The sequence below is a fragment of the Wyeomyia smithii genome, chromosome 2, assembly GCF_029784165.1.
Source record: "Wyeomyia smithii strain HCP4-BCI-WySm-NY-G18 chromosome 2, ASM2978416v1, whole genome shotgun sequence".
Classification (NCBI taxonomy): Eukaryota; Metazoa; Arthropoda; class Insecta; order Diptera; family Culicidae; genus Wyeomyia; species Wyeomyia smithii.
The window spans coordinates 102,301,359-102,362,306 of NC_073695.1; the positions used below are offsets into that span (position 1 = coordinate 102,301,359).

General features: G+C 38.7%; 10 protein-coding genes across 13 annotated transcripts; 5 read left to right on the top strand and 5 right to left on the bottom strand.

Annotated features, from left to right (window-relative positions):
• Positions 1 to 3,147: 3,147 nt before the first annotated feature.
• Positions 3,148 to 6,292, bottom strand: LOC129724023 (vacuolar protein sorting-associated protein 53 homolog). Its single transcript, XM_055678611.1, has 4 exons — positions 5,375 to 6,292; positions 4,798 to 5,314; positions 4,462 to 4,740; positions 3,148 to 4,335 (listed from the first exon to the last, which is right to left on the bottom strand). Exons 1-4 carry the CDS (start codon positions 6,165 to 6,167, stop codon positions 3,258 to 3,260), a joined length of 2,667 nt encoding a protein of 888 aa, XP_055534586.1. The 5' UTR covers positions 6,168 to 6,292; the 3' UTR covers positions 3,148 to 3,257.
• Positions 6,293 to 10,438: 4,146 nt separating this feature from the next.
• On the top strand, positions 10,439 to 11,438 carry LOC129724028 (biogenesis of lysosome-related organelles complex 1 subunit 4). 2 transcript variants are annotated; one of them, XM_055678618.1, is made up of 3 exons: positions 10,439 to 10,555; positions 10,619 to 10,711; positions 10,764 to 11,438. In XM_055678618.1, exons 2-3 carry the CDS (start codon positions 10,649 to 10,651, stop codon positions 11,205 to 11,207), a joined length of 507 nt encoding a protein of 168 aa, XP_055534593.1. In that variant the 5' UTR covers positions 10,439 to 10,555; positions 10,619 to 10,648; the 3' UTR covers positions 11,208 to 11,438. The 2 variants fall into 2 exon arrangements, with proteins under 2 accessions (XP_055534593.1, XP_055534594.1); XM_055678619.1 differs by lacking the exon at positions 10,439 to 10,555 and having other exon boundaries at positions 10,562 to 10,711.
• Positions 11,332 to 12,943, bottom strand: LOC129724026 (gastrula zinc finger protein XlCGF53.1-like). The gene is made up of 2 exons (XM_055678616.1): positions 12,656 to 12,943; positions 11,332 to 12,598 (listed from the first exon to the last, which is right to left on the bottom strand). Exons 1-2 carry the CDS (start codon positions 12,865 to 12,867, stop codon positions 11,464 to 11,466), a joined length of 1,347 nt encoding a protein of 448 aa, XP_055534591.1. The 5' UTR covers positions 12,868 to 12,943; the 3' UTR covers positions 11,332 to 11,463.
• A 2,290-nt stretch (positions 12,944 to 15,233) lies between these two features.
• LOC129724027 (uncharacterized) lies at positions 15,234 to 17,181 on the top strand. Its single transcript, XM_055678617.1, has 3 exons — positions 15,234 to 15,385; positions 15,446 to 15,988; positions 16,054 to 17,181. Exons 2-3 carry the CDS (start codon positions 15,458 to 15,460, stop codon positions 16,309 to 16,311), a joined length of 789 nt encoding a protein of 262 aa, XP_055534592.1. The 5' UTR covers positions 15,234 to 15,385; positions 15,446 to 15,457; the 3' UTR covers positions 16,312 to 17,181.
• On the top strand, positions 16,933 to 20,680 carry LOC129724024 (solute carrier family 35 member C2). Its single transcript, XM_055678612.1, has 6 exons — positions 16,933 to 17,181; positions 18,185 to 18,872; positions 18,932 to 19,004; positions 19,057 to 19,309; positions 19,373 to 19,548; positions 19,612 to 20,680. Exons 2-6 carry the CDS (start codon positions 18,385 to 18,387, stop codon positions 20,032 to 20,034), a joined length of 1,413 nt encoding a protein of 470 aa, XP_055534587.1. The 5' UTR covers positions 16,933 to 17,181; positions 18,185 to 18,384; the 3' UTR covers positions 20,035 to 20,680.
• Positions 20,681 to 21,142: 462 nt separating this feature from the next.
• LOC129724021 (valine--tRNA ligase) lies at positions 21,143 to 24,468 on the bottom strand. Of its 2 annotated transcripts, none has more exons than XM_055678602.1 (4): positions 24,243 to 24,468; positions 21,976 to 24,113; positions 21,296 to 21,916; positions 21,143 to 21,240 (listed from the first exon to the last, which is right to left on the bottom strand). In XM_055678602.1, exons 1-4 carry the CDS (start codon positions 24,349 to 24,351, stop codon positions 21,196 to 21,198), a joined length of 2,913 nt encoding a protein of 970 aa, XP_055534577.1. In that variant the 5' UTR covers positions 24,352 to 24,468; the 3' UTR covers positions 21,143 to 21,195. The 2 variants fall into 2 exon arrangements, with proteins under 2 accessions (XP_055534577.1, XP_055534579.1); XM_055678604.1 differs by having other exon boundaries at positions 24,195 to 24,375.
• A 15,851-nt stretch (positions 24,469 to 40,319) lies between these two features.
• LOC129724558 (probable tRNA (uracil-O(2)-)-methyltransferase) lies at positions 40,320 to 42,506 on the top strand. Its single transcript, XM_055679546.1, has 2 exons — positions 40,320 to 40,806; positions 40,865 to 42,506. Exons 1-2 carry the CDS (start codon positions 40,386 to 40,388, stop codon positions 42,313 to 42,315), a joined length of 1,872 nt encoding a protein of 623 aa, XP_055535521.1. The 5' UTR covers positions 40,320 to 40,385; the 3' UTR covers positions 42,316 to 42,506.
• Positions 42,473 to 44,528, bottom strand: LOC129724559 (zinc finger protein 891-like). Its single transcript, XM_055679547.1, has 2 exons — positions 44,013 to 44,528; positions 42,473 to 43,949 (listed from the first exon to the last, which is right to left on the bottom strand). The coding sequence occupies exons 1-2, from the start codon at positions 44,148 to 44,150 to the stop codon at positions 43,065 to 43,067; spliced, it is 1,023 nt and encodes a 340-aa protein (XP_055535522.1). The 5' UTR covers positions 44,151 to 44,528; the 3' UTR covers positions 42,473 to 43,064.
• A 5,815-nt stretch (positions 44,529 to 50,343) lies between these two features.
• LOC129722267 (polycomb group protein Pc) lies at positions 50,344 to 53,808 on the top strand. The gene is made up of 2 exons (XM_055675589.1): positions 50,344 to 50,911; positions 51,421 to 53,808. The coding sequence occupies exons 1-2, from the start codon at positions 50,849 to 50,851 to the stop codon at positions 52,471 to 52,473; spliced, it is 1,116 nt and encodes a 371-aa protein (XP_055531564.1). The 5' UTR covers positions 50,344 to 50,848; the 3' UTR covers positions 52,474 to 53,808.
• A 786-nt stretch (positions 53,809 to 54,594) lies between these two features.
• Positions 54,595 to 60,542, bottom strand: LOC129722265 (TBC1 domain family member 9). Of its 2 annotated transcripts, XM_055675588.1 has the most exons (15): positions 60,477 to 60,532; positions 60,330 to 60,414; positions 60,059 to 60,234; positions 58,883 to 59,709; positions 58,671 to 58,819; positions 58,500 to 58,605; positions 57,639 to 58,307; positions 57,421 to 57,576; positions 56,564 to 56,727; positions 56,241 to 56,502; positions 55,969 to 56,183; positions 55,385 to 55,899; positions 55,228 to 55,325; positions 54,926 to 55,166; positions 54,595 to 54,863 (listed from the first exon to the last, which is right to left on the bottom strand). In XM_055675588.1, the coding sequence occupies exons 2-14, from the start codon at positions 60,371 to 60,373 to the stop codon at positions 54,939 to 54,941; spliced, it is 3,609 nt and encodes a 1,202-aa protein (XP_055531563.1). In that variant the 5' UTR covers positions 60,374 to 60,414; positions 60,477 to 60,532; the 3' UTR covers positions 54,595 to 54,863; positions 54,926 to 54,938. The 2 variants fall into 2 exon arrangements, with proteins under 2 accessions (XP_055531563.1, XP_055531562.1); XM_055675587.1 differs by having other exon boundaries at positions 60,330 to 60,542.
• Between the last annotated feature and the right edge of the window lie 406 nt (positions 60,543 to 60,948).

The following is a 60,948-nucleotide window of genomic DNA, read 5'->3' on the forward strand; positions in this document are numbered from 1 at the left end:
GTCCAAAATGGCGGATTCATGTGCTTTGGCACAAAAATTACATCGTTGTCTTCAAACCACTTCTGACTGGCTTTTGCATAGTGGCAGGATGCCAAAACACTTCTGAGCCTGTTTGTTGACGAATCATGGGCAGCAATCTCTTTCGCAAGCATTCTTTAATGTATGTTTCAGTGTTCATAGTATCAGTTGTAATGAAGGGCTGAGAAAATTTACCACACTCGCATATTGCTTACCATACCATAGCCTCTTTCCCAAATTTTTCGGTGTAAATAGACGTCTTCTCTTTCTCAAGGGTTTTTTCTTCCTATACCGTGCAGAACTGTGGTCATGGCAAAGTTTTATAGTCCAGTTTTAAGTAGATCTCATCATCCATTATAATACAGACATCATTTTTACAAAAGATGTCGGGGTACTACTTTCTGGTTTTCGGTTTGACCGATGCTGCTTGTTTCGGACGTCTTCTTGTATGTCTTCAGACCACGTCTCTTCTTAGCACGTACAACGTTCGATACAGATGTACACACCTTTCTCGCCACATCACGTACAAACGCTGAGCTTTCACGATCAAACATTTGCTTGTTTTTCTGTCAACTTCCGGACATATTACGTTTTCGGCCACTTTTCGGTAAATCCTGTAATGCGTTCTCCTCAGCCTGCTTGCGAATCGCAGTGCGAACGGCTTTGACGCTTACTACTTCATCTTTGCCAACTTTCTCAACGACAGTCCCGGTACAGTAGACCATTTGTGCACGATCATTTTAAACGTTCTGGCGAAAGTTCTCGCCTTTTGAAACTAGACCGAAAAAACACTGTGTTTGCACGGAGATGACTGAACTAATGTAAACAAACGCACACAGACGATTCGAAGCAGAGATCAGTTCACATTTGAAAGGCGCTTTTTTTCAGTGTGCTCATATTTTCTGGTGCGGTCTATATGTGATTGACGCATCTTTTATCGGACCTGGTTGAGTTCTGGTTAATGGACGGTTTCCATCAGCGGTGATGCTGGGTAGAGCTGTTTATGCACCTTCAGCAACAGGCTTTCGTAGCAGCAGACGACAGAGGTGCGACTCTTACGTTTAGGTGGCAGAATGCGGCTTTGAGGGTTGCGACTGGTCAGATGCTAACGCTTATTATTCATTAGATTTTTCGGTAAAACCTTCTTCGTTGTCGCTGGAGTGCATCGTGTAGGTTGTAGCGAAACACTCCCTGAGGGAGTCTCCGATCGTACCTTTTCTGCCTTTGCACCAGAGCCTTTGGCGTCTGCGATAGCGTACTTTCAACCAACCTGCCGCTTGCGTGCTTTGCCGTACTTGTAGTTCAGCAGGAAGTTTTGTGCCGCTATGAGGTTAGCAGACTGTTGGTCCAGCTCCACCATCAGTTCGACAGTTTTTCCAGTAACATTGCGATGACATACTTGCCATGCACGCGTGGAGAAACCAGCACTTGTCTTTTTAGTCCAGCATTCTCTTATAAGAAACCCCTGATGTTTGTCGCGGTGCGGATGGCCCCGCGTGTACCAGGTCCCGAGGCTTTTGTTTGTCGGCCCCATGGCGTTTATGTTTGGCGAAGCCGTCTCAGTCGCCCGTTGTCGCTTGTTTACGACATTGGTCGATTGGTTGACGCACTAAAGCCTGTAGTACACTCTTTGTCTAATGGTAAAATATTTGACCTTCTGACATAATGGTCAAATTTATTTGACATCATGGTTGTTGTTTGCCCGTGTTTGCCCCATGTTAAAATTGGAGAGTGACAAATAATTATCTTTGACCAAATTTCTATCTGTCAAAAAGTGACAAATATTTGACGCTCGATCAAAGAGTGTACTACAGGCTTAAGCCTGTGACCTCCTCACAGAGCCGTTTGACAGCAGCACGAGAGGAACTAAATTTATCCTTGTCATTTGACTGCTTCTCCGGGTCGGGACAACTGCCCGTCGCGCTGTCCTTTCCGCTAGGCGAACCAAGGATTAGCGATGAAACCGTAGGTCCTCCGTCCTACGATTCGCTGTCGAGGTTGAAGTCCTCCTCCAGTTCCATCTCCATGGTCCTACCGCGGCTCATTGCGTGCGGCCTTGTGGGGCTGCCCGCAATGGAGTGTGTTAGCTCCATTTCTTCTGGCAGAGTAAGCTACCGAACCCGGGCCAAATTCTTGAAAGCCACTGCAATTGAAATTTTCGCTCAAGTATCACATTTGAAAACTAATAGAAACAATCTGAAATGAACCCTAAATTAGAGGAAACTACGGATAGTAATAATAATGCGCAATACTGAAACGTAAAATTCAAAGAGTGGGAAACTATTACTCTTCGAACACTGTGAAAATAAGAGGTTCAGAAAAAATAGAAACAAATGGGATTTCAGAGAACCGATAGACTAGAAAAACCAGAATCCTCGTATCACATCGAGAACGACAAGTTTAGAAACTGAGAAAAGAACAGAAAATACATGTATTTGTGGTCAAGTAAATTATTAATTACGTTTCATTTCGATAGTATAATTTAATTAGATCATTTTCCTTCTCAAGAATTGATTCTATTCTACCTACTAACGCGCTTAATAAGATTTTTTTTTCAATTTCTTTGTCATACTTTTCAAGCCGTTCACTTTTTTTTTCTCGAGAAACGAGTTATTTCCATCATCAATCCTTTAAACTGATTCCCCCATAGCATCTAAATTTCTATTACGGATTAACAGCTATACTTTAGAATTTGAACCACGGAACTTTAAAATACGGTTGAAAAACAGTTCGATCTTTAATATGCAATATTTAGTTCATACCAATTGTAAGAGTTTGAAGATCAGAATTTAAATTTAGAGGAAAAAACTGATTTTTCTCAGCGGGAAGAGGGTTGATATTCATATTATTATAATTTTATAAAGCAAACCGGTTCTAGAAAAAATAAAACTAATTTCTTTGATAATTTTGGTAGAATCTTCACTTTAAATAAAACCTTATTCAATGCTTAGTTGAAGAAAGCTTAAAGCGGTAGCCGAAAAACGCATTCACGTTCACTATTATGAAATATGATAGAATTAAATATGACGTGCGAATTCAAAGTAAAGTAAATCTAGACAATACGTAGTCATAAAAAATATAGCGATATTTTTCTGTTTTCGAGCAATTGTGCCGAAGGAAATAAAATAGTTTAATTATAATTAGGTACTTCTAGTACGTCATAGTTTATTCACATTGAAGATATATATTAAATTATTCTATAACAAGTACAAACTTTCACTCTTTATTCGATTTCCAATTTAATTGGGTAGTCTATTTTTAATCAAATTTTCTATCTTCTTTATTCTACCCTTATCCATCAGAGAATCACCCAAAGCGATAATACTAGAACCAGCGCCACTAATTGCGGCTGCCGCTGTCGCTGCTGCCTGCTGTGACTGACTCAACAGAGCATCTCCTGCAGCGCTAGCGACCGTGGCGGTTCCTTCTGTTGTTGTTCCACTTCCCAGTGGCGTTTGTGGGCAAGAGCGCTTGTACAACTCTACCAGCTGTTGCTGTTCAGTTTTTCTTACACTCTTCATTTCCAAGATTTTGTGAAACTCAGTCATGTTGCTCTCGGGTAACATCTTAAGGTACTGTTCGATATACAGTGTTACAGGGTTAATCGGTTGCATTACGACTTTGATAATCATTTCAGCCTTGGCCATCCCCTTAATCACAACCTTGGTATAGCTAGCTGGTGGTTTCCGCTGAACTTGCGAACCAATTGATGGCAAATCCAGCAGTACAGTCTTCAGGCTGTGTGTGTCCAGCAAGAGTTGCTCGCAACCCATAATATTTCCACTGGCTGAGTTGCTAGTTGGTCCATTACCGACTCCTTCGGAGATGCTTGAACTCGATGCGCTTGTCACCATAGATGAAGAAGCACTGGACCCGGCGGTTGTCGGTCGCAGCTTAAACAAAGTGTTGATATATTTTGGAATGAAAGAGTTGACAAATTTGTGGCAAAATTGTGTGTAGTATTTTCGACTGGTAGCTAAGTTGTCCCGAACTACCGGAACAAACTGCTTCAAGTTGGTTACGATCTGATTGACGAATCCGCTTTGATCACCCACATTGCTGATGTTGTGCCAGGCGATTTTTGTCATCAGAGTTAGCGACTGTTCACATCCTGTGTCAAGATCTTGAACCAAAATTTGAATGCAGTTCGATATGATTCGGTGAAATACGTCTTTCTCGTCCGAAAGGTCCACTCGGTTAATGTAGCTTTTCTCGATCTTCTCTTTGAGTTTATCCTCTAGTTGTTGAACCGTTTCCAAACAATATTCTGCGGTGGCCAGCACATAGCATATCTTACGAATATCGTCCAGATTATATCTGCAATATTAGGTTTGGTCGATAAACATTACAAGTTAAATTACTTTAAATGCAGGTATTGGGCAATTCTTAAGAAATTTCAAAGAAACTAATAATGCATCTAAGAAACTAATAATAAGAAGTTACCGTGGTGCTTCTCCTTCCTTCAAAAAATTGTGTATAACCTGTCCGGCTGCTGTGGATAAGTTTTGTAAGTCTTTCGTTAACAATGACATACTGTTGCTGATCGATGATGTTGTCGAATTTGTTTGTTGCAATTTAGGAATCCGAGCTTCTAAAACTTTTGCGGCATACTCGCGTAAGTACTTTTTAAAAATGAGTGTCAAATCATACATCGGCTTTTCGTTACTAAGTTGAGTGCACTGGACCATGCATTTTTTGTAGAACACAAACAATTCCGCACAACTGAAAAAATAAATGTGTAAGTGTAAATTTGTTTTTTTTTCGGGAAAAAAAGTTTACTTTGGAATAATCATCACGTTTCCGTCTTTAGGCACAATCTGCTGCGTATTTTGCTGTGCAAATTGTATAATCAACTCGGCTAAACTTCGATCGACACTGTCTGTATAGATATCTAGATAGGACTTAAAGCATGTCCCTATTAGATCCATGAACGATGTTTTCTCATTAGCTCTTTTGATCAAAATCGTTTCTCCGCCAATTGTTACAGTTCCGTTAAAACGTTTATCCAGTAGTTGTTCAAAGTTTGTTGTTTTTTGTATAGCAAATAATAGCAGTTTAACGTCAATCTCAGTCCGTCTCCGGCTCATTATTTTTGTAAGCTCATCCCGAGTAATTGCACAAAACTGAATGGTTATTTGTTCCGAGACTTCCCAATCAATAGGAAAAATAGTGCCGTACTTTTCTTCAAAATCTAACAAGTGTCGTTTGAGCCAAGCATATCTCTTGTCAATTTTATCGAGCCAAGCAATATCCTGGTTTTCATGGAATAGTTGGATATATTCTTGCAGCTGTAGATCTGAAAATAATTAATTTTAGTAACTCGTGACTAATGTCAACCAAAACAAAATATACCCACTTATATACCACTTCAGAATGTTCTTTTTCACCGGTTTGTCGAGCACAGAAGCAACTTGGCATGCATCTTTCAGCTGTGTAATAGTCATCCGATTTCCGGTGTGGCTTGAATTCGGCGGTGAGAAGAAGTGTTTAAAATCATCCGTAATCTGCGTTGCCAGCTCTGCCTGTATTTGTTGCACCTGCGAAGACAGTACCTGAATCTGGGCTATTTCCGAATACTGCTGAAAATGCTGGTTGACTTCGATTATTGCCTGCAGCGGATTCAGAATTTCTCCATATTGACGGCGCTCCGCTAGATGCTTCAAATTCTCCACCCCTCCAACCAACATGTGCAGATGATTTAATGTTGTGATCGCATAGGTTAAATTATTTTTAGCCGAGTCAAGCTGCTTAATATCCCGTGTAATTTCTTTGACCATATCTTCAGTTTTTTCTGCTCTAGATTTTATATCCGTAATCAACGCAAATAACTGTGTAATAGATTGCTGGGCTTCCTTCAGAGCAGCTCGTCCATTTTCTCCAGTGTTCACCTGACCCCGGACTACACTCCGGATGTTATCATCTATTAAACTTATGTCATATTCCATTTTGGTGATGACATCGTCAATATTAGACAACGACTGCTCGTTTGGAAACAGCTGATTAACGTAATCAGTGGCATCGAAGTCCGGATGGTCCAATGGATCGGAACTTTGGAGTACCTGTTCAATTGCCGCTTGAACCTCATCCGAAAGAACAATCTTGTTAATGTGGTCCTTTTTCACCTCTGGTTCTTCTTCCAGGTTGCTCATGATTAAAACGCAAACGAAGAACTGTTTTCCAGAGCTGGCTTGTATTTAGGAAACACTTTTTTCGTGAATTCACAGTGAATTCTTGATACGACGTCAGCAAAACAAACAACTGTCAAGCTTTCCGAAAAAAAAAATCAACTTTACGTACGCACAAAGTTCAGCTTTAATACTTTCAAACGCTTGCAACGCCCCTCTCAGTCTGGTATATGCAGAGCTGCCAGATTTTATTTTGAAAAATCTGTATGCACCCGTGAAAATATCTGTATTTTTCTGTATTTTGTTCGTGTGCCTACAAGTGCTCTGGTTTGGGGTAACTGGGTTTGGCATCCATAGCATAGCATAGCAGCATAGCATAGCATATTTGATCGCCCGTGTGTTGCCCGCGATTGACCAGAATCAGCTGAAATTGCACAAAGAACCGTCAAAATGGTGCCTAGGAGTAGCAAGCCATTTTCAGTGTACAATTCCTGGTGATTTTTCTTTTCACTGGTCAATAACGTAGCTGGCCACGCCCAATGCAGATCAATAGAGGAAGGGATATCGGGAGTGTTAGTTTAATACTTGTTGCTACTAGAGACCGAGGAATCCTCTGCATCATCCACAAGTATCAAAGGAAGGAATTAGTGTTAGTGGAAAGGAATTGATCTGGATCCATCGAGGTTGATGGTGCGATCTTTTCTACACAAATTCGCGCCCGATATGGATATTTCTCGGTCTCTGCGTAACCGGCCATCAGAAGACGATATAAATAGAACCGCATCACGATCGCTGTATCGGCATATAGGAGAATCGAAGTTTCTAGGTATCATCGGCAACCAATCGTCAACAGTCTGTATCACACCAAACTTCGCGTTTCATCCCGTGAACTATTAAAATTTACCTCGAAACGAATGAATTTCGTAAAACGCACCGCACGCCGAACGCAAACTACTGGTACCAGCTCAAAGAACCGTTAGAGCGAGTAAAAAAACCCACAAGGCACACCAGAGCATTAAACGATGTAATGGTCATTGAGCTCCGAAACCGCTGTATTAAGATAGTTACACTGAGCGCTGTCAAAATAACGTGCGCGAAACTGAGCTGACTTCCCCGAAGTGAACAATAGCGTGCCCACTGCACTCCGGAAACCCCTAGATAAACAAAACTCACCCGGGCCGATGATGCGTTTCACCGGGGCATTATCGACGACCGCTCCATTTTCTCCTACCGACGCATACGCGACACGACGTTTCGCACAAAAGACACCTACTGAATATAAAAACTGACAAAGTTACATGCATTCATAGCCCAAAAACTTAAAAAAATGCAAATAAGCATATTAAACAAAACAGAGTTCCAAGTTTATTATTAAAATGCCACAATAATTGCAATCAAAGTTCAGTTGTCGTGAACTATTTTCACGCCCAAAACGATTTCAACATAATTAAATAAAAGTTACTTATGTATATCAACATTTGTCCAAAAGCTAGGAAAATCATAAAACAAGAACATAGAACTGAATAAAATGTCACCGCCCTGCCAGGACTCACAATTGTAGACGATGCATCAATCGCATGCCGCATTGTCATGCTCGAATGATAAATTTTGAAACTATATTGTAAAACTGCCAATTTTGACCTGTGAGAGTGCACCGTACAATCTGGTTTGTAAATATAAAAAAAAACTCCACCCGCAACCGAAAAGCTACCACACTTTGTGCACCCAACAGATGACATATTTACACTTCTGGCAAAGTCCTAAACCCGCTAAAAACCACTACACACAGAGCCTATGCATTCTTAAAATGTTTGATACAAAAACTTATACTCATCTGTTTTATTTTGGTTATGCCTGTGCCAGCGAAACAAACGCCGACAAACACAGCGCAACACTAATCTCTTCGCTCTCTCGCCAGATATTATTGTTCTCTTCGCTCACACCGCCATGCATTCCATTTTCGCATGTTAATAACGAACCGCTAGTTAGCGCGACGCACAAAGTAGGCACTCACACTCGCGCAACTTAGCTGGCCTTACAATTTTCAATTGCAATTCGAGGAAAAAATACTATTTTCACGCAAAGAACACTGTGTTTTTCACAAAACCTTCACTTTTCTCACTTAGACAAAGCATCACAGATCACAACTTGACACTTTTTAACAAGTTTGGCCACTTAATTCACTTATAAATTAATAACTTAAACAGATAGCTTTCGGGGCACGTATTATTAGTTAGCCGTGATGCCAGCCGCTGGGGGTAACTGGGTTTGGCATCCAACCTTAAACTTCGGCTGGAACCGTAAAAAGGTTGGGTAAAATTCCTGAAAGAAAAGTCAGCCGTGTTAACCGTGTTTTTTTGCTAGAGAAGCAATAGAATCCGGTATTTTTGTTTCAAAGCTTCCCCGCTTAGCCAAATGTCGAATGTCCAGAAAAAATCAAACAAAAGGAATTTCCCGCTTAGTAAATGCCAGACGCCCAGCAGAACTCGAACAACCACGCTCGACGCCTGGGTTAGAATCCCAACGCCGATATAGGTGTCGATGGTTGTGGGGTGGCGTGATTCACCCACAACCAAACCAACTGGTCTAGGTTTAGTCCTAGCCGACACCGGGAGATTTTCTGAGGCGAAAAATCTCTGGGATCACGCGTTCCATCGCATGAGGAAGTAAAGCCGTTGGCACCGGTCCGTTGAACAACGGGTCGTAAGTTAGGGTCCTGGGTGGAGTCGCCTCCACCAGTGGCGGAACCAGATCGACGGAAAATAAGCAAGAATAAAAAAAAATCGATTGCTAAAATTCTGTACAAATCTGTATTAAAAATCAAAATTCTGTATGAATTCTGTATTCTGTATCATTTCTGTATCTTGGTCAAAAAATCTGTATAATACAGAAAAATCTGTATAGTTGGCAGCCCTGGGTATATGAATTAAATGATCCATGTGGAAACGATGGAAACAATCTCTATTCGCCCTGACGGAATTAAATTATCTCCTTCACACACATTGAACTACCCGTATGCGAGTTTTGGGGAAAAATATTAAAATGTTTGCTATCACATTCACTCTTGAAGAAATTCCTATCTTCTGCACTCATAGAGTAAACAAATTGAAGGTGGCAGCACCGTAACTCCGTCAGAGCGAATTCGCTCTATTTTGCTTTCCATCCAATCGAACCGAATATTGGACAACGTCCCACAATAGACCATTTTACGAACTGACAGATGTCACGGATCCTGCTGATATTGATGTTGCTTTTACGTGCGTTATGTCAGCGGTTCCGAGCTTTATGTCAAATTTCATCCATGAATTGAGTTCAGAAACGTCTCGTGAAATGGTCTATTGCCAGTTAACTCATTCACGAATACATACTTTTAGATGAAAACACACGAGATCAAAGTTGGTTTGTACAATGTGCAGTAAGCATTTTAAATGAAATATTACGTCGTGATGAATTTTTGATTGGTAGGCAAAATTTGGGTTGGTAACGAAAGGTCGAAACATATATCATATACGGAAGGCTGAATGCACAAAAGGCTGAAATCCTAAAATGCTGAATGTACGAAAGGCTGAACCATGAAAGGCTCAAATGAATAGCAAATCAAATAGGTGACAAAGTTTCGTATTTTAACAGAGGTTGGTACCACATACATAAGACATACGTAACACTAAGGAAGAAATCTTCCAAAAAAGTTGGTACAAAATGAACTACTCGAAAGTACCAACCTCTGTAAAAAAAAACCTCTGTTTGAGTAGTTTATGGAGGTTGTGTACCTGCGCAGTCTGCATTTGTCTCGTTCCCACTCGAAAAATGCAGCATTGATTTTGTAAACAACTTTTTGACAGTTTCTTAAAGGATTTTGTTATGGGCTCGAGTAGAGCCGCGATGAAGAAAATTCATTCCGTTCATTTTCGTCGAGCAGTTCATACTTGTGTTGGTATCAGCGTTGCCACTAAGTTTTGAATAAAATCTGGCAAAACGAAAATAAAAAGTCTGACAAAAATCTGTCACTCATTTTTGGACAAAACTCCTGGCAGAATTGAAAGTGATGACCTTTTTTTGCTGCTCGTAAAATACTTTTGAGTAGTTCATTTTGTACCAACTTTTTTGGAAGATTTCTTCCTGAGTGTTACGCATGTCTTAAGCAGGTATTAGACGAAGCAAATATTTGCTATTTTTGGTACGATTTTTATTTGCACGAAATAAAATCTGTATTGAAAAATAGCAAATATTTGCTTCGTCTAATACCTGCTTTATGTATGTTGTGATAGCATGTTCATGTAATTGCCACGGGTAGCGCATGATTGGTTGCATTATATTTGCTGGTCATGTTTCGGGTAAAAAGAATTCTGTTTCATATCTGAGCCCTGTTCGCCACCCACACATCTCCCTATATGATAGTAAACAACTACAGTGTAAAGAACTTGCGAATAATTTTCATATTCATTTGTTATTCATTATCATTTTCATCATTTCAGTTATAGCCCGAACTTATTCAAAATCAAACCATGGCAGAAGAACCACTCAAAGATTATTCATGCTACTATCGTGCTTCAAATCTGCAAACAGAGGTAAGGTAATTAATTGCTAAGTTTCAATTATCAACAGAACCTATGCTCTTAGATGCTACCGATTGCAACACGTATAGATGAAATGTTACTGCGGATGGAAGAATTCGAAAACTTACTAGAGTTGATAAAACTGGAATCCACTGTCACTACCCAACAGAACATTCCCCGAATACTACGGCTCAAACCGGAACTGGACGGTCTTTGCGAGAGACTAGATCAACTGGAGAAATTCGTTTCGATGGTTTCGAAGAATTTGGATACCATCGAACGCCATGTGCAAATTGCGGAGGAAGAACTAGATATACCAGACAAAACTATAAACGTGTTGTTAAAATCGTTGAATATTTTCGGTAAATCTAAACAAGCAGAACGACAAACAAATCGAAATTTGACCAATGGAATGTATGAAGCGCCTGTTATTTTCAAAACAGAAGATTATTTTGGTAAACGAAGTACTGCCGAAGAAACGCCAGAAGGTGAAATGGTGGAAAAGTGATTCTCAGTTTCAATATTTTATTATTTATCTAAAGTAGACAATAAATATCCTTATAGAAACTTTTTTGGTCAACACATGTCACAGCTGATGGAACGAAGAAACATATACACTTTCTCAAAGCATGTCAGTAGTATACGACGCAGTTTATTTTATGTTTCTTCCAAATTTAAAAATGGCATTAACACATGTAAGAAGTGTAATTCTGACAATAAACATGTTCGTTTACTTATACTCTGCTTTGAAGTTTTTGTCAAAACTATGTTTTTATACCGTGTTCTTTGGCGATGTGATTTACCAAGGTGATAGTAGATTTGAAAGCCGAACCACAATGAGTACATTCATATGGTTTATCGCCAATATGCACAATTTGATGCTTGCGGAGTGACGATCGATGCCGAAAATGTTTGTTGCACAACTTACAAGTTGCTCCCGGTATGTTTTGATGATAAAATCGATCATGGTCAAGCAAATCATAGTTGGTGCGGAAGGTTTGGCCACATGATGAGCATTGAAATTTCTTTTCGGTAATTTTTTTCTTCTGTCTAATGTTATGACCAGCGTTGTGTTCCCGATTTTCATGCACCTGTAAACTGTACTTGACTTTAAATCCAACTGAACAATAACTGCACTCCAGTGGTCTGTTCGATTTGTCGTGCAAACTGAGGTGACGATTCATAGCGGTTACAAATTTGAAACTTTTATCACATTCAGGACATTTGTGGTTTTCACCAATTGCGTGCCGCTCAGTCAGATGAGCAACCAATTCTTCGCGATCTTCGAGAAGAGAATTGCAAATGTAGCACTTTCGACTAAGTATATCTTTAAACTTGATTTTCATTTTATTTTCAGCAGAAACGCGTTTATGCTTTGGACCCCGTTTGGTTGGTACATTTGGTGGGTGATTAAATTTGATAACGGGAGCAATTTTTTTTCGAAGGCATAATTCAGTTTCTTTTTTTAGGCTTGGCACGATATCACATGTGGGTTCTTCAATGTTTCTGTACTGGCTTTCAAGAGGGTCTTCGGGGCATTCAACTTTGATATCTCCTATTTCAATTTCAAGAGTTTCCGCAGTGAATCCTCCTTCGTTGTTTCGAAAATTATCTTTAATATTGAATATACTGCATTCAGCCGCCACCTCTAAACGACGGTATTCTGTTTCTGTGGTTTTACTGCTTTGAATCCATTTATCCAAAATATCGATATTTTTTTGGCAATCTACACAAACTTCAGAAAGGAAATCGTTTGTCGATAAATGAATATTCAAAACATCTTCTATTGCGCGGGATAGATAGGGCTTCGCTAGTATCTTATCTCTAGAAAGCATCCGAGCGCGATTGTCAAATTTTAAACAAAAACGACAGCACGCTACCTGTATTACCTTTCCGGTTCTACAACCAAACAATAATTATTCGAAATAAAATTCACATTATCATAAAACTAAATACTTATGCAAGAACTTGGACGGTTCCCAGTAGCCTGTTGTTAAACCCTGATTGCCGAAGTGCCAAGAACATATTGCTTCTCGGTGATGAGCAGAAGGATCCAGTCCAGTACCAACCTGAATTGCCTGCGTCCAATGTTTCTTCAGTATTAAGTTTTCCGGGAAAGGAATTAGGCGTTTTTCCAATCCTGCGCAACTTGGAACAGCGCAAACCATCCTGGCTCATTAGTTAGGCTAGGTATCTATTTATCTGATAGTATTCATGTTTATGAGAAATGAAGTAAAATGAACATTCTTATCTTATACACGCGTGACAGTTCTTACACTGCAGTCCAAAAGTACCTACATAGAGATATAAAAATATCACAATATGCGTATTTTTGATGTGGATCACTGCCGCTATTCGCATAACAGTCCTATGTTTTCTTGTTTTTTTTTGCGGATATGGGTCCATTTCGGCATGCTCTACAAGCGTAGCCATTAAAATCGAGGTTGTGGGAATCAAACCTCACTTTTTAATGGCTATTTTCGCAAAATTTACACAGGACTCGCAACTTTTACATAGGACTATTATGCGATTAGCGGCAGATTAGCCCTCATTTGCATGATTTATGTGACCAGAGCCAGAAAAACAAAACATTTTCTCGATTTTGTCGTTTTATTCATTTAGGAATCGGCCATTTTGCATGACGGTTCAATTTATCAAGCAACATGTTTCGATAATTTCAAAAAACTATTTCCCGTATCTTAAGAATTGGGGAAACAAAATTTAGAAATTTTAAATTGTAAAAAACGTAAAGCTATCCGATTGCTTTTCACTTTACCGGTAGTTGAATTCTGCGTAAAATGCATATGTCTACTGTATGAAATTCGTATAAAATCTACGTGAAAATAACAGTGGAAAATATTCACATAACTTTTCCGGTAATTAGGGGAAAGTAGGTAAAGACGGACACTGCGGGTAAGATGGACACTTTTAATATTTCACAAACTAGAATGTATTATGATAGTTGAGTGATGCGAATACCTTCTTTATAGTGTGTTAATGCTTTTGAGTTGCATCATCGGTTTTCAGCAAGCAAACTGTCAAATTTGTAAGTAAAACAAAGAATATTTTCGTGAACGCGCTATTTGATGTAATTTTTATTCCACGAAAAATAGTGAAAAAATCGTTAAACTTACGTGTTTTCATTTGTTCACAATAGTAAAGTGATTAATTAGCCTTTCCTCGGTTTTCTAGTGAAAATCCAGCAAATTTTCGATGTTCCGATGAAGCGCTACGATCGTTTGAAAAATTTACAACCAGGTCGGGCAAGACGGACACACTAAGGTAGGAAAAGATGGACACACGGATTTTCCAAGAATTTTCACATGTAGCATCTGTTGTGTACTACAGATGTTCACAAAGTACACCCGCGAGAGAAACCAGCAGATATGAATCACTTAGCAGTTAGAACAGGCCATATAGACGGAGAATTTTCGCCTTTATCGAAACCCATTCTGTCACACTGTTCACGTGATGTATAGATGGACTCTAATAACGTAGAGTAATGTATGGCCATCACTTAACACATAAATCAAAAGAATACTTAACGTACTACATCTTTCTTGTGAGTGTCCACCTTTACCTTCGTAGTGTCCATCTTACCCACCCCAAGTGTCCGTCTTTCCCAACCATGTCAAAAAACAGCAATTTGTAGTCTTATTTTTGAAGACCCAGAACACATAAAACTTGGAGGAAGTTCACTAATACCAAAAATGATTATGAAAACAAATGACCATAAGTCTCAATTTGTATGACTACTGCGATCTAAATAGCAATACCTAAGTAATAATAATAATTTAGATTAAGCCTTAGGGTGTCCGTCTTTACCTACTTTCCCCTATATCGTGAAAAATATTTTGAGTGATACATTTCTTTACACCACACCATGAAGTTTGCTGGAAAATCTTGAGTAATTTTCGAAAATGATATGCAACAAATAGTTTTGTTAAGTTACAGCATTTTAAACTTTAGATCAACTAACATATTCGATCCAATATTCGATATTACAAAGCATTTATCGTTGCATTTTAGGCATCCTTCTATCTGTCGAATTCCTTTTCGCAACGGTGCTACACCGTCCCGGACCACACTTTGCAGTTTGAGAACGAACAGCCAAACGAAACTATTCTCAACTATCACCTTTTTCGTACGGCATTTGACAACATTTGTTTTTGTTATTGGTGATTTCAAACTACACCTTGTTTTTATTCGGATGTAGTCCGGGACAGAAAAAGTGTAGTGTTGGTGTAATCCGGAAATTGAAAAGAGTAGCTACAGGGCAAAAGTGTAGTCCTCGTGTAGATACACACCCGCATTATCAATAACCATAAAACGTGCCTAACAACTAGTTCGGGATATAGTCACGACTGTATGAGCTATCGTTAAACCTTGGAATATCAACAGTATATGGTATTTGATTATACGGGTATACCAATCAAGCACATATAATTGTTGAAACTATCATAACATTTTTCTCTGTGATGAATAAGGATATGAGTATTTGCTGCCAACTCTGCGCTGACTAGCCCGCCTGTAAGCTCGCCAACAGCAAAATCCTGTCGAATCCTGATTTGGATTCCAACATTTTGGTGATGTGTAGTGAAACCAGCGAAACAATAGAGCTAACGTGCCTGGTGTTGTTTGTAACTGCAACAAAAAGCTGAAAAATACCGTATAAGGGTCTCCACAGTAAGTACTACCACTTATTTACTGCATTTGTCTGTGTTTTTACAATCATACTTTCTTTAGCCATTTCAAAACATGCTCCCAATGAACAACGCACAGGAAGTCCAAAATAAAAGGATTGCGAGCTATGGCAACATGTTCTCGTACTACAGCGAAATGCAGTCCGTTAGATATAATATTACCGGTAACGAACCTTTGTCGCTGACGCCCGCAAATCTTGAAACCTCGTTCAACTTGTGGCCTTCGTTTACAAATTCGAATGAAAGCTCACCTGCTGCTTCACAGTCTTTCATTATCGATGTTGCCGGGATGCAAGAAGAATTGATAAAAACTTGTAGAACACAGGACACGGAACAAATTCGTCAAGATTTCATTCGTAACGGTATCGATAGTGCTGTAAATGGTAAGTCAACCATGAAAGCTCGTCCTGTGTCAGGTATCGGGACCTATAGTTCCGTCTGGCCGAAGAACCCTTTGTCCAATTTGGACAATCAAATCCTACCGGGTTGTTTTACGTTATCAGAATCGACCGAAACACTTCCTTTAGTGGATAATACACACACACGATTTGATCGGTTCAAGCGTAATCACAAGGAGAATGAAGATGTATGTCATGATCTTTTCTATTCTTTTTTTTTTTTTTTGTAATGATATAAGTACTTTTTTTTAAGTATTGCGTATTCTGTTTTAATAACGGAGAAAGTCAGGATACCTACATGGGCCATGCATGTAGAAACGAGAAGGGTCACGTGATGTGTCCTAGGCTGCAGCGTTACATTTGTCCGTACTGTCGGGCAACAGGTGTTTTCGCTCACACAAAGAAGTACTGCCCACAAAAACCTATCATCACGCCGGCAGATTTAGAGAAGATGGTCTCCGGTAAAAGTTCGGCGGCTGGAAATCGAGGCAGAAAGGCTCTTCGATTTTAATGGATTTGTTCTCCGTTATTGTTATTTTATTTTTATTCGTTTTGTTCATGACAATCATGATGTTTTTTTATGAAAAGACTCGACTAAGAAAATCGGATTAAATGCATAAAATGAGATCTGATGGTTCACTGTTTGACGCTTGAATTTTATGCAAGCTATCGATAGATTGTTCTAATTAAGTGCAATGTGAGTGAAAAAAAAGCGTTCGAATTATCATGCTTTTGAATGTTCTACCTAAAATAATTCTGTTTACCAATGTGAAATAATCATTGATTCGATACATATAAGCAAAATAAATGATGAAACTTTTGTTGTTAACAAAACACGCTATTAAATGAATATTTTATCAGTCAAAGGTAAACGATATCTTTATCTACAGAATCAATGTCCGAATGATTACTAAAATGTGCGATAGATGGAAAACATACTGCCTAGATGCTAACAAAAATCAGTGCTAGTTGAATCGGTTCTGGATATTAACAGTTTCTTTGTATATTCTATTTTATTATTTACGCGAAATGTCATGCAATGCACATCGTTATAGCTTGGGGATGAATGAATGTGAGAAGGTAAGACAAAATGAACCCAAAATCTGCTACGCCAATCTGAATGGAAAAGTGAGAGTGATCGGCAGTCAGTGCTAAAAACCTTAACCAGCAACAAAATTTACTCCGGTGATACACTTTGAATATTGCTAAAACGCTAGAAAATTGCTTATCAAATTCGCCGAGTTACCTGCAGAACACATCATCGAATGCTGGCGTTGTCATAGGTGTTAAACACAGCAACAACGCGACGAATGGAAAATCTGAAACAACAGTGGCAACGTAGGAGTAGTGAAAAAATGCAGTTTAGCTGAATTTCTTCTCGGTAAGTAACTATTTGCTTGTTTACAATATTTTGTGAAGTGTATTCTATTAAGACGTGGGAGTCATGGTATTCTAATTTCAACTGGCTTACATGATTTTAAGAGTAAATCATTTATTTATAAGGAGATCCTTTTGTTCGTAAAATTTACCAATCGATTCCACTCTCGTAGTTTGAAAAAAATTTGAAACTTTTTGCACAATTGTGAAAAAATATTAAATTCAGAATCTTGTTACAATGGTAAACTTATAGTGTTTAGTAAAAACAGTCATTTTTATTCGTTGCTAGACTTATATCAGCAATTACCGCGATAAGCGGTTTGTTGGGGATGATAAAGGTGAAGCAAACATTGTATCTATCGCTACCATATGGCTCAGCGTGAAGCTGATTTTACACTTCTATCGAATGATAACACCGCGCTAGTTGAAACGTGTTCAAAATCTGAGTCACTAGATCTTGTTTATACAACTCTTTTTCGAAACAGCTGAAACTCTGGGATCTGATCGATTGCAAGCACGCAGTAAAGTTTAAGGTGCTTTTCTGTGATCTCGCTTCTATTAATCATCCGTAATTTGATTACATGCTTGCTTGGAAGTGATAAATACCGGTGTAAATAATAGTAAAGTTGGTTCGACAATGCTCGCTAAAGAAGTATAAAAATAGACTTCGATACTGAACGGAATCTGCTGCGATATACCTACACCATAATAGAAGTTGTTGATGTTGATATCGACAATTAAACACATACCTAATTAAAAAATCCTTATGTTTATCGTTCAAAGAATTTTGAAAGTAGCCATTAAGGCAATAACATAGTTTTACAGCACCGGGTTTCGAGGTGAAAATTGACAAGTTGTGTTTTACTGTTCAAAACTACATTGGCCATTTTATCGTTGATGTTAAACTTCAACTGCGTTCGGAAACTAAATTTGATGTTGTAGGCTGAAGTTAAGATATTTATTTAACAGTGACAAAACAAAAAAATAAAATATATCTTTTTCCACAGAAAAAAATGTTATTTCATGTCTAAGCTCTATGCGGACACATAGTAGAGCTTCTGAAACGTAACAAGAAACAATTCCAGAAAATCTATCAACCACAGCCAAGTGCCATTACACATTCCCAGAGTATAAAAAATCAATTCAGCCGCAGGCCGATTCCATATCATTTAGACCAATATCAATAGCAAGAAACATTTTTGCTGCTATGACCAACATCAAGTATGAACGCGTTAAACAAACGGTTGATCATGAACCACAGAATGAGGAAATCGAACTGGAAAGTGAGACTCAAATGAGGAACCATACCGCTTCGAAAGGACATCATCCGTACGTAGCGACCAGCCGTGATACAGTGGCCAGAACAATGGGCGTGAAGAAGAAGAGTTTTGCCAACACGATCATCGTTACATTATTCCTAATAATGTGCTACTTTACGCTCTCTATAGGACTAACGTTCTATCAGCGGCTTTTGCTGCAGGAGTTCAAATTTCCCCTGAGTGTTGTAGTTTACCATCTTTGCATCAAGCTAGTCATGTCCGCAGTGGTTCGTGCGATATACCGATGTGTCACTAAGAAACCTCGTATAGTGCTGGATTGGAGAACGTCGATTCGAAAGATTTTACCCACCGGCCTGGCCAGTGGTATCGACATAGGGTTTTCCAATTGGGGCCTGGAACTAGTGCAAATATCTTTGTAAGTTGCTCAGCTATCTGTTCAGCTTTTTTGAAAATAATTATTCTTATTTCATGCAGATATACAATGACCAAATCAACCACGATTGTGTTTATCCTGATATTTGCTATTCTATTGAAGCTGGAAAAAAAGGTTAGATGTTACGATAACTCTCGTATGTTCAAATAACAATTATTTTATTCAGAGCTGGTCCTTGGGGGCCATCGTAGTGATGATCTCGGGCGGCCTATTTATGTTCACGTACAAATCGACCCACTTTGACGCCCTCGGGTTTTCCTTTCTACTGTTCGCTTCGCTGTCTAGTGGAATTCGCTGGACCTTTGCCCAGTTAATTATGCAAAAGTCCAAACTAGGCTTACACAACCCTATCGATATGATGTTTCACATGCAACCGTGGATGATTTTAGCGATACTACCATTTACCATAGGTTTCGAGGGTATGATATTCAGATTTAGTAATCCGATACTGTTTTAACCGGTAGTTTGCAAACTATTTTCAGGGCAACGCGTTTTGGATGGTTTAGACAAGCTTCTTCAAACTCCCTCTGCCATTATATTGGACATGTGGCTTCGAATTTCTGTGGGAGCATTTATTGCATTTGTGATGGAAGTTAGTGAATTTTTGGTTTTGACAAACACTTCCAGTTTGACGTTGTCCATAGCTGGAATATTTAAGGTTTGTTCATAGCGCCTGTGGGAGAAGTGATTCATAGAATATGATGTTTCTATTTTTACACAGGAAATCTGCCAGCTGGTTTTGGCAGTAGAAGTATATGGTGACCAACTTAGCTTGTTAAACGTCCTGGGTCTGGTCATGTGCCTCGGAGGTATCTGCTGTCACGTGGTGCACAAATTTTGGACATATACAGAGGAGCAAAAGACGGTTGATGGATCCGCAAATTATGACGATGAAGAGGATGATAGCGGCTTAGTTACTAAAAATGGACTAGCTCCAAAATACAATCCGAGTTTCGACATGGTAACTGCTCGCTTCAAAACTGGTGCACAGCACAGACCGTTGTTGGAGAATGAGAGTCGTGACGCTGAAGGGTCCGACCATCTGGTAGTCAATAATAGGAACTACATTTCCGACGATAGTGATCAGGGTGATAATGAAGCTCAGGACGTGCTGTTTGATATATTAAAACGACGTGAGCGATAATCGTCAAATTTTCCCATAGAATGCTGTGGTTTCGTTGTATTAATAAGTTACATATTTTACATAGTACGCTTATCGACATCACTCTGAAACACCGCATTAGCCAGTGATAATCTGCATTTACAGGATGCGAACTGAACGTGCTAATTCCATCTTTTGTTACAGGGTATACATTTTTACTGTTTAAAGTCATCTCTTTATAGAAAAACAGACGTTGGATGCCTGGTATTTTTTATCAGGTACATAACAAATCGTACTAAGCTAACCTACTTTCTCGATGTTATATATTAAACAAGATATCGTACCCAGCAAGGCATTTTTATTGATACCAGTACGTATGATGAACGAATTGATAAATGTTAACAACCTTACCCAGCATAGCCGGTAATTTTGCGGCAGAAAATAACTTGCTAATATAACCTGGTTAATGTAAAGTCGTGATAAATATCTACTTAGATTAATTTAAAGTTCGTCACACCACTTCGCCATTCTGTTGTTTACCAGTACTGTTCCGTATAACATACCTTCCCACTTTCTTGTTGATACTGTAGAGCGTCTTCAGGATTCTAGATTATGTGCGGATTACCTACAATATTGTAAATGTAACAAAATAGTGAAATAAACTAGAGATATATGGTGATTATTATAATTCTAATTTTTTACGGTCAAACACTACCCTGTCATCCGTTTGTTTTGTACACTAGTAGCGCAGCTTTTGGATTATGTATGATTATGTAACGTAACGAACGTTTTCCAGATTTTAGAGTGATACAAACATGAGAAGGAAAACACCATACTTGTATCTATACGCTTTGCACGCAATCGACATTTCATACAGGAATTTTAACACTGTTGCTATTTTAAGTTTAGTAAAGCGGGCAATGTATGTAGTTTCGCGGGAATGCGAAGATGAACGGGAATAGAAGGTGTGACTAGAATTAGAAAAAAAATTTCCCTCGTACAGACTGTTGCTATTCTTTGATGTGCCGCGGGAATGATGAATAGATTTGAATGCAGGAGGCGATAATTAGAAGCTGATAGTGAGCAGTACAGATGTATTGTATTTCATATTCATATCGGGCTATTCGGAGATGATTGCATAAAAAAGGAGTATTTTAAAAATTTCCTTTAATTTCCTTTCTCAATCTGAGTATCACGACTAGATCACATATTTTGCATCTCTTTAATCTGTAATTTTAGCTGATCAATCTGAAATTTGCAGTAATATAAACGTAAACGCAAAATTGATTGAAAAATTGATTACCTTTTCCAAATGCTTCTGTTGAACTGAAGCTTTCGCAGATTTTCGGTAGCCATCACTTCCCACAATGCTAAGCAGTTTATCCAGCTCAGATATTAGCTTGACGAGTTTCTTATTTCTACTCGCCACTGCTTTGAGCACTTGTGAATCTGTCACAATACCGAAATTACACTCATGAGTAGCGGATGACTGACATGTGAAAGTGGTATTAGCGAAAGAGTCCTCAGCAGTGTGAAGAATCACCCCATTGCATTGTGTCAATTGTTCAATATTTTTTATATGTAGCTGAAATAGGTTACTCAAACTTTCCGATTTAGGCAGCAAATGCAAAACTGGGTTATGCTTGCGAGCAACCGGTGGACAACACTCGTTTTTGGCTTGGCGTATGCTTTGACAAATTTCTAATAACTGCTCGATTGCTGTCTCCAATGCTGGGTCTGTCCATTCCCTGTAGTTAATTCGGAGATCTGGCACCACAGGTAAATGAGATAGTAGTTCCGCAGCCAAAAATGGAGTGAATATTTTTAAATTATGTAAACCGATTACCAGACAATGTTGCAGCACTAAGCAGTGATTTGTGGCAATGGATGCATTGTCGGATGACATATGTGCTTTAGTGGACTCCTATTAAAAAAAATTCATATTCATATTTTATGCACAAGTATGTAATACCAATCACTTACCAAGTAGACATCACAAAAATTATTATGAAAAAATACTTTCCAAGCTGCAGTGACCAAATGAAAATTGAAACCTTCCATTGCTTTTTGTGTCGTTTCGATGGTGCTACTGAGTCGACTCAAAATCCATCTATCCATCTCTGTTAACTCATCCTTGCTTAAGTGACCACTAGGCACAACCGAGAAACGATCGATGCAACCCAAAGTATAACGCGTAGCCTGCCATATCTTGTTGAAAAATAATTTATTCGTATGGCACTCCTGAACGTTGAAATTTATAAAATGATTTTTCACGTTAGATGAACACAACGTAAAGCGTAGTGCATCCGTTCCGCACTCCGGAATACCATCGGAAAACATTTTACGCTGACCGGATAGAGATTTCTTCAATTCCGCCGATGATAGAATGCCCTGTTGATGTAAAGATTCAGCTTCTTTATTTAGCTGCTGCAATGAAGCGCCCTTAATAACATGTTCCGGTTTAATTACATTTCCTAAACTTTTGGACATTTTTCGGCCGAACTCATCACAAATTATACCATGCAATAATACCTTGTTGAACGGTAACCGTCCTGTTAGTTGTTGACCCAGCATAACCATACGTGCTACCCAAAAGAATAGTATATCGTGACCGGTTTCCATTAGATCCAACGGATAGTACCGCCTTAGTTTGGTGGTATCCTCAGGCCACCCGAGGGAAGAAAAAGGAAGCAGCGACGAAGAGAACCACGTATCTAATACATCCGTATCCTGCGCAACTTTGCATTCTGCAGAATCATGCATGGCTTGAGCTTTCTGCTGAGCTTCTTCCAGCGATCTAGCGGCGATCCAAGATGAGGTTTGGCCATATTGCACTTCATAAGCTGGTATCTGATGACCCCACCATAGCTGTCTGGAAATACACCAGTCGTGACAATTATCTAACCAACGAAACCATTCATTCTCAAAAACTTTTGGAATTATGCACAATTCCCCAGTTTCAACTGCATGTTTAGCTTTCTGAGCCATATTTTGACAGCGAACAAACCACTGAGGTTTCAATAAAAACTCAACTATATCTTTTGACCTCGAACAAATTGGTAACACCATTGAATGGGGTCTCGTTCCTCTTAGTAGTGATTCATTAGCAAGGAAGTTTAACATTTTTGCGCGCGCATTATACCTAGGAAGCTCCGAAAATAAACCAAAATTTTGCTCGATATTTCCTTTACTAGTTATAACGTTTACAATTGGTAACTGATATTTTAGCGCCATGTCATAATCATACCGGTCATGGGCTGGTGTGATTTTAACTGCACCGGTTCCAAACTCTGGATCAACACTTTCGTCAAAGATTAACGGAATTTCTTCCTGACGTACTGGGTGCCATAACATAATAGACCTGCCCTTCAAGTGGCTGTACCGTCCGTCCATTGGATTAACAGCCACAGCCACATCTCCGAGTAGGGTTTCCGGTCTGGTCGTCGAAACTATAATCTCCTCCTGTGTACCTCGAATTTTATATGCTACATCAACCATTTCCCCGAATATTACTTTCTCGCGATATCCAGGCACTTCTATCGCAGTTGGTCCATTGATTTCCAAATTGTCAACCTCTATATCGGAAATAGCGGATTCCAAGGCGCAGGACCAATTGACCAATGATTTATCTCGGTAGATTAAGTTCGCCTCAAATAACCGAATAAACGCTTCTTTTACGGCTCTTGACTGGTGCTCATCCATCGTGAAATATTCGTGTTCCCAGTTCATGTGAGCTCCCAATTCATTAAGGTTTCGTTTGATACCTGTTGCTTTTTCGTCCTTCCAGTTCCAAACTTCTCGGAGAAATTTATCCTTGCCCAAGTCGTATCTGCTAAGCTTTTTTGCCTTCTGCAGATTCTTCTCAACGACAACTTGAGTAGCAATGCCTGCATGATCCATACCCGGCAGCCATAAACATTGAAGGTCATGCTTTTCATTCCAGCGTATCAAAGCGTCTTGAATAGTACAAGTAAGTGCGTGACCTAAGTGCAACTCCCCGGTAATGTTAGGTGGGGGTAGAAGCATGCTAAAGCGTTTTTCATTGCTAGGTTGCCGCTGATTTTTTCCAACATTACGATTATTGGATTCTACTAGCGCTGGTTTATAGCCAACATCCAGACCTTTACAAATGGAAACACAGAAATGCTTCAATGAATATTAAATTATGTATTACATACATAATATCGCAATTGTTTACTTACTTAACTATATCTGTAGGTCCACTGAAACCGATAAAAACGTAACCTTACCTCGTTTGCTATAAGAGTGGATTGTTGACAAAACTGTACTCCGTGCAAGGACGCATGATGAATTGTAGAGGCATGAATTTAAATAATTTGGCTTCAAGTTCTGAAGCATATCTAACTCTTTATATATTGTATATTCGTATCCGATAATTATGTTTTTATATCCGAACTAAAAATGAAATATTTCGTCGAAACGAAATAATTCAGCACTGTGCAGCGCGTTCAAAATAGATATATTGTGATTTCAGAAAAAAATTAGAATTTTGCGCTCTAACTGACAACCGCAACTGACAACCGAAATTACAATCTCAGACAGCACCGATAAAAATGCGACTCATGGACTTGTTTGTCAAAGCGTATGCACTCTTATTTTCTTCAATTGAAATTGAATAGCATTGAAGCCGCCTTGATTCCTTGCCCTCGACTATGCAGCAGAGCCGCATTGATATGGTTTGCAATCAGAATGTTCTACGAATAAACTAGTTATAATCCATTATTTGATATTGCTTAAACAGTATGCAATATAATACAGTTTTCATTGACTGGTGAATGACCGCCAGTTAAAACCTCAACAAAAAAATGTGTCGAGGAGATATATGGGAAAAAGACCTCTGAATTTCGTTCAGAGATTTGGAGGTACGGCTCAAGAGTTTCGTCTTCTCGAAAGAAGTCACTATTCTAATTTTCAGCACAATCGGACTTCGGGAAGTCGTGCGGGTAAAATTATACTTTTTTATCAATAAAAAAATGTTCGATAAAAAAAATTGTGATGCCAAATTCCTTAGAGATGCAATAAACGTTAAAATCTAGGGTTTTTTTTTGTAAGATTTGGACCACTGCGACCATTATTTTGACCTTTTGTGGTAAAAAAAATATTTATATATTTTTCAGCTGGGAAACTCTCTCAGCTTTAATTTATTTTTACCATTGAGGACATTTTTCGAAAAACCGAAGCTTCTGAGCCCTACCGCTAAACGAAATTCGAAGGCCTAGTTTCCCCATAACTTCTGTTGGTTCCAGCTTGAGAATTTCTATGCTTCAGAAAGTCTTTTCTTTTTTTTTTGAAAATTTGTTTCCTGAGTTAACATAGATGTTTTCCAGTACCGCAAAAGTGTACAGTGCATCGTTTCTATGTCTGCCTCCTGCATCTTCAAAATTGAGCTTTATAGACATAGTTGTCCCACGACTTTTATTTTATATATCATGGCATTGTTGTGATAAATACATCAAATCGCCAAAAGCATGCGAACTTTAACAAACCCGTACCCGATGTTGTCGTATCATATTCACTAACCGATCTAAAAACAGGCGAAATGGTGCCCATCGCTGATGGCAATAAATCGTACATGCCTTTGATGATGAATATGATATTCTTTGCTCGATCAAGACAAACGAAAACCTAAGAAACCAATAAAAAGACTCTATTTTTCGAACTGAATTTCTATTTTTAACAACGGCTTTTTCCCGTTAACACGCAAGTTCATTAAGCAGACAGTATATGAAGCAGAGAGAACGAAAATTAAGTGAACTGGAAATATATCATATTTCCAGTTCGCTTAATTTTCGTTCTCTCTACTTCATATACTGTCTGCTTAATGAAAAAGACTCAAATTAACTAATGAGGTGTAGAGAATAAAACTTATTCGGATATTTTTGTATTTCAATTACGAACATTTAACTATCCCCAGTTGAACGTGTATCGAGTGCTATTCCTTACAGCACTTTTTTACCAGTGTTTGAGATGACTGTCAGCTGCGGGTGTTGCTTCTTCTTTTTCTTAAAAATACCCTGCATTCTGTTTTTTTGTGTTGAAAGACAATACTCAAAGGGAGAGATGTGCGATGAGAATACCCCTCTGCTACCAACGGAATCTGAACAGGTACGGACAATGGCTTACAGGGCCTCTGCTTGTTGACATGGATTTTTAAAATAATGCAAAAATTTTGTTCGGCAGATTTTCTACACATTTTTTACAAGTTTTGACCATTTTTGGCTAGAAATGCCTTCCGCCATTTTTTGTCTACCGAAAATATGTCGTTGATATGATGGGACCACGGTGGGTTCGAAACACTGGCGTAGCTTCTAAGAGTATAATCTCAACCAATTTTTTAAAATGGGTAGAATTAGTGCAATTGAAAACAAACGTGCCAGCTCTCACAATTTTGATAACAAGATGATTCCACTGCAACCTGGTGGCAGCGTTGCCAGGTCATTTTTGCAAAAATCTGGAAAAGGCAAAATAAAAATCTGGAAAAAATCTGGCAGTCATTTCGTGGGGTGAAAGGTAAATTTTTCGAATAAAAGTCTTGGGGTACGCAAAATTTGAGGTGACAAATTGCAAAATTTCGCGCCAAAATTGAAGTTGCGGAACAGAGAAAATAAAATCTGGATAAAATCTGGATCATCCATGAAAAATCTGGATAATTGGACATCAAAGCTGTCTACCTGGATACATGTTCAAAAATCTGGATAATCCAGCTAAATCTGGATACCTGGCAACGCTGCCTGGTGGGGGTGACACCCAGGGGGAAAGGAACCATTCAAATATTACATAACGCGGAATTTGGTAATTTTAAATACCCACCCACCCCCATGTAACGCAACTTTACATGTTTGCCACATGCAATATAACGCTTCGCTGAATACCCCCCCACCCCTGAGCGCGTTATGTATTATTTGAATGATCCCAAAGGGGCGACCAAATTTTCCCCACCCGGTCACGCTACGGCACTGATTTGGAAAGAAAGCGGGACCGAAATATGCCACATTCACGCCCATTGCAATAGCATAGGCGCATCAAAGGCCTGCACACTTAATTTATCTCGGTAAACTTTCCAACAGCTGATCAAGCTCGGCGAAGTTTTTAACAAATATCAGCAATATATTTCGACGAACATTCAGCCAATATATCGATCTACCGTAAACCAGCATGTATAGACATTCTGTTCGCCGAAGTTTTTGAAAATCCTGCCGAAATCTTGTAGAACATTTCGCTGAATTATCAATTATTGAGCTCTCGGCAATAAAATCTAAGTGTGTGGGTAAGCCCTTCGGTGTTGAGTCGCAAACAAAAATAACCTTGCATTTTCCGGTGTTTTTCTTTTTACTTTTCTTCTCGAATCAAAATGGGAAACGGTCATGAAAAATCATTCGGCACTTACCGTTTTATGTGACATTTACCATAATGGTCAGCGCTTTGTCGCCTCTTTATCGGTCCACAAAATCAATAACAATAAGCGGATGATAATCCATATAGTTTAACAATACCACATACAGTCGAGACTATATCCCAAACTAGTTATTTGGTAGGCACGTTTTATGGTTATTGATTATGCGGGGGGGCTTCAAAAATTTTACTCAGCAAGCGCACATCCGTTTCCTCCGTATGCACAATTAATCCGCACCACGCTCCCAGGTTACGCGATACCACTGGATATCAGAGATGCCAGATGTTTTTGAAAAATGTCTGCAAAAAATTATCCGTGAATCGAAAAAAAATTCGCTCGCGCTGGCAAAAGACTGCAAAAAAAGCACACGTTCTGAGAAAATCTGCGTCAATATAAGGAGACTCTGGCAAAAATCTGCAGAAACTATGGAAAATCTGCAAATATCTGCAAATTAATAAAAATCTGCACAAGGACTCTAAAAATCTGCGTTTTGCAGACAAATCTGCACATCTGGTATCCCTGCTGAAAATAATCCTCTGACTATTATGTATTATATACTGCCAGAATTAGGCTTCCGTACAAAAACAAACGAGCTAAATCTTTCTAGCTGTGACTACAGAGTTCACTGAAACTTGGCTGCAGTCTGACCAGTGGTTTGAAATTATCATCCAACTACAGCTTTTTTTTCTAGTTTGATGAATGGTTGAGAAACTATGTCTCATATCCGCCAATAACCTTTGTGTTTTTCATGTCTTTGTGACGCCTTGTCGTTATAGTGTGATTCGAGCCATGTTAGGAAATTGTAAAATTTCTTTCAATTTACCAGTGTGAAGTTCGTTTGTATTGTTGTTTAGTAGGTTTTGTATATTTTCGTAGCTGTCCCAATCAAAATGATTCCTTATATGTGTGTATTTGATGCATCGGAGTAGTGCGTGTTCTGTAGTATTATTTTCGTTGCACAATTCGCATTCTTTTTCACATTCACCAATAGTGAGAGTAGTCATGCCCTGCTATAACTCTGTTTAACAATCTAGTTTCTATTGCGTTAAAATTCGTGTGCCAAAACCAAGGTTTTCGGTGAAAGTGGTCAAATAATTTGAAAAACTTTTGTCCTTTGTTTTTTTCCAGTGTTAGTTTTCTGTACCACACATCTGTAGCTTCATAGAGTTGTTGTTTTAACTTTCGTATCATATCTTGCCATAGTACACGGTAAGAGTCGAAAACCCATTAATGGGTACTTTTTCAACCATTTCACCAAAAAGTGAGCCAACCCATTTAGTGGGTAAACTCGATTTACCCATTAACGGGTAAACCGATTAAACGTCAAAAACTGGGTACAAAATCACTCATTTTGAGAAATGAATTTTCTCAAGGAAATGGGTGAAATTTTACCCATTATTAAATAAACGGAAACTTTGTGATTATTACTCAAAAAAATTAAAAGAAGTGGAAGTGAAATGAATTATTTTCAATTATTTGCAGAAATGAATCTTATTTACGAAAACAGCAGTATTTTATCTGCTATCATCAATTGTCAGAATCGCTATTCTCTGCAACAAAGCCAATACCAAACAGATAGTGAACATTCTAGACCTAATATAAAAAAATCTCACATTGTAATATTCAATACTTGATATAACATACTGTTTACCTTGCAATTTCTTAAACGACGCAGTATCGAATCTCTTTTAAAGTCCTTCCATGGCAATTGTTGACAAATAATAAATAAAACAGATCGTAGAAGTAACGCGTGCGAACAAATCGACAGAGCAAACTAAAACGATGCTTGAAGTATTTTTTCACCCATTAATGGGTAAACAAATGACCAATTTTTATTTTAAGAACGTGACTTTCTAATGCGTACAATTTTAGCCATTTCACATTTTTAAATTTACCCATTTTTTTGACAGCCGCATATGACAGAAAAAAAATGGGTAAAACAATACCCATTAATGGGTTTTCGGCTCTTAAAGTGTATTTTGTTTGTAATAACCGTTGTACTGTTTATCCCTTGTTTTGCTAAAGTATCTGCTTGTTCGTTTCCGTTCAGTCCTACATGCCCCGGGATCCATTGGAGTACTGTTCCTGTTTTCTGTAGGTATTCGCATATTTCACCAGTGAGTCTATCCCATGTTTGGTTTGAGTTTTGTGTTTTAAGTAGTTTGCAAGCTGCTTGGGAATCTGTAAGTACTACTGTTTTTTCTGAGTTCATGTGATTTATCTCTTTGAGTGCTTCTCGAATGGCCAACAGTTCAGCTGTCATTATACAGGAATCTTGCTCCAGTTTCATGCTTATTCTTATGTTGCTGTTTTCTTCATAGATACCAATACCAGATCCTGATTCAGTCCGTGATGCATCTGTGTACACTTTTCTCCAATGTTTGAAGTTGTTATTAATGTAGTCTTGGCTTATGCTCCTCATGATTGTGTTACTCATTTTTGTTCTTATTGATTGGAGTATTTACTATTTGTGATATTATTTCTATCCTGCTAGAATTTTCTACATGTATGTTCTCGTAGACCTTACTAATCTCTTGGGAATTTTCCATGTGTACTTTTTCCATGTAAGAGTAGAATTTATCTTCTTTTCTATTCTGTATGTCTAGCTGTTGGAGCTGATAGCAAACTGTATCATTTTTCTTAAAGTGAAGTGCTATTTTCTTTTTCGTGTAATAGTACCGTTTTATTTCTAGTGGTTCTTCGTTAGAAAGTGCGGCTAGTGTGTTCACTGGTGTCGTTTTTGAACATCCGGTTGCTATTCGCTGGCATTGCCTGTGTGTTATTTGGAGCACTTGTTTGTATGTGTTTGTAGTTCTACCATATATAGCACTGGCATAAGCTAAAATGTCTCCATATAAAGCTTTGTTAAACAGAACCATGACTTTAGGTGTAGCGCCTTTTTTGATGCTACTGATTATTTTGAGCATATTTTGGCAATCTTTAGCTTTTCCTTTGAGTTCTCTGACATGGGTACCGAAATTTAGATTTTGATCGATGTATTTACCAAGATATTTGTGGTATCGTACCGTTTCTATTGTTGAACCTTGTATGTGTAATCCGAGGTCTGTTTCTCAGTGATGAAAACGTATTGCCTTAGTCTTATTGCAATTTATAATTAAACCTAGCTTACTGCTGTATTCCACAAAGGAGTTGATGGATTGCTGTGCTTTCTTTTTGGCTTCTGCTAAAGTTTTACCTGTTATGATTTTAAGGAAATCATCTGCGAACTGGAGGGTTATTCCACTATGGTCTGCTTCGTCGGTGTAATGTAGTTTGGTGGTGTATAGATGAAAAAATGTCGGTGATAGTACATCACTTTGAGGTAATCCTGCCGAAGACGATTTCTCTATTATTCCTTGCTCAGTGTGTAATATCAGTTGTCGGTTGTTTAGAAAATTTTGTATCCAGTGAATTGTGTCGATTGGAAAATTCATTTCTTGTAAAATTGCTATTAGTGTTGCTGTATCCACCGTATTGAAGGCGTTTGAAAAATCGAAAAAAACTCCGATGCAAACTTGTTTTTCTCTCTTAGTTTGCATAATATGGTTAGTCGCGTAACTAAGACAATCCTCTGTGGATTTGCCTTTTCGAAAACCAAAAGAAAGATTGGGTAGGAGTTGGTGTTTTTCCACATGTTGTTGTACTTTTTCAAGTACGGCTGTATTAATAATTTTCGTGATTGTTTGTAGACAAGCTATAGGTCTATAAGACTTTACTTCGTTCGGTTTCTTGTTTGGTTTCAGTATTGGTACAACTCTAATTCTTTTTAAATGGAATGGAAGGTATCCTTCTCTGTATATGTTGTTTATTTCTTCCACCTTTTTTTTTAGTTGCTAACTTTAAACTTCTTAACATTTCGTAGGTTATTTTATCTGGTCCTGGTGCTGAGTTTGCTTTTTTCTTGTGTACAATAGTGTTTCATTTTTCTAGTGTGAGGAGTTGTCCAGCTTGATTGTTTATTTCCATATTTTATTGTCGTCGGTGTATTTCCGAAGTTTCCAAAATTTTCTTCCATAAATTGTGAGGCAAATTTTCCGTCAGTAATTATAATATTATTTTTGTTTTTGTCTTCATAGCTATACCTTAATCTTCTCACTAATCGCCAGTTCATCTTAGTATCCTTGGGGTCTATATTTTTTGTAATTTCTTCCAGTTTGTCCTTCATAAGAAGTTTTTTCTTCCACCTAAATTTTGCTTCTGCTTTTTCATATTTATCAGGTTAACGGTATTCGCAAGCTGGTTGAATTTTTTCCTACACTCTTTTTTTCCGCATACAGTTGTGAGAGTTCTTCACTCCAGTAATATTTGGGTTCGTGTGTACTTGTGCCGGTATTATTTTTAATTGAATGGTTTACTATTTTTTCTAAGGAATCTATCGAGTCGAAATCATCATGGTTTATGTTGGAGATTTCTTGAAGAATTTTTTTCTTGTTGTATAATAACTTTTGTTTTTTCGTCTTAATGTTTGTTAGCTCTATTTCTAGGATCATATGGCCGGAGCCACCAAGGCTGTAATCTAGAGTATTCCAAGAAATATTGTTGAAGATGTTGATGGTGCAGAACGTTAGATCTATTGCGCTTGGTTGACAGTTTAGTGTGGTGGGAATAAAAGTTTTGTTGCCATTATTCAAAATTAGAAGATTGGATTGTTTTATTGTGTCATATATTATTTTTCCTTTACTGTTACTTCTTGTACAGCCCCATACTCTATTATGTGCGTTAAAGTCTCCTTCAATTATCAGGTGTGTTAATAGTTTTTTTTTTTTTTTTCATTCAGTAGCTTGGATAATCCTTCTTCTAATGTGCTTGGGTTTATATAAACGGATATAAGACTCAGTTCATTCTGTGCCGAACACGCATCAGTACTGGACGTGTTTGGTGATCGGTCCGATAGAGTATAAAACAAAAGACGTGTGAACAAGTGTTGGCATTGTTTGCCTGGTCGAGTGAAATAAATCCGGGTTCAAGGTCGTTCCTTTGTGCAACTGTTTCGCATCGTGACTGCCAGCTGGTGCGTAAGCCGATTTGGCTGCTGGCTGGATTGTGCTACAGCAGTGGACGAGACACAAACGAGGAAAAAGAAGAAGCCATCAGTGTCAGCGAGTCGTATCGCTGTGTGGAGTGATCTCACACCTGGCTCGCTGCTGGTGGCTGTTTGGTGCTGCTGTATTGGTGCTGCTGGCTGTAACGGCTGCTACTTCGAACGATCGGACAACCAACCTTACTGGAAGGGAGAAATAAAAAGGTACGTGTTCTTGTCAGCGCTAGTGCGCTAGACTTAAGATGGATGTAGATCCCTCGCCTCCCGCGCCACCATCCCCGAACCCCTCTGACCCTGACCCTTCTGTTACCCCCTCCCCTGTTCATTCTTCAGTCCCCCCTCGCCCCAGGCTTTACCCAGACGGAGCCCAGGGCAGCTATACTGTTTATTTTCGGCCAAAGGCAGGACCGAAATCGAAAAAGTTGAACCTCTTGCAGATTTCTAAAGACCTGACGAAGGAGTACAAGGGCGTGACCGAAATTTCCAAGGTCCGGCCTAACAAGCTCCGTGTCGTGGTCGGTAACCTGAAAGAGGCCAACGATATAGCTTGCTCTGAGCTCTTCACACGCGAGTATCGCGTTTACATACCCGCACGAGACGTGGAGATCGACGGTGTCATAACCGATTCGAGTCTGTCCGTCGAGTGTATACTGCAAAGTGCCAAAGGGTGCTTTAAGAACAAAACGTGTCCCGAAGTAAAGGTGCTCGACTGCAAGCAATTGCGGTCAGCATCGATCATCGGTGGCAAAACAGTATACACTCCGTCAGACTCGTTTCGAGTTACGTTCGCCGGGTCTGCACTACCAAGCCACGTCTCGATCCACCGGGTTCGTCTCTCTGTGAGGCTCTACGTGCCCCGCGTCATGAACTGCCTGAATTGCAAGCAGTTAGGCCATACAGCCGCCTACTGCTGCAATAAGGCACGTTGTGGCAAGTGTGGGGAGTCTCATGCGGAAGATTCTTGCAGTGTTAACGCTGAAAAGTGTATTCACTGCGGAGAAAATCTGCATGAGCTCTCGACATGTGCGGTGTACATGCAGCGCAGGGATAAAATAAAACGGTCTCTCAAAGAGCGTTCAAAGCGTTCCTACGCTGACATGCTGAAGAAGACCGTTACCACTTCTCCCGTTACTTCGAACCCCTTCGATCTGTTGCCCTCTGAGGAAACCGATTCTGACGATTCACCAGCGGGAGCATCTTACGCCAATCCTGGGGAGTCTAGAAAGAGGAAAAGTGTTTCCTCTCCTAAACTTCCCCGTAAAGGTCCTAAGATTTCTCAAAGTGAAATGAAGGTTACAAACAAACCAAACAGTGCTGCGGAAAAACCGAAGCAAACTCCTCCTGGGCTGGCAAATTTAAAGTCCCAGAAGGAGTTCCCAGCACTGCCAGGAACATCTAAAACCCCAGTTGCTCCTTTTACACTCCCAGTTGATGAAACAAACTCTGGATTAGTGAAATTTTCTGACATTGTGGACTGGATTTTTGAAACTTTCAATGTACCCGATCCAATTAAAATTTTTCTTACAGCATTCCTCCCAACAGTTAGATCATTTTTGAAGCAGTTGACTGCCCAATGGCCTCTCCTTGCAGCGATTGTATCCTTCGATGCCTAATTCAACTGCGTATACGAAGGATTCTATCTCTGTCTTACAGTGGAATTGTAGAAGTATTTTACCAAAAATTGATTCGTTTAAAGTTTTGATAAATAAAAACAAATGCGATGCATTTTCCCTTTGTGAAACTTGGCTTACTTCAAATATTGATCTCAACTTCCATGATTTTAATATTATTCGCCTTGATCGAGACACCCCATATGGAGGAGTACTTTTAGGGATTAAAAAGTGCTATTCTTTCTATCGTATTAACCTCCCCTCGATTCCAGGCATCGAAGTTGTCGCATGTCAAATGACAATACAAGGTAAAGAGCTTTGTATTGCCTCAATATATATTCCCCCCAGAGCACTGGTTGGGCAACGGCTGCTCTTTGATTTAATAGAACTTCTTCCCTCGCCACGTTTGATTTTGGGAGACTTCAACTCTCATGGCGTGGCTTGGGGTTCCCCATACAATGATAACCGCTCCTCTTTAATCTATAACCTTTGCGATGACTTCGACATGACTATTTTAAACAACGGTGAAATGACACGTATCCCGAAACCTCCAGCGCGCCCAAGCGCTTTGGATCTATCATTATGTTCGACGTCGCTACGGTTGGATTGCACATGGAAGGTAATCCTCGATCCTCACGGTAGCGACCATCTGCCTATTCTTATTTCAATTACTAACGGGTCAACTCGCATGCGACCAATTGACATTCCGTATGACCTCACACGAAATGTCGATTGGAAGTTATACGAGGAAATGATTTCAAAAGCGGTCGAGTCGATTCAACATCATTCACCACTTGAAGAATACAACCTCCTCGCGGGCTTGATTCTCGACGCCGCGTTGCAAGCCCAAACGAAGAAATATCCCGGCGTAACGATCAAAGAACGGCCTCCCACTCCGTGGTGGGACCAAGAGTGCTCCGATGTCTACACGCAAAGATCCGACGCGTTTAAGGCCTACCAGACGGGAGGTATACCTGGCGACTATTTACGGTATTCGGAGCTTGATACCAAGCTTAAAAGCTTGGCTAAAGCAAAGAAACGTGGATATTGGCGTCGGTTCGTGAACGAGACGTCGAGGGAGACATCGATGAGCACTCTTTGGAACACAGCCCGAAGAATGCGGAATCGCGTAACGGTCAACGAAAGCGAGGAGTCTTCAAGTAGGTGGATATTTGATTTTGCCAGGAAAGTATGTCCGGACTCTGTTCCTGAGCAAAATATTGTTCGCGATGCGTCTCCGGGCCACGACGCGATAGAATCCCCTTTTACGATGGCAGAACTTTCAGTTGCCCTCCTGTCCTGTAACAATAACGCGCCTGGATTAGATAGAATCAAATTCAACTTGTTGAAGAATCTACCCGGCAATGCCAAGAGGCGCTTGTTGAACTTGTTCAATAAGTTCCTGGAGCAAAACATTGTACCGCAGGATTGGAGGCAAGTGAAGGTGATCGCCATCCAAAAACCAGGGAAACCAGCTTCTAATCACAACTCTTATAGGCCGATTGCAATGCTATCCTGTATCCGGAAATTGATGGAAAAAATGATACTCCGTCGTTTAGACCACTGGGTCGAATCAAATGGTCTACTATCAGAAACTCAATTTGGCTTCCGCCGTGCCAAAGGGACGAATGATTGTCTTGCGTTGCTTTCAACAGATATTCAGCTGGCGTATGCTCGTAAAGAACAAATGGCGTCTGCGTTCTTGGACATTAAGGGGGCTTTTGATTCCGTTTCTATTGACATTCTTTCGGGTAAACTTCACCGACAAGGATTTTCTCCAATTTTGAACAATTTTTTGCACAACTTGTTGTCCGAAAAGCACATGCATTTTACGCATGGCGATTTGGCAACTTTTCGCATTAGCTACATGGGTCTTCCCCAGGGCTCATGTTTAAGCCCCCTTCTTTACAACTTTTATGTAAATGACATCGACGAATGTCTGGCAAATTCATGCACGATAAGACAACTTGCAGACGACAGTGTAATCTCTGTTACAGGAGCCAAAGCTGCCGATTTGCAAGGACCATTGCAAGATACCTTGGACAATTTGTCTGCTTGGGCTTTACAGCTAGGTATCGAATTCTCTCCGGAGAAGACTGAGATAGTAGTTTTTTCTAGGAAGCATGAACCTGCTCAGCTTCAAACACAATTAATGGGTAAAACGATTTCTCAGGTTTTGGTACACAAATATCTTGGTGTCTGGTTCGACTCTAAAGGCACCTGGGGTTGTCACGTGAGGTATCTGATGAAAAAATGTCAACAAAGAGTGAATTTTCTTCGTACAATAACCGGACAATGGTGGGGAGCCCATCCAGGAGACCTTATAAGGCTTTACCAAACAACGATATTGTCTGTTATTGAATACGGGTGTTTCTGCTTCCGCTCCGCAGCAAACACACATTTGATCAAACTGGAGCGAATACAATATCGTTGTTTGCGTATCGCCTTAGGTTGCATGCAGTCGACCCATACGATGAGTTTGGAGGTTTTAGCTGGAGTACTACCATTGAAAAACCGCTTCTGGAGCCTGTCTTCTCGTATTCTAATCAAATGTGAGGTCTTGAACCGTCCCGTGATTGAAAATTTTGAAAGGTTAATCGAACTTAATTCTCAAACCCGTTTTATGACATTGTATTTCAATCACATGTCCCAAAATATTAACCCTTCTTCGAATATTCCAAATCGTGTCGACTTATCAAATACTTCTGATTCTACTGTGTTTTTCGATACATCCATGATAGAAGAAACTCGTGGAATCCCGGATCATTTACGCGTGCAGCAGATCCCTAAAATTTTTTCCAATAAATATCGAAACATCAACTGCGACAATATGTACTACACTGACGGATCACTTCTTGATGGGTCCACTGGCTTCGGTATCTTCAATAACAATTTAACCGTCTCCCATAAGCTCGATAATCCTGCTTCTGTTTACGTCGCAGAATTAGCTGCAATTCAGTACACCCTAGGGATTATCGAAAAAATGCCCACGGACCATTATTTCATCTTTACGGACAGTCTCAGTTCCATTGAGGCTCTCCGATCGATGAAAGATGTTAAGCACTCTCCGTATTTCCTGGGGAAAATACGGGAACATCTGAGTGCTTTATCCGAAAAATCTACTCAGATTACCTTAGCGTGGGTCCCTTCTCACTGCTCGATACCGGGTAATGAGAAAGCGGACTCTTTGGCTAAGGTGGGCGCAACAAACGGTGATATTTATGAAAGACCAATTGCCTTTAATGAATTTTTCGCACTTGTACGTCAGAATACGATCATCAGTTGGCAAAATGCTTGGACCAGAGGGGAATTGGGAAGGTGGTTACATTCCATAATCCCCAAAGTATCGACGAACCCGTGGTTCAAGGGGTTGGATGTAGGTCGGGATTTCATTTGCGTGATGTCCCGGCTTATGTCCAATCACTATAGATTTGACGCGCTCCTCCGTCGTGTTGGGCTCGGGGAAAGTGGTATCTGTACCTGTGGTGAAGGTTATCACGACATAGAGCATGTGGTTTGGTCATGCCCTGTACACCGTGACGCCAGGTCTAAATTAATAGCTTCCCTGCAGGCCGAGGGTAGACAGCCGGCTGTTCCTGTTCGTGATGTCTTGGCGAGCCGTGACCTATCCTACATGTCCCTTATATACGTTTTCCTGAAATCCATCCACGCCCCAGTCTAGTCCCGTTCCCCTCCGTCTACACCCAACAAAACGACAAGAACACGTTTGAACCTTAAGCACAAAACCAGCAACCAGACCCCGCACAACAGAACCAGGACCCAAGGACTACGAGCCTCTGTCCCAACTCACGACATCGTGGCTCAGCAGAACGAATCCATACATGCCATTCGACGATTATCAGACGACCATTGAACAACAAAACACTGATTGGAAATCCCATGCTAGTTTTAAGTTAGACTTAATTTCAGCTCGTAGTCGGCAGCGAGGATAAAAAAATTGCTTTAGTTTTTAAGTCATCAGATATAATTGGCGCCGTTAAACATTAAATTGTATTTGTGCCGTGTCAAATAAATGTTATGTGAAGAAAAAAAAAAAAAATAATAATAAGACTCAGTTTATTCGAAGGAATGTAAACGCCGATAACCTCAAAGTCGTCGTTTGTTGAAAGATCGAGTAAGGAATAATTATATATATCCCGAAGGTATATACCTACTCCTCCTGCTGTTCTGTTCTGTCTCGGTTTTAGTATTTTGTTGTAGCCAGCTATATTTAAAGAGTGCATGTTAAGGTCATTTAGCCATATTTCTGCTAGGATTGCTGCATCGTATTTATTTTCATGCAATTCATGTGACAATTCTGTTTTGTTCCTGCCTAAGCTCTGTATATTATTCTGCAGTATCCGAAATTTGTCCATCATTAGTAGGGTATTTGTTGGTATCTATCGAGATGAACCTAGAGACTGTCACAATTCATATTGCATTTCTTGTACTATTTCGTATCCGTTATCATGGTTTCCGTTGAGCAAGGCTGTCATTTTGTTGAAAGCTGTAGTAGCAGCGTGTAGTATTTGTTCTCTCTGGTTGGCTGTTTTTTTAATTTGTTCTTCCCATCTTTGACGTAGTTCCGTGTATCTCTGTAAAGTGATGGTTTCTTGTCGTCCTGTGTTTTCTATGTTTTCGTGATCTGACGGTTTACGTTTTTTATTCTGTGGGGTTCGTTCTGAAAAGCTGTTATTTTCACCTGTGTTGTCTTCCTTGTGTTCTTCTCTATTTATTTTCTTCACATGAGAGAGGTTGTTATTATTTCTTTTAGTAGCTTTCATTTGTCTATCTTGGGTGTCATGTTTGGTTTTTACTGCTTCTAAGTAACTTTCATGTATCGTTGGGAATAAGTCGATGTTTTGTAAGATACTGTATCCATTTTTCGTTTCCAGTCTACATTGTTCCCTTGCTTCATGGTATGTGATACTCTGTTTTGCCATGAGTGTTTTAATTGGTGTTTGCGCTCTGGGCACTTTGGGTCTGCTGTTTTATGTTCTCCTTTGCAGTGCGCACACCGTGTTACATTTTCGCATGTTCCTTCATGCCTTCCAGCACAATTTGTGCATCGAGGTGTTGATGCCTTACAATTTATTGTCATGTGTCCATATCGGAGGCATTTTTCGCATAGTATAATTCTTGTGGTAAATGGTTGGACTTTTGCCACTACTCTAAATACTAGGCAGTATATTATTCCTAAATACAATACCGATTTTTCTTGTTGGTGTTCTATTCCCGTCTGCAGTCTTGCGAGTCATTCGAAAAATCTCTAGTATTTCCACTTCCTTGTCTAAATTAGGTAATATTTCTTCCATTGTTAGTTCTTCTGGTACTCCATTTACAACACCCTCAACGGACATAAAGTTCTTAGGTATATATGCTTTCAGTTTTTTTAGATGAAGGTTTTGGCAATTGACTAGTCTGTTTGCGTCCTTCCAATTATCCAGATATACAGTTACTTTCGAAAACGCTGCCTTTTTGATATCTATTATCGATTTATCGAACCCATTTTGTTGCAGAACTACTTCAACACCAATTTTATTAATGCCTGTTTTCCTTGTATCAGTCGTAGTGGCTTCATATATTTTCTCTACAGTGACCTTGAACGGTCCCCGATCTGTATATTTGTAGTAGTATTGAACTTTTTCTGATATGGCGTCCGCGCCATTTTTTCGTGTTTCATCATCATGCGTAACCATCGGCACTCCCGCAGGAGCGCCGTTATTAACACTCATAATCCAACAATTAGCGACGATCCTTTTTCAAAGCACTTGCACGATCCTGTCTACAATCCGTAGACAGTGAAATATATCCACTTCCTATTTTTGAGATTTTAATTTTATTTTCGAACTATCCGCGGAAAAAAACGTATGTCTTCATTTCTCTTTTTAACTCCAACTACAGCTTGTATCGATGTGAGCGCAGCCAGGGATACCAAATGTGCAGATTTGTCTGCAAAACGCGGATTTTTATTAATTCGCAGATATTTGAAAAAAAAATGTTTTTAAAAAATATCTGCAACTGCTCGAAAAACCGGAAAAATCTGCACACATTTTGAGAAAATCTGCGCAAATATAAAGAGACTTAGAGAAACCTGCCGAAACTATACAAAATCTGCAAATACCTGAAAATCAATAAAAATCTCCACACGGACTCTAAAAATGTGCACATCCCTGGCTCAGATTTTGATAATTCATTTGGCTCACCGCTCATCTCTACCTCTGAGTGTTCCTAAACGTGACAACACAAGCAAACATAATATTTTCTGTTTGTTTTTATCTGTCAAAAAAAAATTCGCTGCTTATTCCGTACCAGCGTGCTTCTTGATATGGCAAGTTGTTACAAAATGTTCAATAATACACTAGTTACACAAAACATTACTACTGTTACGAGGTCACAATTCTACCGTGCTGTGAACATTTATTTATTCAAACCACATGTTATTAACCGAAAATTGTTTGGTGTTCGTAATATTCTAAACTATGCTTTCCGTCGCACGGAACGGCAAGATCCTTCATTAGACGTTGCGAATATGCTTGACGACTTCAAGATTAAATTTGAAGAGAATTCAAACCATGAGGTAATTATTACTGAGTTGGCTCAAAAATATAACATAGAAATTGAGCGGCTACCTTATGACATTGACTTAAAAACCTCGCCCGATGAAGATCGAGGATACTTCATCATAAATAGATGGCTGCCTAGAAACTTGAATACCTATAAACCACTGGAAATGTTATCAATTGTGGGTACGTACAAACAGTCAAAACATGTTTATTATTATATTTTTAATTCTTTTATTTGTAGATTCTTTCTCACAATCTGCTTCGTTCGTCTGCCTTAATAACAGTGAAAATTATCTAGCCCCAAAGTTTGCATTTTCCATACAATTGGATGGGTCAATGTTATCTATCAAAAATGTTGAGCCTTCAGCAGATTCTAAATCGAACACTTGGTTGACGGAGGTTCTCTTTCAACGATTATTAAAATGGATTGGTTCCTTTGCCGAACAGGAAAACCAAACAGTCCTAAAAGAAGATACCAGGTCGCTGTCATTAGTGCACTGTGTGGAAGAATATAACCAATTGTATGGACAATTGAAAGCTAAGTACGGTATTAAAATGGTTGACCAATGGCCAGAAGGAACAGATCCTAAAAAATACGTGTATGAAGACGTGGCAATAGCAACTTATCTGTTACTATTATGGAAGCAAGAACGGGAATTTAAAGGTTCTGATAGATTGCAGTCATTCGTCGACGTTGGATGCGGCAATGGCTTGCTCGTTTATATACTTGTGTGCGAAGGACACAATGGATTCGGAATTGATTTAAGAAAACGAAAGATTTGGAATCTTTATCCAGAAAAAATTAAATTGATAGAGAAGTCCTTGATACCAGATACAGAGCTTTTTCCACAAACTGATTGGATTATTGGAAATCATTCGGATGAATTGTCGCCTTGGATTCCAGTTCTGGCTGCTAAAAGTAGCTACCAATGTCAGTTTTTCCTCTTACCATGCTGTGCGTTCGAATTCAATGGAAAAAAATTTCAGCGACAAAATTCACATGTTAGTCAGTATAACGATTTTATAAATTACGTTGAACAAATCTCAAAGGTTTGCGGTTTTCAAACTGCTGTTGACCGGTTAAAAATTCCCAGCACGAAACGAATTTGCCTCGTAGGTTCGAATCGTACGTATCCGGAGAGCCAATCCGATGTCTATCGCGATAATATTCAAGCTTTTATCAAAAGTAGAAGCAATTCAAACTCGAATGAAGGAAACTGCCTTCTTGGTTTTCGACCACGAGAATATACAGAGAAGGTTAGAAATTGCACCAAAGTTAACCGAAACGTGGTAGATGAAATTGTTGGAATTGCTTTTAATGCTCTGATAGCGAAAAAACGCATTGCTTGTGAGTTCCCTGGAAAGGTGTGGAATGCTGGTGGAACCATAACCATAAGTGAATTAGTGAAGATGATTGACCAGGATAAACTAAACCATCTGAAAGCAGAATGCGGAGGACTTCAAACCTTACTTAAAAACAATCACCAGGTATTTCACGTCACTAACGGCTGCGTTCAGCTGAGGATTCCGACCAAGCAAGGGCAGAATAGTAAAACCGCTGAGGAACTGAAGAAAAAGGTGAAACGAAAAAACACAAAAATCGTCAACTTGAAAGAGAGGCCTTGTTGGCATTACGTTAACCATCCGGATGGCTGCCCGTTCGATGAGCATGATTGCAAATTTAAGCATTGACAAAATTTTTGCTGGTAAATGGTAAATACGTTTATGTACGAGGGAAACCAGAATTCATACCAACCTATGTCTGAACGTACTCATTCTATGCTTTGAGGACAATTCAAATTCAAAGCAAAGAAAATATCTTTTGTTTTTTTATTGATGCAATAAAAGGTTTATGTATTTACTTTTTTATTTATGATCCGAATAATATAGACATTGATAATTTCTGAATATATTGTTCAATGATTTTAATCAATTATCATATTCTCCCAATTATCGAAAACTTCGCAGATGTCATGCTTAAGACCGAATTTGATTCGATCGTGCTGGTTGTATAATAAGGTATGTTTTCTGTCTTATTTGCTTAACGGGGCTTAACTGCTTAGCTAACTGCTTCGATACATGTAGCACAATACGCCATGTAACAAAATCTTATAGACACATTATTTTGGAAATCGTGCAACCATTCAAAACGAATGGTTGTATAACTGCGGGAAACACATCAACAATCAAATTATGTTAAGTTATGAACAAAAACCTAAATGACGTTTTTAGGCTTTTATTTATGTTTCAAACACAATGTAATTTTTATTGATTGTAATCATTGGATTAGCTAGGATTAAAAATGATTTCAAACTATGCTTGAAAGTATTCTAAATATATACTTACGAAGCATTTAACCAAGTTTCTTTTGTTTGCCTCATTTTACAAGGAAAAGCAATGCCCATTCAAGTCATTTCTGCAAAGAAATTTCGGTCACGCTCTTAGGATGCCGATTCTTCAGAATCATCAAAATCTCCCGTCGTATTTTCTGTAGACATTTGTTGCATATTGCGCCTCGCGGAGATGACATGGCGACGCTTGTGAGCGTTAAGATAACTAAAGACATGAAATTCCTTGTCACATATATCGCACTTGTAGATCGAATCGTTAACGTGAATATGCCTATGTTTGGATAAATAATTGGCAGTTAGAAAATCTTTTTCACAGATATCGCACTTGAATGTGCGTTTGTCAGCGTGGAGTTGTTTGTGTGCTTTAAGGTGACTTTTATGCGCAAAGGCTTTAGCACACACATCGCATTTGAAGGGTCGTTCTCCAGTATGAAACCGCATGTGACCCTGAAGTTTGCTAGCTATGGTATATCTTTTCCCACAAATTTCACATTTGTACGGACGAGGACCTGTGTGAGTGCGCATGTGAATACCCAAATTGAATCTGTTTTCGAACGTCTTGTCGCAAATACTGCACGAATGTTTCTTGTTAGTTTTAGCAATCCGACGGAATTGTGAAATTTTTTTAATAATTCTATCTCCACGCATGGGCATGACGCCTTCATTAGTTTTTCCTATCGTTTCTTGGGGTAGTTTCCTGATATAAGTATCTGTCACATTTTCAGAACATGATGGTCTGCTATTTTTATCAGTTTCGGAGTAATCTGCCTCATGCACGCTATTGAGTCCAGTGTCGTTATAGTCATTTGTGTCCAGATCAGAAATGGTTGTTCCATGCGGCTTATTCACGACAACTGTTATATTTTGCAAAATATTTTCAGTTTCTAGGCAGCGTTTTTGAAAACGTACAGCAATACACAGTTCGCTCAAACAGTTGGTACAAATAGCTTTAGGGTAGGAATCATCTTCAGTAATCTACCAAATGTTAATCAATAAGTTAATATGTATCGTATATTATTGCGGCAAAATTATACTTACCGCAACACCAGAACAACCGGAAATTAGATCGTAGATCTTGCTGCCGAATTCTTCCAGATCCTCGAGCACAGATTGCATATTGCTTTCTTCTATGAGACAACATCGACAACATATAGGCATTAAACTAGATGAAGACATGATTCTAGCAATTCAGATTTAATTGTTAATTATGTAACAGCTATTCAATTGTATGAAGAATAATCTGTTGAAATAGATTTTTTAGCAAAATATTGTATCGCCTCTCTAAAGCGCTTTCTGTTTATATTTCGTCCAAATGCAAAGATGCCAGATCTTTTCGAAAAATGTCTGAAACTGCTTAAAAGCCGAAAAATCAGCTTGAAATCCAAAAAAGACCTATCCATGTTTCGAAAAAAAAATCGCTTGCGCAGGCAAAAGTCTGTAAAAATCTGCACACATTTTGGGAAAGTCTACGCAATTATAAGAATTCTCTGGTAAAAATCGGCAGAAACTATAAAGAAACTGCAAATTTCTGCGAATCAATAAAAATCTTTACACGGACTCTAAAATCTGCATTTTGTTGATAAATCTGACAATCTGGTATCCCTGATTTCGTCACCGGTATGGAAACACTGAAAATAATTCGTAAGTTAAGCTCTATTCAGAATTCAAGCGATGTAAAAATCTCATTCACATCATTTAGTTTATCCCGCATAATCAAAAACCATTGCTGAAGCGGTATGGATTTTAACTGTACTTAATTAAGTATGGTACCTGTTCGTGATAATATATTTTATCAGTTATTACTGTACTAAATTGAATGACTTAAACTATTGAGCTACAATCACAGACAAACAGACGTACCACTGCATACAATAGTCTAAAAAATTGTGGTTCCGACTAACCTGTGCGACACCTACTGGACACATTCCGCAAAAGATACACTTTTAGTTTTTCTGCTGTTTTTGGCAGCACGGTGCTCGAATACTGTCAACTAAGTTCAGAGGAAAAGGCACATCAGAGCCACCACCGCTGCGTCGGGAATATTCCGCATAACTGAAACTTATTTGCAGTGGTAGGCACCATTCCGCTAATTCGCTAATTCGCTAATTAGCGACGCTAAAAATCAGTTAGCGATTTAGCGATTTCGCTAATTTTTGAGCTGGTTAGCGAAACTGTTAGCGTCGCTAAAATTTTGGCCTTCGAAACGCTAATCGCCAATTCTCTAAATTTTGTGGAGAAGCGACAATAGAAATATTTAGAAAAACTGTGAACTGCTGATGGCGTACGTAAATTGCTTCGAAAGATGAACATACTTTACTGCGAAAGTTACTTTTGTCAGTTTTTTTACCCTAGAATGGAGTTCCAGCTATCGTACATGCCACAGAAGCATTTTGAAGAACAAGCACAAGGTCTAGATTGAATTTTTGGCACACCAAGAACTTTGGTAAATAGCAATGCGCTTGAAATTATGACAACTTTGGTTCTACTTTTTCGATTCAGATAATAATTGAATTTTCATGAGAACATTCCTAAGAGTATCTATTTTCAATGCAAGCTAAATAACTTTTGTTATTCTTGTTTTTACAAAATCAAATATGAATACCGTTTCGTGAACCTCTTACTGTAAATAGCTTTAAAAAGTAATTGTTTTCGTTTGTTTAACCAAAACAGATCAAAGGGGTCCAAATCTTACAAAACACGGGCAATAAATATACCGATATGACTATTTACATATTAAAAAGTTAGCGATTAGCGAAAGTTCCGCTAATGTGGGTTTAGCGTTTAGCGTTTAGCGATTATCGAGCTAAATTTTCCGGTTAGCGACTTAGCGATTAGCGTCGCTAAATTTTCGGTTAGCGGTGCCCACCACTGCTTATTTGAATTGACAGTTATTTTGATCCACGAAAACTAATCTCTTGGTACGTCTGTTTGTCTGTTCTGACGACTCTGTTGATATTGGTTTGGTTTTTACTTACGAAAGTGAAGGAGGGAAATATTTTTGCTTTTGTTTTCACACATAAATGGACAATTGCATATGAGAATTCGCGTAGGTGCGAACAGCCTTAAAAATCTCGCCAAACATGTGAAAAGGACCCATGTGCCATATGGAAACAAGCCATATTTTCTCGTTTTTTGATTAATACCAGCGAAATCTGCCCTAACCAATAAGATTTGTTAATAAAAGAAGTCCGGAATACCTCGTGTTAAGGGCGAATCAAAATGAGATTTTACTGGAAACGTATGAAGTGAACTACTATCTACCTTCAAACTTCAAGAAAATAATGTATCTCTTTTATAACTATCAAAAAGTTCGATGTTTGTTAAGGGCGAAAACTACTTTATATCAAAATGAAATGGAATGAAGAATAAGCCCTTTTTGCTGTTTACGTCAGTGAAAGGCAAAACTTGACTTCATCTTGATGAATGGGCGAAATCAAAGTTGTCAACAAAATAAACATCAAAAGCAAAGGGCGTACTCCGATACAATAACGTAAACACGGCGTAAAGTAAAGGGCGATACTGTCGAGCAGATGAAAATAAGGCGCATAGTAAAGGGCTGGGAGGGAGAAACGAATACTACACTCAAAACAGAGAACACACACATGCATGACTCAAACAAAGTTTTTAGTAACATCAGGAAATCGCGTTGACGGTGTTGCTGATATTTGTTTGGTTTTTGCGTGCGAAAAAGAAGAAAGGAAATATTTTTGCTTTTGTCATCACACACACTTTGACAATTACATATGAGAGCTCACATAAGTGCGAACAGCCTTCAAAATCTTTTTCAACGCGAATGATGTGTGTTTTTTTTTTCAATTTGCCGTTGTATAAAAGTTTTTTCAGAGTTTTGTGTTCGACCGTAGTGAAGTATGTTCGAAATTGTAACCAAAGCCTTAAATCCAGAGAAGCACAAGTTTAATAATCGAAGTACGCTAGCATGATTATTATTTAAAGCTTATGAAATTTATTATTTTACGTAAAAACAAACCAAAATATTCTGTGAAATGACAATGAATGCAAAACCTGTTTGCGATGAATATTTTGACGTAGGATTACGTCTAACCGCACTATATCGAGATACATTCTGCGGAAACTAAAACCAAGGTGTAACGTTGGAATGAAAGATTTCAAACGGTAATGCTGATGTAACCACATGATGGATTACAATAATCAATATGTCGATGGATTGATAAAATGATGGACAATTTTGTGATTCCTCAGTTATCATCATCATTTCATTGTTTAACAGTGAAAATTGAATAAAAGTTTCAAGGTCGAATTTTCAAGAACAATGTACCAATCACATGCGAGCACCCCTGGCACGGACTTCATGAATAGACACCAATTGTCTGCTGTGATATCCTGTATAGCAGTGGCAAAAAAAAATTGACAGAATCTCCCCGTCCCAATAGGTCAACTAACGTTTGCTTCTATGAGCCTAGACTATATTGATGTCTTGAAGGTGAAGCTTTTTCGGAAAGTTCGTGACCACCTCCACTATCAGACAGTTTTACGTTCTGCTCTTAGAATGTTATTAAAACTGATATCTTGATGGAAAACATGCTGGCACAAGCAACAGTACTGCACCGAGCAATGTATGAATACTGGTCACTCGTCGTCTATCAGTGCAGTAGAACTCGATATTCATTTGGGTGCTACCAAGCCAAGTGAAGACTACATTGCCGTTGTCGACGCATAGTGGGGCGTGTTGGGTTAACGCGTAGGTATCGTTTTGCGATCTGGAACACAATCGAATTGCCGTTTGAATTGTCTTCTTCTTCTTCTTGTTTCGTATATGTAGTAGCAAATATCAGAATTCAATATGATTATTCGGGTGCCGCAAAATACACTGCGCTACCGGGGACAACAAAATTCTGTACGTGTCGGTAGAGGCAGATAGCAGGATTTATAAATTATATACCCTGCTATCTGCCTCTATTATATAAATAACAGATAAAACGTGTTGTTTATTTTTGAACTCTACACTCTGTTTTTCTCATGTCCATTTTGAATTTTCTGTGAATATACATTTTTCTTCAAAAACTGTAATTTTTTATCGTTATTTTTTCCACGAACTTGTAACTGCAGGAAAATTTTATAACATCTTTGCCGCTTGGTGATCGGAGAGAAAGCCATCTTTCACAAGACAAATAAATATTGTTTAATTTCCACTAAATCGTACTCAATTTAGGTCTGTATACAAGCTTGCCCTTTCGCGTATTGAACAAAATTGACTGTATTAGAATGAAAGGTATTCATCAATGTTGAAGAGAATATATTTTCTTCTAGAATAGAGTGCTGCAAATAAATAATCAAAATACAGACCCCGTTCGATTTTGCCAAACACGACATGGCAGAATTTGCCAAAAATGAACGGTTTTCATGACGTTTTTTCATAGATATTTTCACCAATGAACTAGTTTTAGTTCCAAGTCGTTTGAGGTGTCGCTTGATGAATTGAGGCTGATGACCTAGATACTTGATATTACTACCCGAGTAATTAGAGGCTTAGTACAGCTTAGATCATGATCATTCTACATATCACAGGCACAAGTTCCGGTCATGTTCCAGGAACAGTTTTACATTCGCTTCGGCATTCGCTTCGGCAACATAAAGAACCAAAATACATTTCTTCTGGAGGATGTTGAGCTTAAATTGGTTGAAATAAACAAGAAGACTAAGAAATGTGTTTAGACATAATCGCTCGTTTTGGCACATCTGTGCCAAAATCGAACCGTGCCAAAAGTAAAACGAGCTCAAATCAAACAGAGCCTCAAAGGGAAATTTAAAACTATTGCAGTCCTACGTCAACTATGCGGTCGTATCCCAGCTACCACCCTCCTACTATTTTCGATTAACTGAAAGGTATCAGTTATAACAATACTCCTCGCAAAAAATGCTTTCTTTTCCTTGGTTCAAATTGACAGTCGATGACAGCTCATTCTGGTTCATTTTGACACTTACACAGCTTCGTATCCTTTTCTTCCTCCCAGGTAAAGGGCGATACTGTCGAGCAAATCAAAATAAGGCACATAGTAAAAGGCGATACTGTAGAGCAGATCAAAATAGGGCGCAAAGTATAGGGCGATACTGTCGAGCAGATCGGAAAAGGCGCATAGTAAAGGGCGAAACAATCAATTCTTGAATATACCATATAAAGGGACTGAAATTCAAGTTTTAGGTTTACCATGTACAAAGCTAGAGCAATTTTGCTTTTATTAGAATATTTGGATGACAAACATATTGTTCAATAGTTATTTAGGATTTGAATTAGTGATTGAAAACTTTGTTTGCCTTCTGTGAGTTTTGGCTTGTATTCATTGAAAACGTGAAATTTTGGCTTGTTTACCTATGGCACATACACGCTCACTCTGGGCTACTCAGCGGCTGAGTTGAATTTTAATCATTTTTTTCAGTTGTTCGAAGACGTCAAAAAATGAGTAAAATTAAGTTGATCATGGCGGCAAATTTACTCAAAATTGGGTAACTGGTGCTTGCGTGTTCTTAATAACTTTTTTTTGCAATTAAAAGCAAACAGCAAACCAAGCAAACCGTCTGAAAAACGGAGGAAATAGAAATGTTTGAAATTAGTTGTTATCGGCAGGTAATTCATAATTTGAAATAATTGACTGCAACTAATGCCAATTTTTCTTTTTCACCAGGACTCGTTGGTTGGATATACGGCGAATAAATTCAAAGATCTCCCGTGTCCCGACGAACAAAGGTAAATTTCTTGAGATAAGCCTTTTTTAAAATGAAATTAATTCAAAATGCAAAGTGTAATAATATCGAGTCAATAATGATAATTTTTCCGAAATTCCCTCATTGAAGCTTAAAGTATTCATTTTTAAGTCGAAAATGAGTAACTTTTACGCATCGCGCATCAGGTATAATATGGGTAATATTTACTCAATTTCTATAACATTCGGTGGTACTCAAAAATGAGTAAAACAACTTCTACTCAATTTTGAATACATACGGTTTAAGCGAAACTGATTAGATTTTGACTCAGTTTTGGGTTATCCAGAGTGAGCGTGTAGGCCCTTTTCACATGTTTGGCGAGAAATCTCTTTTACTTGTGTCAGGGCCAATTCGGGTTATTCGCGTTGAAAGAGATTTCGAAGGCTGTTCGCACCTACGTGAACTCTCATATGCAATTGTCAAAATGTGCGTGATGACAAAAGCAAAAATATTTCCTTCCTTCTTTTTCGCATGCAAAAACCAAACAAATATCAGCAACACCGTCAACGCGAATTGGCCAATTCCGCGTTACGTAATATACGAATATTCCCTGTGCATGAGAACACAGACTTGTGTGTGAAGCTTTCAAAATAGTTGGCATCACTGGTGTGAACTGTGAAATTTTATGTGAAACCCAGAGCAATGTTAAAGAAATGTCTAGCAAAAGTGGTGTTTTGGTTGTGTTTTAAAAATTGCCCAAAAACTGTAGAAATATCAACTATTCCCGACTTTTGTAACCGTAGTGCGAGAAAAGTTTTCCGTCATCTACTAATTATATTAGTTTGGTGAACTGGGATAGACAAATAAATTAGAAATTGCTTGAATCCTCCGTTTGGAGAAGGCAAGATTGAGGAGCGGACAAAAGTTGCGTTGTTTAGTAGTTGTGTTTGTGTGTGTACACGTACCCGCAAAAAAAGGAAAACCTGTAGAAACAGTAAGGAAATTACGGACAAGAGGAAGACGCATAAAGCAACTGGGTGTGTATTTTTGATCATTTCCTTAACATAAACCGCATAAACACATCTGCAGAGGTACGAAACGGCAGTGCCATTTCATCCCGCACGTTTCTGTAAAACGGTACGTGACAGCGAGCAAAACACGAAAGGATCAAAGTGAAACCAAAACAATTCAAAATGGAGATAACTGATGATCGAGTTTATGCTGCTGAGAGGATTATGAAAAAACGTGTGCGAGCGGTAAGTGTTGATGAGCTTGTATATTTGGTTTTGTACTGGTAGTTTTCCAGTAAACTTACTTGCATCTTTCATATATTTGCCACCCTCCGCGAGTTGTAATTTCAATATTTGAAACGCATTGAAGGTATCGTGGTGTGGGTTGTGTTTCCCTATTACGTCATGCTCATGCTCTCTCTACTTGCCGTGTGGGTTATTCTAAACTATTAACTCGGAACGCAATAGCAATGAAAATGGTAAATTCATTTACCTACTCAAAAAAATTGTATCTTCATTTAGAATATACAAATTGCAACTAGTTATACTTTGAAGTATATCCCAATTGTACTTTTTTTATAATATGTATATATTTTATATATTGAGCCGTCCTAGGTTCCGAAATGCAGTTGACCTTGACAGCTTTGTTTTCATGCGAGCATGAATGCGAACATCCTTATTAGAGTTTGATAATCTCCCCAAAGTCTGATGAACCCAAAAAAAGTCTAAGCTAAAGTTTAATTTTCGTATTACAGGGAAAAGTTGAATATTTAGTAAAATGGAAAGGATGGAGCACAAGGCATAACACATGGGAGCCGGAAGAAAATATACTTGATATACGTTTGATTGATATGTTCGAGCGTTCGTTGAGAGGAAATTCAACACCTAAACGTAAGAAGAAACCAATTATCGAAGATTCAGATGACGATGATGTTCCGGTTCCTACTTCGAAGCAACCTGTTTTGCCACCTGTGGTAATTTCAGAACCTGAACCAGAAATAGAAAAACCTATCAAAGACTTCATCAAAAAAGAGAAGGAAGAAAGGCACAGTAAAAAAGACAAAGATAACGAAACGGCAGACAGTGCAAAGCAAAGCACAACATCTTCAAAAACAAGTCCTAGCACTGGTGTTTTGAAAGAAAAAACTATTAACACGGAGATAGCTGCTTCATCGTCAACAGGAAAGTCTTCCTCACAAGTACCCAGTCTTAAGATATCGATATCTTGTGAAAACAATGACAACGACACTGCTTCAAATAGTAGTGACGATCAACCGCTTAGCCACAAGGACTTGGCTGGAACCAAGCGAAAGGCTGAAGTATTGTCGAAGGAGGGCAAAGTTGGAGTTACAATCAAAACATCTCCAGATGAAGGAAGTGCAGCAAAAAATCAAAGGTTAGAAGCTCCGTCAACTGTTACTCCAGTAACATCCGGCGCAAAATCTGACATCAAACCTGCGGCACCTCTTTCTCCCGATACACCTGCGTCACGTCCTGAATCCAACATTCCCCTGGAAGAAAAACCTGCTGTGGCTCCAAATAATGCTGCACCGGAGGAAAAAGCTCCCAAAAAACCCGCAACGAATGATTTCCCCCTGGTTAGCAATAACAACACAATCAACAAGCATCAACTTACTCTATCGCCCCGTGCAGCTCCTCCACAGCTCTGGTTACCCCGTGCACAAGCCACTGATCAAGTAGTAATTACCGATGTTACGGTAAACTTGGAAACGGTCACAATTCGGGAATGTAAAACCGAACGAGGTTTTTTTAAAGCCAGGGACCTGAAGACCGATATTTTCAACTAGGATGAGAGGAGCCTTAATTCGCATGTTCGATACATTGTGAGCCTAACGTTAAATTGTAAATAGCCTTTGCATTTGCTGAACCAGTTGTGGACTGGAAACATTTAATTCATGTTTTATTTTGGGTCAAGCTAATAATCAATCGCTGTCTTGGTTCAAGACCCACTCATTCCAGTTTTGTTCAAAACCACACATAGGCTCTAGTATGGATGATTGATTTTAACAGTGAATATTTTTAGTACCGATATGTAGTGAATCAAAGCGCTTTGACATGAATCATACAGTCTAATGGTAGTGAAATGGAAGACATCTGATGACATTTGAGGAATAACAGGCATATTCATATTGATATTGATTGTGGCGATTTATCAGTACTCAATGACGTGACAGTGATTATCATCCAACTAACCTTAATGATTTGTATGATTATCACCTGAAAAAGGTGATGCAATAAATCGTATTATGTCTGTCACGTAACGTCACGTAGCGAAAAAAAAAAATCAATTGGAATTAAGTAAGTATCGGAATCAAACCTTACGATACATGTTTAGTTTATAGTTCATTTCCTCCAGTATACATTACGCAGAAAAATAGATTCAAAGCAGAAGCAGAACTGTTAATTACTTGCATGCTTGTGTATTCTATAAACAAGCATCGATATTTTTACGAGCTTTTAAAACTGGATTATTTTAGCAGGCGTTAGTTGTTAGTTGTAACATCATAAGAAAAATTCTATTTATTTCACTGTATTCTAAGATAACCCAGATATGGGTCATGATTGTCTGTATGAAACCCATACGTTAGCCATTTAAGAGAATTATTTTGGCTTTCACATTTTGTGTACTCTAGTGTATCGCGAAACGCGAGCACTTTTCTATTCACGGTAAAAATTGTGTTACAGACGCTTACAACACAAGCAGAGAATCAAATGTTTCGAAACCAGAAATTCTCGTTAATTATTTAACTAAATTATTCGACCAAAAATTTGTTTAGATATATCTATATTTATGCTTCATAACAATTATTGAATGAGTGAAGTTTTAGAATTAGAAAGCCTAAATTGTGGTCTTATGTTTGTCAACCGTGGAAAACACAATATAACTAGCAGTTCAAACAAATTACAAAACAAATTTACAATAATTACAGGCACCACTCTAACCGGTTTACAAAATATACAGAGAAAGCAAACGTACACAAACCAGATTATGCATTAGCATGCACATATAACAGTACCGATTAAATCTTACATTATGTATGTATTATTCTTCTAGATCATAGACATTGTTGCAGTATGAAACAAACAATAAAGCAAGCAAGTACCCAATGCAAAAAATTTCAGTATCCGAATAGTTCCTGTGATGTAAAAAAGCAAAGCGTTGGTGGTACTACATTCCAATTCGGAACTTGACCTTTTGTTTATTACACAGAGACTTCGCAACCAAATGTTTGATACACAGGACAATGGCGGGGCTAGGCGCAACGATGCTGATCCTACTGACACTAATAGTCTCTCTCGAGCCAAGACTCGAACCTGGCTTGTTAGGCCAGCATCTTACCTCGAGACCAACTAACCTACCAGTTGTGGTGTAAAGTAATAACAAATACCGGCATAAGATAATTAGCTTTCATATTGATATTTCGGAGAAAGTTAACATAAATATAAAAGAGTTAAAAAACGATTACCGATGTTTATAATGGCTTACATAAATATCACGATGATTTTCATCGCAATAATCATCGTGATAATTTGGTGGAAATGGTGTTTTGAGTCCGAGCAATGCTCTGTTTGTTAAAGTTGCAGTAAGTACTACTTAAAGGCTTCAAGTTTGTCATGTATTCTAAATTGTCCTTTTTGAATGAACCGGTAAGGCTTGCGAAAAAAATGAGCCCAAGTTTCCAATTTACAACCCTAATTTTTACTAAAAAAATAGCAGCTAGCATGAAAGCCTAGGACTGTTATGCCAATCATTGGGATGCAGTACATCCAATCAAAAAAATGAGGTTTGATGGAAGAGATCTTGTTTTTAAAGAGCATACGAATTTGGATTTTTCCACAAAAAAAAAAAAAAATTATTCAGGAACTGGCTTTCGGAAACATTAGTCACATTTCGATTGAATACTGAGTACTTGTGTGATAAAATATATGACCTCACAATCATTTTAATAACAATTTTCTCGGAAACAACTTATAACAATCTGTCACAGAGTAATGGGTTTTTACGCATTTGTTTGTTCAGTGTACTTTTTATGGACAGTATATGTATTCCCTTATTTGAATATTGGAGAAAATCAGATTCCAGCAGCATATGGGTAATCCCTAATGCATCTTGGTATCCTTAAAGGACCATGTTTCAGTAACTTTCTATGTGCGGAAAAGCGATCACGAAGAGCGGCTGTTCAAAGTTAAGTGCTAGTGTTATTTGTGATATCACAGTGCAAAAATGTCAGTACTCACCATTGTTGATGAGTTAACTTTTACATTTTCTTCGATTCTTTTGTAAAGTTTCAACACGCGTTCTAATAGAAGCTGCTTGTGAGAAATGTTCTTCTATGGAACAAATAGAGATGGTAGTTGCAATGAACTGGTTCAGCGTAATTTCCCACAACTCAGAACGTTGATGCTCATCAACCGGAAGTCGCTTTTGAGCTGTACCTGGCACTTGCTCTACGTTCGACGGGTTTCCATTGGGATCCGTCTTGAAAAGATACAATCAATGGTATAGGACACAAAACGCTTAATCTCCTAGTAAACATTACCTCATTCATGAGTGGAAAAGTAAACTGCGTCAAACTTTCCAGGCTTTCTCCACTCCGATTTAAAAATGCATCTTCTCCTAGTGATATCAGTGTGTTATCTGTAACGATTGAAATTTGGTAAAATTTCGGAGTTGCATTTACGGGCATCATTACGTACATGCATGCTGCACATCATCGTCAAGCGCCTTTTTGCCTTTATTTAAAATCTCTAGTAACGTGGTCCACAAAACAATAAAATTTTTCTGTGTCATATTCGGAATGCTTTTGTTGGTGAAATTCGAATCCGGTTCGTCTAAAAATATCCTCAAGCTGCTAATGCTTCTTGTTTCATTGCCAGTAGGACGTCGTCCATTCGTAGTCGTGGTACTGCTGCTGCCATCTTCGAAGCTAATTTTGTTGAAGCCCAGGTCGCTGATGTCCGAGCGGGAACCACATGATTCAAACTCACCTAAATGAGCATTCCCTACCGCTCCAGAGGCAGCAACCCCACTAGAAGTGGCAGGTAGATCCACATAAAACATTGACGACGTTTCGGCATTCGTAGACGACTCGTCAATTGATAAATTTGGAGTGGCGTTGAAGTGGGAAAGTGAGAGATTTTCCACGTCGGAGGCTTCCAGGCTGATGTCAATGGGCGAAGGTAGAGATTTGATTGTCTCGAATGGATTATCGCTGCCATAGGATCATTAGAAATATTATTTATTACATGCGCCGTAAGCCGCGAGAATTTATAATTGTTACCTGAAAAAACTTTCCGCTTCTGTTGCAACTTCCGTGTCAGAATCTTTAGACTCTGATTGACTACTGTTTTCGATCTCTTGAGCTGATAATAGTGGCGGCAAATGCAATATGTAGAGCAGTTTTAGCTTTTCAGTCGCCCGTTTTGAGCAAATGATACCCAAAGCAAAAATGAGCTGTTTGAACTCTAGGTATCCACAAACTTGTTTGTCCATGAGCTGCAATACAAAAAACCTTCAAAATAAACGACTTGTAAAAACTTACAAATCTTCTACCCGAAACAATTTCTCCGCAACATCTATACTGTGAACATGGCCCCAGGGTGTCAAATCGATGAATAGCTTCCGAAACGTATCGTAATCCACTCGGAAGCAATCGTAGCGATTATCACGAAACCGTTTTTTGGCATCATTCAGCAGCGCAGCATCGTAAATCGGTTCCCCGCTCATCGACGTTTGACGACTGCAGTTTTTCAGATTCAGTTTTTCCTCTTTGGTGTAACACAACAGTAAGCGGAGTTCTTCAGCATCGAAGTAACTAGGAGAAAACATGACTGTGTTTTATTAACTTGTACGTTTATCAATAAGCAAGGAAATACCCATTTTCTTTAAAGTTTTTGATGAAGCTATTCTCAAGATCTTTCTCCAGTTGATGAACAGTCAAGCGGCGATGTTTATTTCTTAGTTCCTCTATCTTCTGCGATGTGATTGCTTTTCCAAACTTAAGATATGCTTCGTAAATTAGTGTCTGCACCGATTGACTCTGAAATTGTATCAATTTAACATTCGCATAACTATCCAGTCGGTAACACAAACAAAAAAGGTTCGTTTTAAATATTTTAAATTGCTAATTATAATGCTAAGATGAGTGTCTAAGTACCAATACATGCGTCATGCAAGAAATTAACGCTCTGGGTCATCATTTACCCCCCTGACAGTAATTGGACAAACCGGACGATAATAGAACCGATACCTTATATCATGTTTTACAGGATAGATGATGAACTCAAAGGAACGAGTCTCCTCTACTGCACAACTGTTGAAACCGATAATGTTAGCATCATCTTGTAGTACAGATTCGAAGATTGACCTGCTATTTTGACGAAGGATTAAAAATTAATTCGCTGTAACTCACTGGTTACGAAACTATACAAACGAAAAAAGTATGAAGGAAACATATAAAGACACAGTTTAACTGATCTAAAAATGTCTTTTGCACACACTAACGCAGGTACCTACATTGAAAATGAAAACATTTTGAAAAAAAAAAAAAAACCTTCATGCTAATGTCAACATGCATAATATTTAGTCTTGTATTTAAAGTCGTTTTGCAATAGAGTCGTTTAGTTATTAAATCATTATTTGAGCTCGTAAATTGGAACTGTGTGTAACTATTACATTATTATGCACTAGAAAAAAATAGTAGAACAATGTCAATATATGAATTCATAATTACCCTTATTTGATGTCGCTCTTTATCCATGTTTTTTATTTGTTGTACCTCATCGTTGTAAATTCCCATTAAATAGTTGGACAACAACTGCATCGCCTCACCGTCGTCGTTACAATTTAAAAGTTTATCCTGGTTCCATTCGAGGATCTTTAAAGCTATCTGTGAAGCATATAAAATTCGTTGTAGTCAAATTTTACCAACTTTTGTTTATGAATTATTACAATGAATATCACTTTTGCTCCATCACACAGAAAACAATCGATAATGTGCAGCGCACTCTCGTATGGCATGACACTAAGAAAGATAGTCAGAAACCAGGAGAGCGATATCATTCTAATCATGCCTAGGTCACCTAGTTTAACATGCAAATTCGGCAAGTAACTTGTGATTAGCTCATCCAGCGAGCCTTGATCGATCTGCGCTCCGACCACCTTGTCATTGTAGTAGTCCGGCAGCAACGATTCGCATAGACAGCACAGTATCCAAAATGCATCCTCTTCATCACAGTAAATCAAAAAAACTGATGAGACAATATTCATCGCCTGACAGTATCCGATATCTGGATTGCGTAGAGCATACGCTTGTAAAACCCGGCGCAGTGCCATGATACCAATGTTTGTTTGAAACGCGGGATGTTCTGGGAGAGATCGATGCAGATCTCGCTCGATTTCCTCGAATGTTGACGACTGTTGTTCCTTAGCACGCTCTACTAGTACTTTGTAAAGTCCGGGATTCATAAGTTTCATGTGTATAGCTCCGGAGAATATCATCCATACTTCACGCCGCAGCTGATCTGGAATACCATCAATCACCATGTTGATGGTTTCCGTCGTACGGAACATCGACACTCCACGACCGTAAATAGCAAAATGGTCCTCCCATTTTTTCAGCTAATGAGCAATTAAATTAAAAACAAAAGGAGATTAGTTATTGATTAATGGGTTTATAGTGTTGGATTCTTTGTTCTACATTAGGAAAAAACAGTGGGGTTTTGGAATCGCATGAATATTTTAATTGAAACAACTATCCAACCCTTGTGAAGCAGTTTGTAATAATGTGTTTCTGTAAAGACTTAAGCTCACCTTTTCAGCTTGCAAATCATCAAATGCTTTATTATCGGGATCTTTGAAGAGATGCATCAGTGGTTCTTGCTTTGTCCAGTCAATGTCATCTTTCTCCTTACTCGGACTGTAAAACGGAACATTACAGACTTATCACATGAAACCCTATGATATAGTAAATAGTCTACTTACGTCGTCGTCTTTGAAAGCAGTTCCGAAATTTTGCTAATCAAAAAATCTCTATCTAATATATTTGAGAAAAGGAATATGTTGGCATCAGACGTTGTTACGATAATACGATTGCTAAATTTATCGTGATGATCTTCTTTTTTTTCAACACTCTGAAAGAAGAATACATGCATTAACACTAGCCACATACTTATAGATAACATATAAAAACGTACCATAATTTTGTTCAGCGGAATAACCAGCCCTACCAGACCGTACACGTCGCTCTTGAAACAGAGGTAGCTTTGCGACAAATAGATCATACCATTAACGTGCTTCTTGGAGTGTGGTGTCCAGAGCGAGGCAGTAATCCGACCGTCTAAAATCTCGCTAAGTGGAAGCCGGAAATGGGCTCGATATTCGTCTGAAAGTTGTCTCGCAGTCAAATCTCGTAGCAACACAGTTTTCTGTCCTATATTTTTTTCCATTTTTCGTCCAACCACCGGATCGTGATTAACTATAGGTCGATCTGGATCCTGTATTAATTTCTGCATTGTTATTTTACTCATTTGTTCGATAAGATTGTACGCTTCACTGGGGGAATAAAGAAAAGCAAAGGTGTACTCCTTTTCCTGAGACGTTTTGATTGTAATCATATTGCCGGACTTTCTTATATCCGTCAGCTCAGTATAGCGGAACCGTAGTTTACTTTCTGCACCAAAGATATAGGAATAGAAGCATAGATGGTTGAGTGACAGGTACAGCTGGCCCTGCCTTGGTACTTTTTTGATGTAGCTGCAGGAATAGTAACTGACAAGCTTTTCGTCCTCAGGCATTTTGAACTTATCACGAAACTTGTTTACCATGATCTGGAAACTTGATGGATCTACCATCGTTTCTTCAGTGGCACGTGAGCTATGTGCGAGCAGCGATTGTATTTTACAAATTGTAAAGTTTGTGATCTCTTCTTCCGTTTCCATTTCGTTGATTACGCGAAACAAGTTCTTCGAAAGCCATTCCCAGTCCTTCAGAATGGCTTCCAGTGTGATGTCTGAAGCGATTTCTGAAATTTTATAACAAATAAGTGCATAGTCTATGTATCAAGACGACCAAATTTGACGAGTGAGCGGAATATTGAACAAGAGATAAACAAAAGGAGATTTTGAAATAAACAGTAATTCAAATGTATCGGTATGGTATCATTTATTATTTACAAACACGATACATGATGCACATGTATGATGTGACTCATCGGTTTGCTCTCTTATCTCCGGCTCTGTTGTGATTTAGCGCAGAAAGGAAAAGTAGCAAACTAAGGCAGATAGCAAACTGAACGAATGTCGCAGCAGTAAAAAGGCAATTTTTCTTTAGTGAATAGAAATTCGAATAAAAACTAAAGGTTTTTACTTTACCGTAGTGTAGTCCGGTCGTAGGTTGAACGTGCAAAATTCTATAGGGTGATGGTTTGGTGTCCAATACATTGTCCAACGTTCCTACGAGCATCGAGGAAAAACCACGGAGTCCTCCATGGCCTTTACGGCGTTGCAGTAGGAAGTAATTTGAGGTGGTCAGTGTACTTTCGCTGATCCTACAAAATAGTTAATCTTAATATGTGACGGAAATGATTGGAATGTCAATCGAAATACTCACCAGAATTCAGAACTGAATGTAACAATTACTTACCAGAGAGCAAACGGCATTGCACACTCACGCGGAGGAATCCACATAATGATACCTTAGTTAAAATCTTTCTTTAAGTTGAAAAATTCTACAATTGTGTATAAACTTGAAATAAAACTTAGTCTGCAAAAACTATTAAAAACATTTTAGTCGTAATTTCCTAGCCGAACTTAGCTCAGATGTCTTTTGTTGATAATATTTGACGTTTAATGCAATGTCAATGCAATATATGAAAGGTATGGTAGTTTTTTAACTTTCCATAATAAATTATAGCAAATTCGTTCGTAAACAACATGCCATGCACTCAATGGAATTTAAATAGGCACGAATCATTGTTTCTCAGGAATAAATAATGGATTTCAAATTTAAAGGGATTTTGTTTGTTAACAGTGATGATGTAGAACCCCAAAAACATGTGGGAAAAACAATGTTTGGTGGTTTTTCCACAAGCTTTGAAAGTTTTAGTCTCAAAATGCCTTCTTGCGCCAATAAACAATGCGGAATATCATCGGTCCCGGTGCCTTGCTCACCTTTAGGGATTTGGCGATCACGATGAGTTCCTCAGTCGTAACCCTTGCCTCCTCCTCAACCTCGACACGGCTGTCGTCGCTCACAGATTTGA

Bases quoted from the DNA above. Each gene is read 5' to 3' on its own strand.
- LOC129724023 (XM_055678611.1), bottom strand. From the start codon at position 6,167: ATGAGCAACCTGGAAGAAGAACCAGAGGTGAAAAAGGACCACATTAAC. The intron at 4,741-4,797 runs GTAAACTTTTTT...TTATTTTTTCAG, and splicing joins AACGTGATGATTATTCCAAA to TTGTGCGGAATTGTTTGTGT. The intron at 4,336-4,461 runs GTAACTTCTTAT...CTAATATTGCAG, and splicing joins AAGGAAGGAGAAGCACCACG to ATATAATCTGGACGATATTC.
- LOC129724028 (XM_055678618.1), top strand. From the start codon at position 10,649: ATGGCAGAAGAACCACTCAAAGATTATTCATGCTACTATCGTGCTTCA. The intron at 10,712-10,763 runs GTAAGGTAATTA...CTATGCTCTTAG, and splicing joins CTTCAAATCTGCAAACAGAG to ATGCTACCGATTGCAACACG.
- LOC129724026 (XM_055678616.1), bottom strand. From the start codon at position 12,867: ATGGTTTGCGCTGTTCCAAGTTGCGCAGGATTGGAAAAACGCCTAATT. The intron at 12,599-12,655 runs GTATTTAGTTTT...GTTTGGTTGTAG, and splicing joins CCGTCCAAGTTCTTGCATAA to AACCGGAAAGGTAATACAGG.
- LOC129724027 (XM_055678617.1), top strand. From the start codon at position 15,458: ATGCTCCCAATGAACAACGCACAGGAAGTCCAAAATAAAAGGATTGCG. The intron at 15,989-16,053 runs GTATGTCATGAT...CTTTTTTTTAAG, and splicing joins ATCACAAGGAGAATGAAGAT to TATTGCGTATTCTGTTTTAA.
- LOC129724024 (XM_055678612.1), top strand. From the start codon at position 18,385: ATGACCAACATCAAGTATGAACGCGTTAAACAAACGGTTGATCATGAA. The intron at 18,873-18,931 runs GTAAGTTGCTCA...TATTTCATGCAG, and splicing joins GAACTAGTGCAAATATCTTT to ATATACAATGACCAAATCAA. The intron at 19,549-19,611 runs GTTTGTTCATAG...ATTTTTACACAG, and splicing joins CCATAGCTGGAATATTTAAG to GAAATCTGCCAGCTGGTTTT.
- LOC129724021 (XM_055678602.1), bottom strand. From the start codon at position 24,351: ATGCTTCAGAACTTGAAGCCAAATTATTTAAATTCATGCCTCTACAAT. The intron at 24,114-24,242 runs GTAAGGTTACGT...CCATTTGTAAAG, and splicing joins CCACTCTTATAGCAAACGAG to GTCTGGATGTTGGCTATAAA. The intron at 21,917-21,975 runs GTAAGTGATTGG...TTTTTTTAATAG, and splicing joins ATTTTTGTGATGTCTACTTG to GAGTCCACTAAAGCACATAT.
- LOC129724558 (XM_055679546.1), top strand. From the start codon at position 40,386: ATGGCAAGTTGTTACAAAATGTTCAATAATACACTAGTTACACAAAAC. The intron at 40,807-40,864 runs GTACGTACAAAC...TTTTATTTGTAG, and splicing joins GGAAATGTTATCAATTGTGG to ATTCTTTCTCACAATCTGCT.
- LOC129724559 (XM_055679547.1), bottom strand. From the start codon at position 44,150: ATGTCTTCATCTAGTTTAATGCCTATATGTTGTCGATGTTGTCTCATA. The intron at 43,950-44,012 runs GTAAGTATAATT...AACATTTGGTAG, and splicing joins CCGGTTGTTCTGGTGTTGCG to ATTACTGAAGATGATTCCTA.
- LOC129722267 (XM_055675589.1), top strand. From the start codon at position 50,849: ATGGAGATAACTGATGATCGAGTTTATGCTGCTGAGAGGATTATGAAA. The intron at 50,912-51,420 runs GTAAGTGTTGAT...TTCGTATTACAG, and splicing joins TGAAAAAACGTGTGCGAGCG to GGAAAAGTTGAATATTTAGT.
- LOC129722265 (XM_055675587.1), bottom strand. From the start codon at position 60,373: ATGTGGATTCCTCCGCGTGAGTGTGCAATGCCGTTTGCTCTCTG. The intron at 58,308-58,499 runs GTGAGCTTAAGT...ATTGCTCATTAG, and splicing joins ATGATTTGCAAGCTGAAAAG to CTGAAAAAATGGGAGGACCA. The intron at 57,577-57,638 runs GTAATAATTCAT...TATGCTTCACAG, and splicing joins GAGCAAAAGTGATATTCATT to ATAGCTTTAAAGATCCTCGA.